The sequence below is a fragment of the Cryptomeria japonica genome, chromosome 10 (genome assembly GCF_030272615.1).
Source record: "Cryptomeria japonica chromosome 10, Sugi_1.0, whole genome shotgun sequence".
Lineage (NCBI taxonomy): Eukaryota > Viridiplantae > Streptophyta > Pinopsida > Cupressales > Cupressaceae > Cryptomeria > Cryptomeria japonica.
The window spans coordinates 696,699,959-696,772,047 of record NC_081414.1 but is presented as its reverse complement, the minus strand read 5'-3'; the positions used below and the strand labels follow the sequence as shown (position 1 = coordinate 696,772,047).

General features: G+C 35.4%; 1 protein-coding gene across 1 annotated transcript; it reads right to left on the bottom strand.

The window, feature by feature from the left end:
- Window positions 1–36,208: 36,208 nt before the first annotated feature.
- On the bottom strand, window positions 36,209–63,705 carry LOC131055801 (protein PIN-LIKES 6). Its single transcript, XM_057990145.2, has 10 exons — window positions 62,417–63,705; window positions 59,799–59,878; window positions 58,928–59,052; window positions 57,790–57,911; window positions 57,184–57,375; window positions 55,310–55,384; window positions 54,736–54,836; window positions 46,948–47,000; window positions 46,525–46,713; window positions 36,209–36,739 (listed from the first exon to the last, which is right to left on the bottom strand). Exons 1-10 carry the CDS (start codon window positions 62,570–62,572, stop codon window positions 36,615–36,617), a joined length of 1,218 nt encoding a protein of 405 aa, XP_057846128.1. The 5' UTR covers window positions 62,573–63,705; the 3' UTR covers window positions 36,209–36,614.
- Window positions 63,706–72,089: the final 8,384 nt, after the last annotated feature.

Sequence of the window (72,089 nt, the reverse complement as noted above, 5' to 3'; positions counted from 1 at the left end):
TAGGCTAGGTCCAAAAGGTGACACATTACTCTAGAACAAATAGCACATTATGCATTACCCAATGTAGACTTATTTGGTCCCAAAAATCACCCACATACTATGTTTTACCCAATATAGACTTATTTGGTCCCAACAATCATCCGCACACTATCTTCGATGAGCACACATTACAAAACTCTAGCGTGTCAAACTAGAACATCAACCTAGCTATCCAACTAGCACATTGACCGCTCTGTCACTTCTAACTATCTATCCATTGAATCTCAACACTCGAAACTGTAGAATCTAATAAATCATGAGAAACATTACTATGGTTCCAAATCACAAGTGATAAGTCTCAACCATGGTAGAATGTGGAGCATAACAAATTGGTAGTGTAAACACTGGGTGTGAAAGATAAACCTTAAAATATTATGCAAACCCTTTTCCCGATCATCTCAAATAACAATAATAAATTCAAGACGATATAAAAAATATTCTAAAACAAATGTCATCAACATAACACGTCAATATCTTTTCAGATCCTTCCAAAACCAAATGCAAATACATAGACATGCCAATAATTGTACTCTTTTGAATACTTAGACATCAATCCAAATACCTTGACATCAATGACAGAACTAACCAACAACTTTGGCATCAATGATATAACTAACCAACACCTTTGACATCAATGACAATATTTTTCAAATACTTCTCTCTCCTTCTATTTCTTTCCCTCTCTACCCTCTCCATCCTTCTCTCTCTCTCTCTCTCTCTCTCTCTCTCTCTCTCTCTATATATATATATATATATATATATATATATATATATATATATATATATATATATATATATATATATATATATATATATATATATATTCATGTCTATCTAGACTTATCACTCTACCTCTCTCCCTCCCTCATTCCATCTTTATTTATATATATCTCACATCTCCTCTCTCTCTATCTACCTCTCCTTCCCTCCATCTCTCTCTCTCTCTCATACCTTTATAAATATCTATATACTTCTCACTCCCTCCTTCCCTCTCTACTTCTTTTTATCCACATCCCCCTCTCTCCTTCTCCTCTAAACCTTTCCCTCCCTCCCTCCCTCCCTCCCTCCCTCCCTCCCTCCTACCCTCTCTACCTCTATCTATCTCCCATATCCCTCTCTATACCTATATATCTCTTTGTCCCTCCCACTCTCTGTCTCTGCCTCACTCATCTCTCTCGAACTTTTTCCCTACCATCCTCTCTCTCTATCTCTCTCTCCCTCCATCCTTCTCTTGGTCTCTCCCTAACTCTCTCTTCTTCTCTCTATCTCCCCTCTACCTCTGTCTCTATCTACATCTTCCTACAACACTCTCACCCTACATTTCTCTCTCTTTATATGTTTGGTTTAAGGTTGAGGGTTTAGGGACTAAGTTTAGTTTTTTAGGCATTATAGTTATATTGTTAATGTCATGTTTAGGGTTTAGCATATAGGGTTTAGGGTTTATGGTTTATAATGTAGGTTTGTGCATTGAGGGTTTAGAGATTGAATTTGATTTTATAGGTTTTAGTGTTAAATTATTGAAGTAAAGTTTTAGGTTTTATAATTTATCTTGAAAGGGTTAAGCATTAATGGTTTAGGGAATGAGTTTAATTTATAGGTTTTAGTGTTATATTATTAATATTAGGTTTCATTATTTAATGTATTGGGTTTAGAGTTCATGGCTTAGGGTTTAGGGTTCAAGGTCTAATATCGATGTTGGAGAGCTAAGATTCTACCCACCTCTCTCTATATATCACCTATTTCTCTCTCCCCTGTCCACCTCTCCCTCCCTCACATCTACCTTTCCTCCTTTCTTGCCCCATCTCTCTCCTTCCCCCCTCTCTCTCATTCATGATTAATCCATGGTTTAGGTTTTAGGGATTAGAGATTAAGGTTTAGGATTAGAGTTGATGGTTAATGATGGAGGGTTGAGCGTTGAGAGTTTAGGGTTTAATCATTAATGTGATATTTAAGGTTTATTATATAGTGTTTATGATTTACGATTGATGATGGATAATTGAGGGTATACCTACTTCTCTCTCTCCCCTCTACCTATCCCTCCCTCCCCCTCCCTCTCTCTCTAACTGCCTCTCTCTAGTTCTACTCTTTATCTCACCTCTATCTTTCCACTCGCTACCTCTACATTCATATTTCCTTTCCTCTACCTCCACCTCTCCTTTCCTCCATGTTAGCAAAAAATTTGAAGGATGCAAATTGGAGTTATGTACCCTAAGGATTTTTAATGTTATAGTCTTCTACCCTAGACTTAGTTCTATTGAATTATCTGTAGGTCTTGCTTCTATTGGACTTGGCATTGGTCAAGACATTATTGCAAGACAAGATGTTGAAGGTATTGCGAGACAACTATGTTGGCCATTTGGTGGAATTGATTATGTGTTGCATTGATGTTTTGACATTGATGCCAACACTAGCTGTTTGGATGCTTTACCGACACCATTTTGGTCCCAATAGGCTAAGTGGTTTTTGGTTAACTTGGATCCGACATGATCCGGTAGGCTCCGGTATAGTTTGGTGATGGAATCAGCTTGTTCATGATACTTATACTCATATTTGGTCAGTTGGTTTTTGTCTGGAGATTAGATGTTATCCTGCTTGCTTAAAGATTGGTTTCTGGTTCTAGCAAGGGATTCACCGACAGAGCTTTTGATGGAGATCTTTGATGAATTGCATACGTGGTGTTGGTGTAGCTTCTGATGGAGTTTTAGGATGTTGTTGGTGATCATGTTCGAGACATGGCAGATGGAGATCATTGCTGAAGCGTATGGACCTATACTTGGTCCCGGTTGATCTAGGTTATGGACCAGCTTTAATGTAACATGTGGATAAGACCTATTGATGTATTTACAGGATGTCTTATGTGTTGATATTATTTGTTTGGTCTAAGGCCGAAATGGTTTGTAATTATGTAGTTGGTTTATTGTCTGGTGGCCGACCTGATTGTTTATGGTCGAGGGTTTGTATATATAGATGTAATATCTCATTGTAGATCATCATGGTTAATGTTAGAGGTCATGGTCAAGGAATGTAATGTGCAAATTTAATGTAATATCATTCAAGCAAAGGAGTTGGTCGATCATTGGAGATCAAATTGGGTTTATGTAAGAGGATTTAGTCCTCTAGTATTGAGCTTAACCGAAACTGTACTGTAATAGGAGATGCTATCTTTTACAGTTCAACACTTCTCCAGATTGTAGTCTGGATTTCTATGTAGTCAGTGAGGCTTCTTTTGTGATGAGAAGTGCGCTCTAGGCTGTTGGCCTTCTTGCAAGTGCAAGCCCCTCAATTGTAATTCACATACTTACTGCAGAAGTATCATCTGACTGTGGGTAGGCTTCCCACCACGGTTTTTCCCTTTACCGGGTTTTCCACGTACAATTCTTGGTGTTATGTGGATGAATTTTATTCTATGATTATTGTTTATGCTTAATTGGTTTATCTGCTATTTCGGTATTAATATTTTGGGTTCCGGTATTAAAGTTTAAATTGCTAATGGTTCATGTAATCTGTGACAACTGATTCATCCCCCCCCCTCTCAGTTGTCTTCTGGTTATTTGAACTATCTAACAATTGGTATCAGAGCTTTGGTCCTCTCTGTAGAAAGATTAACCGCTTGAGGAAGATCCTATGGTGACTAACAATTCAAGTTCATCCAGTTCTTCTGGAGCTATCTTTCGAAGGGATATTTCGAGGCTTGGTGGAACAAATTACATAGTATGGAAGTTTCAGATGGAGACTCATCTGAGATGTCTTGGCAAGGAGATTTGGGAGCACATAGAATGGCGTCACACCCTATAATCCAGGATCTAACAATCCTCCTCCAACAAACCTGGACAAGGAGCTTGAGAATGACTGTAGAGAAAGAGAAGCCCTCTTGTGTGCACTTTCTGATCAACAAATAATGGGATTAACCGACAAATCATCTGAAAAGGCTATATGGGATAAGTTGGAGACTCTTAATGAAGATGACCTTACAGTGAAGATTACTAAACTTGATGGTTACCGAGTGAGATATGAAAACTTGAAGATGGAAGAAGATGAAATGAGTACTGCATTCATGGAAAGGGTAAATGAGATTGTTATGGGAATTCAATGTTGTGGTGGAACTCTGAGCGAATATAAAATTGTTTGTAAAGTTCTGAGAGCCCTACCACTGGCTTACAAAATGAAGGCTACTACTATTAATGAGTTGAGAACAATGACTAATACATCTTTCAACAGAGATACTTTGGTTGGGAAACTATCTTCTTTTGAGCTTGAAGAATTTGGACCTTCTAGAGCTGTGAAGACTGAACCTGCTTTTCATGCATCTACATCTACAACCGGTAAGCAAGACTGGAAAGCTTTATATGCAAAGGAGTTGGAAGATATGAAAAGAGAAGATGATGAGTTTGAGCAACTTGAAGCACTATTTGCTAGAAGAGTACCAAAAGGACCGGTAGGAAGCAAGCATGAAGGAAAAGCACATTTTAAATGTTTTGCATGTAATAAGATTGGTCATTTTGCATTTAGATGTCCTGAAAGAAATTCAAGATTTGAAGAAAGAGTTAGAAGATCATTTAAGCCTAACCCTGGATATCTGAACAAGTATAAATACAATAAAAATAGAGACAAATCATGCTACATAGCGGATGAGGAAGGCATTACTGATTCTGATGATGAACCGATAGAAGACTCTGCTAGTGGATCCAACAATGGGAAGGAGTGGATATTCCTGGCTATCAAGGAAGATGATCCGATACTAGAAGAGAAGGCACTTGCTGCTAAAATTGAAGACAAGGATGAATGGGTAATTGATAGTGTTTGTTCACATCATATGATTGGAGATAAAGGGAATTTTTTGTCTTTGCAAGAATTTGATGGTGGTCTAGTTAGATTTGGAGATGACAAAGCATGTATGATCAAAAGAAAAGGAACTATATCATTGGATGGTAAGAACAATACTGACAATTTTTATTATGTTGAAGGTTTGAAGCATAATCTCTTGAGTGTAGGACAATTGGTAGATAAGGGATTTCAATTATAGTTCAAGGATGGAAAATGCAAAATCATTAACAGATTTGGCTTGGAGATTGCCACCGGTACACAAACAAAAGGTAATATATTTCATCTGAACTCCGGTGAGAAGACATGTTTGATTACACATATTGATGAGAGTTGGCTATGGCATAAAAGGCTATGTCATGTGAATTTTGATTGCATTGTGAAGGTTATTTCAACTAAGGCATTTAGGGATATATCTAAGATTATGAAGCCCTATAATCTAGTATGTAAAGAATGTCAGATGGGTAAACAGGTCAAAATCTCTTTTAAAAGTATACAAGATAAATCAAATTATGTTCTTTATCTTATTCATACTAATTTGTGTGGCCTTGCTAGAGTTAAACGTTTTCAAGGTGATAGATATTTCATGCTAATCATTGATGATTATTCTAGAACGATGTGGGTTACTTTTTTGAGAGAAAAATATGAAGCATTTGAAAAGTTTAAAATATTTAAGGCTAAAGTGGAAACCGAGAGAGTATTGAAGATTAAATGTTTGAGATCAGATCATGGTGGAGAATTCACATCCGGTGAGTTTAATAACTTTTGTGACAAACATGGTATAAGAAGACAATTTTCTGCTTCCCGGACACCTCAATAGAATGGAGTTGTGGAAAGGAAGAATAGAACTGTCTTGGATGTTGTTAGAACAATGATGATGGAAGCTAGTCTACCTCATATCTATTGGAGAGAAGTAGTGAGCACAACAGTTTATACATTCAACAGAGTACATATCAAAGGAGAAACCGATAAGACACATTATGAATTATGGTTTGGCAATACACCTATAGTTAAGTATTTCAGAATTTTTGGTAGTAAATGTTATATCGAGAGAGATGATATTATTGGGAAATTTGATCCTAGATGTGATGAAGGCATATTTCTTGGTTATTATAATGAAAGAAAAGCATATAGATGTTATAACAAGAGATTGCAGAGAATTGTGGAGAGTGCTAATGTCAAAGTAGATGAGCTGAACATAAATCAAATCAGAGTTTATGAGAAGGAACCAATAGTGGATATGATTATATCTGAACCAATATCACCTTTATCGGAACAAAAATTTGAACTTGTTACTCCGGCAACATCAGATAATTCTACAGTAACTAAAGAACAAGGAAGAGGAACAAAAAGTTAGAAGACTCCTAGGTATGTGAGATTGAATCATTCGGAAGATCAAATCATTGGGGATAAGAGCAATGGAGTGATGACAAGAAGAAGACTGACAACTAATGAGGTATGTTTAATTTCACAAGTTGAACTGTTATCAGTAGTCGAGGCATGTAAAGATGAAAAATGGTTGAAAGCTATGGAAGAATAATTAGATCAGATTGAGAAAAACAACACATGAACCTTGGTTCCCCAGCCTAAAAATAAAAATGTTATTGAAACTCAATGGGTTTTTAGGAATAAATTGAATGAGGATGGTCAAGTTATAAGGAATAAGGCTAGATTGGTTTGTAAAGGATATTCTCTAAAGGAAGGAATTGATTATGGGGAAACTTTTTCACCTGTAGCTAGGATTGAAGTTGTAAGATTATTTTTTGCCTATCATGCTTATAAAAACTACAAGGTTTAACAGATGGACGTTAAATGTGCATTTTTGAATGGGGATTTTGATGAGGAAGTTTATATTGAGCAACCTAATGGTTTTTCACTATCAGATGATACGGATATGGTTTGCAGGCTAAGGAAAGCTTTATATGGATTGGAACAAGCACCTAGAGCTTGGTATGCAAGGTTGGATAAATATCTTTTGAAGCTTGGTTTTACTAAGGGCAGTGTTGATAGTAATTTATATTATAAAATCACTCATGATGATATACTAATTATTGAAGTATTTGTTGATGACATTATTTTTGGAGGTGAAGATAAGTTAAGCATAGAATTTTCTAAGAATATGGAGAAAGAATTTGAGATGTCTATGATTGGTGAGATAACAATTTTCTTAGGTTTGTAGATTACTCAAACTGACAAAGGTATTTTCATCTCTCAAACTAAATATGCTAAGGAATTATTGAAGAAATTTGGCATGGGAGATTCTAAACCGGTAAGTACTCCTATGGTTACAAGTGAGAAATTGACAAGAAAAGATATTTCTGCACTGGTAAATCCTACAAGATACAAATCTATGATTGGAGGTTTGCTTTATTTGACTGAGACTAGGCATGACATTATGAATGCTATTTGTATTGTTTAAAGATTTCAGAGTGATCGTAGAGAAAATCATGAGATGGTGGTGAAAAGGATTTTTAGATACTTGCAAGGTACATTTGAATATGGTTTGTGGTACCCTAAGGATGATAACTTTACTTTATGTGCATATACAGATGTTGATTGGGCTGGGTATGTTGATGATCGAGAAAGTAAATCCGATGGAGCTTTCTTTCTTGGAAAGAAGTTGGTTTCATGGATCAACAAGAAGCAGTCATGTACTTCTTTATCTACTGTTGAAGCTGAGTATGTTGTTGCTACTAACTGTACACAAGTTTTATGGATGAAGCAAATGTTGAAGGATATAAAGGTGGATTGTGATGCACCGGTAGTTATTCACTTTGATAACTCTGTTGCTATTGATATATCAAAGAATTCGGTATTTCATTCTAAAATAAAGCACATATCTATCGAGTATAAATTTTTGAAGAAGAAGGTGGAAGAAAATGAAGTTAGACTGGTTTATGTGAATAGTAAAGAGCAGATTGTAGATATTTTCACTAAACCTTTGTCCAAGGAATCATTTCAGTACTTGAGAGACAAATTGGGAGTTTTTGCCCCTCTGGTAGAGACTTGATTGATGTGGTTTGGCATTAGTCCAGCATGAATTATCATAGATACTATTCATTTCGACACTAATGTGGGATGCTACTACTCAGGGGGAGTAGTCAACTTTGTGATTCACAGGGTTATGTTTTTGCTTTGATGTTTTTGTCAAATTTCTAGCATTGATGTCAAAGGGGGAGTGATATTGATGTGAAAAAGAAAAAGACGGGGGAGAGATATTGATAAAGAAAAAATTCAGAGCTATGTGTGGGAGGTTGTTGGCTATCTTCCACAAGGGGAGACTTGTTTGACATTTCTTGGTACTTAGATATTTTTCACATCTAGTGTTGCCATCAATGCCAAAGGGGGAGATTGTTGGCCATTTGGTGGAATTGATTATGTGTTGCATTGATGTTTTTTAATTGATTCCAACACTAGCTGTTTGATTGCTTTACCAACACCCTTCTGGTCCTCGTAGGTTAAGTGGTTTCTGGTTAACTTGGATCCGACATGATCCAATAGGATCCAATATAGTCTGGTGATGGAATCAACTTGTTCATGATACTTATACTCATATTTGGTCAGTTGGTTTTTGTTTGGAGATTGGATGCTATCCTGCTTGCTTAGAAGATTGGTTTCTGGTTCTCGCAAGGGTTTCACCGGCAGAGCTTTTGATGGAGATATTTGATGAATTGCATAAGTGGTGTTGGTGCAACTTCTGATGCAGTTTCAGGACGCTGTTGGTGATCATGTTCGAGACTTGGCGGATGGAGATCATTGTTGAAGCGTATAAACCTATACTTGGTCCCGGTTGATCTAGGTTATGGACCGACTTTAATGTAATATGTGGATAAGATCTATTGATGTATTTTCGGGATGTCTTATGTGTTGATATTATTTGTTTGGTCTAAGGCCAAGATGGTTTGTAATTATGTAATTGGTTTATTGTCTAGTGGTCGACCTGATTGTTTATGGTCGAGGGTCTGTATATATAGATGTAAGATCTCATTGTAGATCATCATGGTTAATGCTAGAGGTCGAGGTCAAGGAATGTAATGTGTGAATAATGTAATATCATTCAGGCAGAGGAGTTGGTCGATCATTGGAGAACGAATTGGCCGGTTTATGTAAGAGGATTTAGTCCTCTGGTATTGAGCTTAACCGGAACTATATTCAGGCATAGGAGATGCTACCTTTTGTAGTTCAAAACTTCTCCGGATTGTAGTCTAGATTTCTATGTTGTCAGTGGGGCTCCTTTTGTGGTGAGAAGTGCGCTCTAGGCTGTTGGCCTTCCTGCAAGTGCAGGCCCCTCAATTGTAATTCACATACTTACTGCATAAGTATTATTTGACTATGGGTAGGTTTCTCACCGTGGTTTTTCCCTTTACTGGGTTTTCTACGTACAATTCTTGGTGTTATGTGGATGGCTTTTATTCTGTGATTATTTTTTATGCTTAATTGGTTTATCTTCTTTTCCAGTATTAATGTTTTGGGTTCCAATATTAAAGTTTAAATTACTAATGGTTCCTGTAATCTGTGACAATTGATTCACCCCCCTCTCAGTTGTCTTCCAGTTATTTGAAGTATCTAACAAACTAGAGGTGGAGGGTAAAATACAAGGTACCTTACTACTAAGTTTAGCTTTTATGGAAGCTTTATCTATATATGGATTATTTGTAGCTCTAACACTTTTATTTGCTAATCCATTTGTTTGATCTTGGAGACCAAAATCAGTATCCCTTAGGATTTTAAAGACCCCTCTCTATCAATTTTCTTGTTCAACCAATAGGGGAGGGGTTTATCCAAAATAATGGACTCATCTATTTAAACCTTAGATTAGTTGTAAATTAAAATAAGAATAACGTATACACACAACATATTAGAATTTAGAAATATGTTATATTCATTATGTCAATAAATATTCATTTCATTCCTTGCATCTTCTTATCTTCTCATATATTATCTCATCTATTATATCCTTCTACTGGTGAATAGATCTTACTATATACTTATATTTACAATAGGGGATGTGGCCCTTAGATGACATCCCTAGAATATATTCGACCCTCCAAATCTCGCATTTTGGAGTCTTCTTTCTAGTAAGATACATCAACTTCTTTGGATCTATATTTGCACTCTGTTTTTCAGCCAACATCATCCCTCTTCAAAACCTTGACTTGTCCTTAAGTCAACCTTCCCTAGAATCATGATGGTAATGTCTTAAATTCACTCCATTGACATACAATTTTAGGATGTTTCCATCCAAGGTCTCTAACCGGATTCCTCTAGAATCCCAAATATCATTTATTTTATAGTGTCCTAACGATCGAACTTCGAGTTTTCCATTCTTCTTAAATTTGTCATATAATAGTACCATATCTACAAGCTAAAATTGCTATGTCTTTTGCCCACAAATGTGATTCAACTAATTGTCTTTTTCATCCTTTTCCAATTCTTCTAGCCTCTGTTTGATAGATCCTTCATTAGTTAGACTCAATGTGAGGTTCATACAAAGATTATTGACTATAAAGTTAACCAATAAGATAGCCAATATTCCATAGACTAAGTTAAAGGGTTTATGTAGTGTACCTCTTTTGTATGTAGTCAAATAAGCCCAAAGTACTATTGATATCTTAATAACCAAATCAATTCTCTTGGAATTGCACATCTTAGTGAGAGTTGTGCCAAGGACTTTATTTAATACTTCACTTTCTCATTTGCTTATGGATGGTAAGGAGTACTCGAATTATGTGTAATCATTAATTTTGCTAGTAACTATTTTATAGTTTTGTTGACAAAATGTTTTCCTCAGTTGCTTGTGATACTTAAGAGACATCTAAATATTGTAATAAAATTGTTACATAAGACTTCATAGCTGTGTATATAGTAGAATCCTTTGTTGGTTCGACTTTTGCCCACTTAGTCAAGTAGTCCATACTAGTAATAATGAATCTAGATATGCATAGATTTTTTAGAGGGTCAATAGGGCCAATGAAATCAAATGCCCACTTTTCAAAGAGATTGTGTACTAGGACCGACTGCACTGGCATTTCATCATGGGTAGTAGAGTATCTAGTTCTCCAGAAAATATCATGTTTCTTGGTATATTTTTTACTATCTTTGTATATACTAGGCCATCATAATCAAGATAACAATATCTTGTGACCAGTTTAATCTATGTATTTGTGTCCTCGTGTTATTCCCTCGTGGTATTCTCTTAAGATATACTCCCTTTCATGCTCATAGATGACACTCTCAAGTACGTCATCCCTTCCTTTCTTATATAGATCCCCTTAAACTAAAATAAACGACATTAACTTTCTCAATAGTTGTTGTTGAATTGGTTGAAGGAACCAAAATACTGAGGGGGGGGCGCCGGGGGGGGGGGGGGTGTGTGGTGAATCAGTATTCCCACCGGTTAATAAAATTTTCTCTCAAATTCTTAATCTATTACTGTGATATCATATTTATCAATTAAACACATCAACATGAAATACTAAATGCAGAATAAACATGAAAACACATGCACAAAAGGAACAACAGATTTTATACGTGGAAAACCCAAATGGGCAAAAACATGGAGATGGTTAACTCTTAAGATAATATAACTAGTTATATAGGTGTTTACAACATGGGTGGCTCACTAGTGGATGGCTCATTGCCAAGATTACAAAAGCGGCTCACAACCGGAATGCTCACTGCAACAAAAAAGGATGAACTAAAGAAAGGTGCATCTCTGAATGCATAGAATTAGTTTCAATGTAAGCTCAGATCACAAAACAATAACTCACACAAGATATAGTAAATAATCTTTGTGCTAACATTGATCACTGCACTGCAACAGATCCAATAAAGGATTACTGCAACGCTACTCTACCCTCTGACTTTGCTCCAACTGCTCTGTTGTCTAGACTTCGCACCTCACACACTATACTCGCTCATATGCACCACATCCGTACACTCATACATATCTTCTACATTTGTATATGTGTATATACACACACCAATAAGCACAATCACGAAGATGATATGTCGGCCAAGCACAAGTGATTTATCGAAAGATATAATTGCTTGGATCAACACGTTACCGAAAATACCTTGATCAAAGATATGATAACCAAGTTGACCTTCACTAATCTTCTACATGCTTCACATGCCAGGACTAAAACAAGCATCTATCGTACCCATAAGAATGGATCCATAAGCACTATGAAAGGAAACTTGCAACCATCTTTATGACAATTTCCACATAATCCATTCTATATTTCAATTAAATCAATACATAGAAGCCATATGCAAAGAATAGACAACATACCCATGAAAATATGACACAAGATATATCCTGGGAAAACCCTCATGAGGGAAAAAACCAACCTCCAAAAGCATCATCCACCATGTATTATCAACAATGCATCCATTATAATACAACTATGGAAAGCCTTCGAAAACTCAACCATAACCAAACACTCCATGTGACCAAGAATGAATCCACACATCCCATGCCATGCTTCCTCCTTCACAAATGCTAAAATGGTTAACCCAAACAACTACCCTTGTGGTTGCTTTTATAAACACAAGCTCCCACAAAACCACCAAGTGGTATAACATTAAAATCATGTGACAATAAAATATAATATTTTTCCTACCTACCCTTAACCCACATTTAATATTGGGTACTTCATCATAATTACATTCCCCAATATTAAATAAATACAATATAATAATACCAATGTGTCAATACAACTCATCAAGTGGTTACAAGAATATTCCAAGGGAATCTCTACATGTTGCACGTCCATCTAGGTGCTCCTAGATGCAACAATACAATATGATATTACAATATAATTACATGTCCACTTCACACAATAATAAAATAATACGACAATGAAACATTATTATGCAAGGTGTACAACACCATTTTCCCAACATTCTCCCACTTGTTGTATACATTGGATAAGGGCCAAAAAGTAATCTATCACACGAACAAGAGAGTGATCTCTCCACACACATATACCATCATGGAACCCAAGTGCTCCATGTGCTCTATCAAGATACTTGCAACAAGAAATAAAGTGAACACCATCTCATATGTGAATGCTCCCACCCTCCATCATGTCTTTGCCACTGGACATGACAAAGCCATCCAAAGAGAAAGCCACACAATCTGTCACAACAAATGATAAGTCTTGTACCAACTGATATCCGAACACAAACACTAATCCAAAGGTATCCAATGCAAAGGTAGTTGTTTACATAGATGAAATAACACCCATAGTAAGTTCTAACACATCAACTATACATGCCTCCAAGGCATACAAACTAAGTGAATAACATCTCATCAACATATGCAACCTGTAACATGCAACCATAAGCTCCAAAAGGAATACTTGCCACGTATGTACACCAAGGAACACCCACTGCATAGCTAATGTAAATATCAGAATTGAATCCACTAACAACATATCATCGAAGCGTGACCATGTAGTATCAAGAACATTCACATCAATAAGAACATCAAGTAAACCAATAACCTACAAGTACCACTCTCACACCATGTCTCCAACATTCTCCCATGTTCTCCACACCAACAAAAGAAAGAGATAAAGGAAACTCTATGCCATCTCCTACATGACAACACATGAACACAAAACCAGTGAACACATAGCTCCAAACAACCTCCAACCAATGTAATGTGAATATGAACATCCAGGAAGATGACCGTAACAAAGAGAGAAACACTGCAAATCAAATCCTATAGTATGTCCTTTTACACACACCTCTAAATTCTAACTGTGTCAAGTATGATCTCCTCTGTAAAACCCCACATGAAAATCATAACAACACCCAAACACCATTCAGTCCCTTGGACTAAACCAACATATATAACATGTAATCAACATGGATATAAGCCTCTCATAACCAAGAAGATCAACTAAATATCCATTCTCAATGCTAGGGAATACACCCAATAAACCATCTCCCAAACTAATATCAATGATTGCCACTATCATAATAATAACTCAAATGCACAAGGAGATAACCAATGCCATACATCTCTCAAATGAACTCTCCAGAACTAAACATCTCCATAGCTCAAGATCCATATCTATGAAAGATAAGCATAAACATAATGCACCTGAAAGGAAACAATGGTAAATACCTCTCAAGTAGAAAATCATCGAGTAGACCAAGAGTGGGAATGAGAATGCTCACCAAGCTATTCAAGTCACCAATGAATCACTCTAAGAACAATCTCCTCTCAAGTCCATACCCAGTGAATGCTCCTCAGACTTCCTGTTGAAATAACCAACCATCCCAACACATATCTCTAATCGCAAGAGAATATTAGCATCACCTACATCTCAATGTATACATGAGCACCTTTACCTGATCAATATATGCCAAACTCCAAATGCAACATAGCACCATCATGAAAATGCTTTAAAATGGGTCATGTAGCTGCTAAATGTGATCTTGGTGCTACAAAGAAACGTTTTGTGTCTTGGTGGAACGGTGCTTCAAATCAACATTATGTCATTGTGAAGAAGTTTTCACAGCAAAGTTTCTCCCAGGTGGTTTCTCAGGCTAGCCTAGCTGCTATTGTGACTCCTCTGGCAGACGGGGTGGCTTCCTCTAGGGAGGGTGGCTCTGATTCTTCACAGCCTATGGTGGTTGTTGGGGCTTGTGGATTGTAGGATTGTGTTTCTTCTAATGAGGTTGTCCTTCCCGTTGTTGAAAGCGATGAAGTTGATACTGCTGGCTCTTTGGATGCTAGTCCTTTGGGCTTGGATGACTCTTTCTCAAGTCCTTTGTACCTGACTTCTTGGATGGATTCCTCTGCAAAGGTGGAAGACGGATGGATACCGGTGAAAAGGTAAAAATTTAAATATGCGACTTCTTTTGATATGACCCTTCACTCCCATAAAGGGAAGAAGTAATGTTTTGTTTGTTCTTTTTTGGTTGAGGGAGCCAGATAAAACCCTCATACCCCAGGTTCAGGGTGCCTGTATTTGGGATAGCATCTTGCTATCCTTTTTCTTGTGTTGATCAAGGTTGCTAGTGTTTTCTGTATATCTATTTGGGAAGCCTTATTTGGTGGGTTCCAGTCCTTGATTCTCTTTTGTAAGCGGTTTGGGGTCCCCTCAAAACCTTTTTTTACCTTAATAAAAAACATAGCACCATCACGAAGTATCAATAAAATGACCATATACTCAATACAAAGAGAACCAACCAATATCAATGTCAAATCTCCAACCATGGAATCAGGAACATAAACATGAGAACATGATCTAACCATCCCCTCTAAGGAGATAACATGCTCCATATGAACATATCAAATAACCATATCATGCCAAACCTCTAATATAGAATCCAGAGTGCATCATAACATAATATCAACTATCCTATCAAGCAAGGATAACATGTCAAATGAAAGCATAAAGTCACACCTCAACCAAGGACTCCCTGAGCCCCCAAGATGTAAACATCTCCTAATAGTGTACCCACAAATGCAAGAGAACCCTTCTGCAACAACAGGATCTAAGGCATCCTCCAACATCTGCACACTAAGAAGATCATCCACCATCCAATGGTGAATACACATCACTGCCAACAACTCCCACTAAACCGTGATATTGAGTCACACACGGCATCATGACAACTATCTCCTACATGAAGAACATCCAAGTCTACACACATACAACTGAAATGTCAACAATATCAAGTAAACCATGAACTCCATCTCAAGAAGATACATACAACCGCCAACAAAACCATCAATCAAGAATCAATCCTACACCGCCAATACATCATAGCCAAAATCTCCCATTGAAAGTGTAACCAATGAATAACCAAGCTATCATGACATCGTGATAAACCACATGCTACAAGTACCATCACCAACTGTCCAAGTACTATAAACATCATCCATGCTCTCATCTAAAAAAATACATATCAGTGCACAAATGACCACAGACAAGGTCAACTAACAAGTACGCACCACAATAAATCAAACATGGTGGATATGGACAATCCACATTCGAGTCATCCCACTGCAATCAATAGGTTGGTATCCTACAAATCACATAAATCGTAGATCCAATCACTAAACATGCAAACTCATCATCACATTAGTAAACTGCAAACTGACATATCAAAGAGAATAATCATGTAGATAACATGACTCAAACACCAAATCAACATCCGATCTAATTTGCCAAACATGTCCACATCCAAGCAACATAGTAAAGGAACCAAATAAACATCAAGGAGATAATCATCAACCTCCTAACATCAAACCAAATCACCATAAATATGAGTATGTCGTGTCATGTCAATGCAAAACATGTACTTGCATACCCATGACACCATAATCATCACCAATATTGCACCTGCACTTAACTATCACCCACATGAAACTCCAAGTCTCAAACCATGTCCTCAAACCAAAGACAACCTATGTACCTATCGCCATCAAAGGCCAACTCTGAAAAACATCTATAAACCTGTACCAAGGAGCACCAAATCTAATAATCAACTGTAGAATCATAAATATCTCATAAAAACATGTACTCCCTCAAGGTTTCGCCTCATGACTCGTCCAGATGCACACACTTACACCCCAAATCTCAAGCACCTACAAGTGATCAAACAAGTACACCAATCTCTATACTCGTCAAATTGATAAAATAAAAACATCACATTGTATTAAACTTAACATGCTCTCCAACACCTATTCAAAATCCAAAATCCGATTCCATATGCAAAACTTATAACCAAAACTATGAAAAGGAGAACATCTGTCTTCGAGGCTCCAAAAACATATCAAAATGGCAAAATCAGGGAAGCAAACTAGTACTAAACTGTAGTGACCAGAACCAACTTTCCAATGAGTATAAGAAATCAAAAAATGGACTCCCCGAGTGAAAGTTATGCTTCGTTGAATAAAAACAACCAATTTCCTTATATGGCAATAATTTGTGGTTTTAAAAAATTTCCTTCTAAAATGTAAAATTTCCTTCAAAACCATGTCCCAAAACCATGTGACAATAAAATATAATATTTTTCCTACCTAAACTTGACCCACATTTAATATTGGGTACTTCATCACAATTACATTCCCCAATATTAAATAAATATAATATAATAATACCAATGTGTCAATACAACTCATCAAGTGGTTACAAGAATATTCCAAGGGAATCTCTACATGTTGCACATCCATCTAGGTGCTCTTTAATGCAACACTACAATATGATATTACAATATAATTCCATGTCCACCTCACACAATAATAAAATAATACAACAATGAAACATTATTATGCAAGGTGTACAACACAATTTTCCCAACACACTATTCCCAAGCATCATAAAAAAATGACTCCATAATATGAATACCACTGATTCCAGAATATAGGACTCTTAGTACAAAATAGAAGTGACATAACCATGACCAAAAACTTAAACATAAACCAACATGATCAAAATATAAGATTTCTGGTCACCTCTAGAAATGACTCTAGAGAGTTATACAACCCTTATAGCTCTGCATCACATATATACCCGTTTTTCATCACTGCACACCATCATAAGCTATATCTACCTCAACTACTCAATATACCACATTTCAACTAATCTGGATGACCGGGTTTAACATCAATGACAACAATGACAATGTTCACACAAATCCAACAATCTCTCCCTTTGTCATTGATGACAAACAACATAACTCACAACTCCCCCTTACTCAAGCATCCCAAAAACTCTTTTCTCCCCCTTTGACAACAAGGACAAAGGGTGTATTTGAGGAAAGAAAGGAAAATAGAGAATAAACAAAAAGATTGTTAAAACACTACACAACAATTGAAAGAAACATAGAAACAAACTCAATTGCTTTTCTTCGAAAAGATTTCCTTATACTTCTCCTTCAATTCCTGAAGAAGAACATTCCATGAATGCACAACAAGCTTAAGGTTTACTGAAAGACTCCTGCATTATACCAACACATCCACAACATGAGAATATTTGTTCGAAGCAAAAGGATTCTTCTCATATTGAACTGCATCTGAAAGCAATGCTGAAGAGTGCTCCAATTTTCCTTGACCTTCTAGAACACATTGACAAAGTCTTCTCTTTTCCTCTATACAAACAATCACTCAAGCTACAAAGTATTTACCTTCTTTCTCTGCACACCATCCTTATCACTTAGAAAATCAAAAAATTTGCCCGGAGAACTCAATTCACCTCCTGATGAATCAATCCTAGCTTTAAGATTTGCCAAAGTTGTCGACCACTGCAAATAGTATCTACAGACACATAAATTTGTCCACTTAATTAAATGAATATTTACTATTTATTTGATTATTTAACCATCCATAATCAGTTAATTAAATTAACATTTAATTAATTCAACCTCAACCTCTTCTTCTATTAACTAAATGAATTATTCAATTTATTTAAATTAATTCATTAAGCCACACTCTAAATCAATTAAATGAATAAAACACATTTATTTAATTTAACCCCTTTCCTCCTTTGAATAAATAAATAAATATTTATTTAAATCCCTAAACTACCCCCCACTTGCATTCTCCTACAATTATGCAAGTTGCACCTATTTTGTTGAAATAAAGTAATTTTATTTTAATTAAAATCCTATTTTCTCTCACCCACCAAACCCATTCTAGACTCTTCTAACCCATTCTAGATTCTTCTAAACCATTCCTAATTAGCTTAATAACCCTCCCTAATTATTGTCACATTCTTAAGCAACTTGAAGTCACTTCTTAAAGCCTCCAAAGTCTTTGAAAAACATTAAATGCTTTATGTCTCCAACAAGTTAACCCCTAAAGTCTTCCAAACATGAATGTTTCTTACATGACCATTTATAGCTCTTACATAACCATTAATGGCTAACTCAACTCACTCACATGGTTAGAGACTTTCCCTCTAACTCAACCCTCATTTGACTCATGGGTCTCTTCAAGCATTTATTGCTTTGACCATGGTTATCCCCACTAACTCTTGCACAAGAGTTTGTCCATTGGATAAAGGCATTATTCATTGGATAAAGACTTTATTCATTCAACTCAAGTGTAACCTTACCTCCTAAGGTAACCTTCATGTCATCTCAAACATTTAATGTTTTTTCCCTCTCCTCTCAAGCCATCTCATGTTGACATTCGACATCATGGGATTGGGTTGAAATCCCTCACATGGATCATAAACCCATCAATCCAAACCTTTGTTGAGATTACTCAATCTCAAACACCTATTGCCTTGTTTTTCCAATAAATAGAGCTCATTCCTTCTCAATCCAGATCCAGAAATCTTGTATGTATCAAACTTATACCAAATTTGAAAGAGCATCTAGGAGCACTTTTCTTTGTTATTTTGGATAAAATTAACATAGATTAATTAGGATTTCTCATATTTAGCTTGTTGTATTTGCATAATTAATCATTTTTATAATATTGAATCTCCATAAGACATCCATAATAGTGCAAAAAGTTGAGAGCTACACTCATGTGGAACTTGGAGAGGAGAGGAACAAGGGAGGAGCAACTATGAGCATTTTGGAGAGCATTTGGGAGGGTTTAGTGTCTTTCCTCTGTTTTTGTGTGCTTTCTATAATTTGTTTGATATCTCTCTTGATATGTATGCTTAGGATTGTAGTTTCATTTCTATTTCGTTTCCGATTGATACTAACAACACTAACGTTTGAATCTTGTGTTCCTAACATTCCTTTTTGTAGTGCATCATTTGGTGAACCCGACGTGAATCAAACACGCGACCTTCTGATAATAAAAACTAACTTTTTTTGTGAAATTGCCACACACAGGTTGCACTTTAGCGCTATTGAACGTGTTTTAGCGCTTTTGACAAAATAAGATTTAGCGCTTTGGTCAGAGTTCTAGCTCGTTTGGTTCAGAATTAGCGCCTTTGTCAGAGTTATAACGCTATTATTGGTTAAATAACTCTATTGTCACTCTTTTAGCGCATTTGCGCTCTCTGTCTGACAAAGATTTCATTATGTTTAACAATTTTTATTAGCACATTTGTCCATTTGGTAGCATGTTTGTTGTTCTTTTAGCTCATTTTTCAGTCTTTCAGTGCTTTTATATTAGAGTGGTGCTTCTTTGTTTACACATAATAGCGCTTTTGTAACAGAGAGTTGAAAAAAATAAATTGTGTAACCAGAAATTAAAATTTTAGGCTTGTAGAAGCCCACCAAAAACTAACCGTTTTTCTTTTGTTGTGCAGGTTTGCTAACTCCATATTTTGCATGATCCAAGGAGTTAGAAGTTAAGAATTTTGTTTCTTTTTCTTTCTAGCTTTGTCTTAAAGTTAGATTAAAAAGAATTCACTTTCTTTTTGGACTAAAATCAACTTCATCTTTCCTTTTGGACTAAAATCAACAAAATTTTCTAGTTTGGGTTTAAAAAGAATTTCATTTTGCAAAGTTAAAAAGAACCACAAATCAAACAAACAAAATTCACTTTTTTTGCAAGTTAGGGACAAAATTTTCATTTTGGGCTTAAAACAAACCAACAACTTTCATTTCTAGCAAGGATAAAAATTCACAATCAACTTTTATTTTGCAAGTTAAAAAGAACAAACAACTTGTGCATTTTGTTTACAAAATCACTTTTACTTTGAGCAACGTGCTTTCAATTTTGTTGACCAGGATTTTTAAATTCTTAGTTAGAAAACAAATTACCTTGTGAAGTTAAAAAGAACACCATGGTTGTTGGAGAAAAATCTCCAAATAGCATATAGATCACATTGCAATAGACCAGTTAAAAAGAACAAGTGTTTCTAGTGTTTGGCACACTTGTGCAAAAATCTGTAGAGTGGTCCCATTTCTAACACACACTATCCTCTCCCTTGGCTCTCGTGGTCCTAGGTGCAAGAGAAAAGTGTTAGTAACGCTCAAAATTTTCTATTTTTAAGAGGCTTGCCAAGAGACACATCACTCTTGGGAACAACCTTGCGTGGTAAATCCTTCGAGCTACTATAGAAATCAGGTGAGAGCGAAAACTGTAGCCTTGGGTGTAGCTGTTCCTATAGTGTAACTTGCCGAAAGGACATATGGGCCCCACCACAAGTTACAAGGCTCTTAAGTGAGTCACTGCAGAATGAACTTACGTCCAAAAACATCGAACATTACTAGAAACCTTTTATTATAGAATCCCACCCATTCTATTGATTGAGGATATTTGTGAAAAGTTTAGTGCAAGAGCATAGATGGTTTTGCTCCCAAGATACTCACCATACATATTTCCTTGAGTAGAAACAAGGCTTTTTGAAAAGATACTTGTAGCTTGATGAAAGTGGTGACTCCCTCATCATAGGGATCATCTATCTGTTATGCTCGCACAAGAATTGGTATATCACATCCTTACCTACCACAGTAGGATTCATAAGGTATGTAGTACAAAAGTTGAAGAAATATCAAGATGTGGGCTGAAAATATCGCAACTGGCCATTTGACCTTAGGGATAAAGTGTGTTTGAGTTGTCTTCGTCTTGTGTTAGACCAGCAACAAATTGGGCCGACTTTAGGCTTTGGGAAACATAAAATAAATTTGTAAAGAGGGTCACAAAGTCCATGATTGGGTTGATTTAGACCCACACCTATTTTTACCTTTTGTTGAAAAGGGGCAAGGTTATTGTGCTTGTGTTCTTGCTGTGTTTTCTTGCCAAAGAAATTCAAAAACAATTTTAAACCAAGTATTCATCCAACAAATCCACATCAAACATTGACAAACAAAACATACATCAAACAGGTGAAACAAAGTATTAGTTTGTATGACCATCACTCACATTTTGAGAAAAAAGAATCTTCATCAAAAGACCACATTGAAAAAGAGACAATTGAGTTCAAAAGCTCTTATCAAAAAAAGGAAGTTTTTCTATATCAATAGATAGATTTTTCTCTCATTTAGAGCCTTCTTGCGCCATATGCACTTGTATCTTTAAGGCAAATCCAACGAGTTTGACAAAGAGCCTTTGATAAATAGAGATTTTACTCAGTATAGAGCCTTGGATTATCACAAAAAAAATGAGGGCAAGATCAATCCTTCTTTCTTTCCAAGAATCTGTATCACATACAACGAAGCTCGAGGGGAACCACCAACCCCCGAGAGAGGAAGAAGTAGAAACCCCCTTTGTGACAGAATTTTTTTATTGAGGTGCATATTCTATCCACTTTCACCTTCACACATCACAAGTCCATTCAACTGTCAAAACACAAAAAGGTCTTGGCATAAGTTCTTTTAAATATTGCTTAAATCAAACCAACAAATCACTTTTAGGGTGTCTCTAAATCTAGGATCAATCATCCTAATAGGCATTTCTACATAGGTTAAAACTAGTTTATGAGTGCATCCTCTCAAGACTAACCTTACCTCCTAAGGTAACCTTCATGTCATCTTAAGCATTTAATGCTTCTTCCCTCTCCTCTCAAGCCATCTCATGTTGACATTTGTCATCATGGGATTGGGTTGAAATCCCTCACATAGATCATAAACCCATCAATCTAGACCCTTGTTGAGATTACTCAATCTCAACCATCCATTGCCCTGTTTTTCCTATAAATAGAGCTCATTCCTTCTTAATCCAGATCTAGAAATCTTTTATGCATCAAACTTATACAAATTTGAGAGAGCATCTAGGAGTACTTTTCTTTGTTATTTTGGATAAAATTAACATAGATTACTTAGGCTTTCTCATATTTAGCTTGTTGTATTTGTATAATTAATCATTTTTATAATCTTGAATCTCCATAAGACATCCATAATAGTGCAAAAAGCCAAGAGCTACACTCATGTGAAACTTGGAGAGGAGAGGAACAAGGGAGGAGCAACTATGAGCATTTTGGAGAGCATTTGGGAGGGTTTAGTGTATTTCCTCCGTTTTTGTGTGCTTTCTATAATTTGTTTGATATCTCTCTTAATATGCATGCTTAGGATTCTAGTTTCATTTCTATTTCATTTCTGATTGATACTAATAACTCTAACGTTTGAATCTTGTGTTCCTAACATTCCTTTTTGCGGTGCATCAGTATTTGTACACCCTGCTAGCATCATTGATACAGTTCTTTAGTTCATTCATGCATACGGATAAACTCTTTTGTGCATGACTACATTTCTCCAACAGGATCTGCAAGCTTTCAGTCTCATAATATTCACTTATTTGTTCTTTAAGCAGCTCAAACAAATATTTTGGAAGAATATCATTAAGATCCTTAATTCTAATGTTATTCCAAAGTAAGTGATCAATCAATAATTTTTCAATTTTATCAGATTCAACAGATGTAAGCCAAAGAGATCCAATCTTTCTTATTCCATCATCACCTTCAAGAATTTTTGGCAAATCAAGATCATCACCATCATTAGGTTTGGCTAGTATCACTTCCGATTCAACAATAATTAACACTTCTCTGATAGGGGATTTCAGATCATCCAATTAAATTATATCCTTCTCTTTCTGATATTTCTTCTGCCTTTTAGTAACATGAGAACCAGTAGACACAATCTTCTCCATTTTTCTCTTTCCAAAGGAAGAACCCTCCTCAACAGTGGTAATACCAGGAGATACCAGGCCAACACTCCAAGCATCAAGAAATGATTTAAAGTAAGCTTCACAAATTTTATTACAATTAACCAGATTCTTCAAATAACGATAGATTTGTCTAGACACGAGAACACAAGACTCCCATAACACATCATCTTTTGCCGGTAAGGATCTTAGATAGTACATAGACAAACAAATAAGAAATGATCCAAACCTAAAGGGACAACTCAACTCTTTTGTCATTCTTATGTTCTCAAGCAATTGATCTTTCATAAGTTCACACAAATCAAACTCTTTTCCTTCCATAATCATCATATGTGTAACATAAACTGCAATTGTCGAAGTGGAACCTACCTATTTTAGAAATAGATTTTATAAGAGATACCATAGGCCACATACCTGACTGTTGGATCATTAATTTTGTCAATTATTAAAGCTCTCTAATCTCCTGTTACACCGGTCAGAGTTTCAACTTCTTTGTTTTTCACAGATTTCTTCCTCGGTATTGTTCCTTTATCACACAAGCCAATCATAGCCGAAATAAGATCTTTAGATATTGGATAGGGTTTGTCAAATACTAGGAAATTATCTTGCATACGACTAAGAATTAGTCTGATTATCTCCTCATTATCGAACCAGGGAAACTCAACCCATAGATCAAGTCCTTTACTTAAATCTTTAACTTTCTGCACATCCACCTCACTCATATTCTTCTCTTGTATTCTGATTTTCTCGATGTCAAACTCCTTAAGTTGAACCTTAGCAACAATATGAAATTCTCCGCTACACTGTTGTTCGACAATTTTCTTGGACTCCATGATAATTTGTTCTACTTTCTTGCTATGCTGCTCTTATACTATTCACAGTGCTTTCAAACTTGATAAAGAAAAATAAATTCAAACATTGATACTTATCTTGCCAAAAATTGCATTAGGGTTTTGCTGCCAAAAAGTGTCTTATCGATGATGTTAGCACAAACCATTGGTTACCAGATAGCTTCTCTACCACAATCATGCCGGACCTATTGTTATTCCAAAACAATGGATATTAAACACAACATAATACTCAACTTAGAGACACAAGTTCCTAATTGAGCAGCTATCCAAAACCCCACTATCCTAGCTCACTTATCTTATCAACTTGAAATGGAACAACAAAATCTATGCACCAAGAGTGTCAAGGAACAAATCTATCCTATTCTAAGCAGTTGGAAATACTGAATAAATATTCGTAAGGAAGGAACTTTGCTTCAGAATTATACTTAGAAAAACTATGATAACTTCTACCAACAAAATGTAAGTTCTTCTAACTTAAGCAAAAATGATTGTTTTGATCTGTCGTGGCTATAGGAACAAACACAGAGTGATAGTCTAGTAGCTGCAGGAATAGACAATGAGCAATTTAACAGGAACAAAATTTAACAACTTCAAAAGATAAAGTGCATAGAAACAACTCGATAGAATCCTCACCAAGTGGGCCCCCTTGAGTGAGTCTCCTGGATTATAGAGATTGCATAATCATATCACAACACCCTGAACTTATTCAAGAAAGTAGATGTGCTCCTTTATTCAAAATCAATTCAACAACATAACATGGTCTAATATAAAAATAGCAACTAACTAGGAAACTCGAGAAGGATTTATAACAGTCATCCTTACAAAAAAATTCCACAAGAGCCGCCCACTTCCTAATATCTAGGTGGAGGCTTTCATTTAGAATATGAAATCTAAGAGAACTAAGAAAACAAGACTCTGCTCCGTTCTTGAACATTTGTAAATCTTCCCTAAACGTGCTCCAACACCCAACATGGCTATTAACGGAATTATTAATTGATCATGACTTCTTTTGAAGATTCCTTAATGAGCTTGAACAACTAGTGCTTGAGTTGTAACAACCCTTGACCTTTTCATGCCTTGTTGTCCAGTCTTGTCCATGTTACCATGTTGCTTATCAATAAAGCCCTGTTTCATCACAAAAAGTCTTCCACACAACTGCAATACCAAGGTTAGAACAAGCACTCCTATCCACATTTCATGATCATTCATTGCAACACATTCAACAACATACAAAGACAATAATTATTTATATTTGCATTCATAAGGTTCACTGTTTTGTCAAAATAAAGGTTCGAAACTATAGACTACATGATCATCAAATAGGTTAAAAAAGTTAGTCAAAATATAATATAAAGTCCCATCAATAAGTATATAAGAGTCCCAAGCATGGTAAAATGACTGCAAATAAAGGCATTTAAAACTAAGACTCATCATCCACGACATGAACTACTCAGACAAGGGTATCAAAAGATTTTTCCTTCAAATCCCAAACCCCCCCGAGCCAAAACAATATGCTTAGTTACTGGAGGAAGAGGTGACTGCACTAGATTCTGGTACATCGGGCTTGCTTCCATTATTCACTTCCTTCTTTCTCTAGACCAGATTTTCCTTCTTCTTTGATCCATCATTCTTCTCAACAAATTTCTCCATGTTTCCATTCTTGCGTGATTAGCATAATATCTGGATTGCTTGCACTTGAAACAACTAATGTTCTTTTTTACTGTATTCACCAAAATAGTTCTAGATCTGCATTGATTAGCTTTATGACCATAATGATTGCAAGTATGACAATATCCATGAAAGTTATTATGTACCTTATTTGCTCCAATTGGATTGTGATTCTAAGAGTAATTTTCTTTATGACCAAATCTCTTACAATTATAAAATTGAATGCTTCTACAGTTTGCAGCTTTATGACCAAATTTTTTTGCATTGAAAACAATAGCCATTAAAAGATGGGTACCTTTGTGTTGGCAAAATGGTCAGCGCTCCCCTCGAGATTCATGACAAGGGACTAACCACCTCCCATGTGATCCATATCTCTACAGTTTGTATCGAGTGTTTATAGATCAGTCTTTTGACGTAACGACAAACTAGGCCAACAAATGGTATCAAAGCATTGGGTCATGGGTTTGAATCCCCTCGGGTAATGCTAAGGGGAGATTGTTGGCAAAATGGTCAGTGCTCCCCTCGAGATTTGTGGCAAGGGACTAACCGCCTCCCATGTGATCCATATCTCTACAATTTGTATCGAGTGTTGATAGATCGGTCTTTTGACGTAACGACAAACTGGGCCAACACTTTGTGCATTAGGTTGATGAACTAGTGACCTTCTTGCATTAGTATTTAGATTCTGGATTTTTTTTGCATCTTCTGATTTCTTCTCTACTTCTACCTTGACCTCTTTGCCTTTATCTTTTCCATTTTGATTTGAAAATTCATCAAGTTAAAATTGAACATTCACTGGGTTGAAATCCAAGTCCAGTCTTGTCTGAATTAGATTTTTGCATGTTGATCAATTCTTCCAAGAGATTGCTGCTATCAAGAACCTTTTTTTCTGCCCTTAGATTCTTCACTTCTTGCTCTAGCTTCTCACATTCCTCAGTCTTCAGCTTGATTGACTCTTTCAAAAGTTCCTCTATCTTATTTCTTTCCTCAATCTTCTGCATTAGGTCTTTAACAGTCTCATTCACTTGCTTTAATTGATTGTTAACCTCCTTATGCCTCGATTTGAATTTATGGATTCGCTCTCTCAACTTTTGCACACATTCATTCGCTATCTTCATATTCTCCTTTAATTCCTCATTCTCTGATTAAACACTTTCTAGATATTTAAGAGTTGTTTGCAAATCTTCATCCAACTGAAATTCTCCGACCGTCATACACATAGGTGCCATGATTCAACCAAAAAGGGTCTCCCTCAAGTGGTTAAGCTTACAAGCAAGGGACGAAAGCTTTGATACCAATTTTTGAATTGGTTGAAGGATCTGGAATACTGAGAGGGGGTTGAATCAGTATTCCCATTGGTTAATAAAATTTTCTCTCAACTTCTTAACCTATTACTGTTATATCAGATTTATCAATTAAACACATCAACATGAAATACCAAATGCAAAATAGACATGAAAACACAGCCACAAAAAGAACACTGGATTTTATACGTGGAAAACCCAAATGGGAAAAACCATGGAGAGGGTTAACTCTCAAGATAATATAACTAGTTATATAGGTGTTTACAACAGGAGTGGCTCATTGCCAAGATTACAAAAGTGACTCTGTTAGAATGCTCACTGCAAGATTACAAAAGCGGCTCATAGCCGAAATGCTCACTGCAACAGAAAGGGATGAACTGAAGAAAGGTGCATCTTTGAATGCATAGAATCAGTTCCAATGTAAGCTCATATCACAAAACAATAACTCACAAAAGATCTAGTAAAGAATCTCTTTGTTAGCACTGATCACTGCATTGTAGAATATCTGGTAAAGGATTACTGCAACACTACTCTACTCTCTGACTCTGCTCCAATTTCTCTATTGTCTACACTTCACACCTCACACATTGTACTCGCTCATACGCACCACATTTGCACACTCATCCATATCTTCTACATTTTTATATATGTATATATACACACCGGTAAGCATGATCACCAAGATGATATGTCGACCAGGCACAAGTGATTTATCCAAAGATAGAATTGCTCAGATCAACACATTACCAAAAATGCCTTGATCAAAGATGTGATAACCAAGTCGGCCTTCACTAATCTTCTACATGCTTCACAAACTGGGACCAAAACAAGCATCTGTCGGACCCATAGGAACTGATCCATAAGCACTATTCCCAAGCATCATAAAAAAATTGACTCCATAATATGAATACTATTGATTCTAGAATATAGGACTCGTAGTACAAAATACAAGTGACATAACCATGACCAAAAATTTAAACATAAACCAACATGATCAAGATATAAGATTTTTCAGTCACCTCTAGAAATGACTCTAGAGAGTTATACAACCCTTATAGCTCTGCATCACATATATACCTATTTTTCATCACTGCACATCATCATAAGCCATACTTGCCTGGACTGCTCAATATAACGCATCCAGACTAATCCGGATGACCGGGTTTGACATTAATGACAACAATGACAATGTTCACACAAATCCAATAGTTGTTTCTCATGGGCATCTATATCTAGAGGGTATGTTTTGATAGGGAGTAGCTTAGCAATGCCATGTTATTCCTCTGGTACTACTATGATCCAAAAAAGGCATGTGCTAGGTAGGTCTTTTGCATTAGCTTCTTTGGCCTCCTCCCTTATATAAATTCTATTTAAGTAGTTTGGGGCTTGCTTATTTCTCTTGGTTTTGACTATTACAGTGAAATTAAACTCTTGAAAGAGTAAGATCCATCTACATATACATCCTTGTATCATCGTCTTGTTTAGGATGAACTTGATTGGCTCATGATTGGTGTAGAATGTGAAGTGAGTGGATAATAAATAGGTTGTGCTAAAATTTATGTAAAGCATAAACCATAGCTAAGGCTTCTCATTTAGTAGCCATGTAATTTATTTCTTCTTGGAATAATTTTCTACTAGCAAATTCTACAAGGTAGTCCTAATTTCCTCTAGGTTGTACTAGTATTGCGCCTATGACTATTCTGGAAGCATCTACATGAACATGAAAGGGCACTGACCAATCCGAAAAGATGAGAATGGGTGCTTCTATTATTCTCTACTTTAGGGTATTAGAAGATTATTGGCATTGCTCTATCTAGGTAATGACTTTTCAATAACTCCTCAAGGGGTGCAATTATAGTAGCATATCCTTTAATGACCTTCCAATGATGTCCAATATAGCCAAGAATTTTTTTTTTAACTTTCAGAGCAGTTTTTAGAGGTGGTAGGTTCATGATTAAGGAAATATTCATTGGGTCTACCATTAATCTTTACTTGCAAATGATATGTCCTATTAGTGTTCCAAAGTGAATAACAAATATGCACGTATTCAAGTTTAGAGAGATTTGCATACTTCTACACTTCTCCAGCATTGTTTGGAGTGCCTAGAAATGATTCTTAATGAGCCCATATATGGTCATATCATTCAAATATACCTCTAAAATGTCATGAATGAAGTATTTGAAAGTGTTGACCATGATTCGACTAAAAATAGTAGGGGCATTTTTTAGTCCAAATTGCATTACAATATACATAAAAAAATCCCCATTCTGTAGCAAATGTAGTTGTAGGCTGGTCTTCTTCTCTTATATGTACTTGATGATATCTAGAAAACCCATCATTGAAACAATAGATCTCTTGTCGACAATTGATTATAGGATTTCTTCTATAAAAGGGGTATGTAATGGATTGACATGCTTTGTTAAGTTCCTAGAAATATACACACTTGGATTTCTCTTGTATTTTTGTTTTCTATAACTGTAGGGCTTATCCATTTTGAGTCTTCTATAGGTTTTATTATCCACATTACTCCTTTCCTCAAACTTAGCACTTGAAAATGGGATTTCCACCAAAAGGGAATAAATGTCAATTGAATCAAAGGACAAGGTTGTAAGAGGATGCAAATCTGTATGAAATATTTTAGATTCAAATTGCCTTGAGTTGATGAATATGTTGTTATTTTTGAGAAATTGGCATTGTCTATTTTTTCATGCCCCCATTAGTGAAATGCTAATAATCTATTATATTATTGTCTTATCGCGCGTGTTCTCTATTGTTGATAAATGTTGATTTATTAGCATCTTCGAGTTCCTTTTTGGTCCTTATAAAAGGGTGCTCCTTTCAAAATCCTTCTTTTCAATTAATAGCTATGGTTAAAAGTGTTACCCATGATTAAAATAATAATAATATAATTATTGTTGTCACTAAGGATTGCGCCCAAATACTAAGATCTAAAGCTCACCCATCCTATGATACATGGGGATATCCTCAGGCTATGGGTGACCTAATAAGTCTTGGCGACCACGAATGAATTTGCAAACAAAAGAAAACTCCTAAAGAATAGGGTTTCTTGATAAAACTTAAGCTCTATGATGTTAACACCCTAGTCTAACTTGTCCATACATGTAAAGTGGCTTCATGACATGGTTTAGTATGGGAAAAGATCACTTTGAACTCTTCATCATCTTATGCAGCTTGGAACAACCTCTTTTCCCCTTAAATTTAAATTTCCCTCCAATACATTGCACGACTTTTATTAGAAAACATTAAAAGCCTTTGGGATAAATTTTGAATTTTCAATCAAGGAATATGTTCATATTCATTAAAAACACCTAGACGTAAGGATTTAAAAGGTTCTTGATACAAATGTTTCACATTTTAAATTTTCTAGAATTGTATAATATTTCCTTACTAGACTTAGGACCTTATACTATGCCATTTTTTACCTTGAAGGTAAAAAATAAGTGATATTTTGGTGACTTCTCGGGAGTGTTTGCTTGCTAAACATGAAGGAATAGTATCCTTAGCATCTATTGGGCATGGAGTCTCAACCTATGACTTTGAAAATACCTAGATCAAATCTTAACACACCTATTAGAAGCATTGAACAACAACAACTAACCCAATAACTAGACTGAAAACTTGTGCACCAATACTTAGGGAAAGGAAAACTAAACTAAAGCAAGTGGTACAACATTTTGAGGAAATACAAAACCTAACCTACAATATACTAACCAATAATGAAAATTTCTCAGATGAAACCATTAATTGATTGAGTGAAGTAGTTGCCTTTCCTTGCTAGCTTGCAACACTTTTGATGGTTATGAATAATACAAAAAGATGGATCATGGATTAAAATCCAATAGTCATTTGAAACATTCCTTGACAAAGATAGATAGACTCACTTACTTCTCCTTGTTGTGCATGAACACTGCTTCTTTGAAGTGGGTAATAGAGTTGGCTTTGTTCTTCTGTTGCTGCAACCTCATGCTTAACTTCATCTTCTACTAGATTTTCATGCTTGGGTGCAAGTATGAGTAATGGTTCTTTGGTGGCTTCCATCCAAGCGATATGTCAGATAGGACATCCTTTTGAAAAGACAAACCTCAAGCTCTCCTTGTTGGTCTCATGATTATAAGTTGCTTTTTTAGCTTCACTTTGCTAGTAAATGGGTTAGCTCATGTGGTTCAAGTGCAAAAATGACTACCTTCTCCTTTTCATTATGCTATTTACAATCTTTTGTCCTCTGTGGTGCTAACTTATCATCAATTTTTGAGCAAAAAAATCTATAATATTAAAACAACATGTCTTCATCAAGCTCATCATTTGCATCTTCATGCATGACATGCCCTATCTCAACTTCATGACTGTTTGCTTGAAGATTTGAAAGGATATCAAAGACTATACCTTGAAGAATAGGTTCTTGCCTCTTATCTTGTTCAATTTTCTCAATACTCTCAACCTTATCATCCTTCAAGACAAGGTTGCCTTCCTTTGCTTCTTGATATACCAACACCTTGTCAAAGTGAATTTCATTATCCTATTGTTTAAAACTTGTCATTGATGTTAGAACAAGCTCGTTTTCTTCATTTTTATCAACAAAACTAGGAAGCTCAATAAATAAATCAATCACTATCCCATCATTCTTATCACATATTTCTTGCTCATCCTCACTTTGTTCAACAAAACTAGGAATTCATCCAAAAAAATTGTTAGCTTTTCATGTTCAATACTTTTTTCTTACTTATTGTCATGTTGTCCCAACTGTTTTCGCTCAAAATTCATATGCAACAGGTCTGGTTTTTTATTTTTCTCATCATGGACAAGTGTATCCATAGAAAAAGATTCTTCTTTTCTATCAAGCTTTACCTTCAATAGATTTTGGTCCTTAGACCAACTGTTTTGCCAAACAATTGGTCCTCCCGGGAACACAATAAAATGGTATCAGGACAAGAAGGCCCTAATGCTAGGGGAAATGGGTATGTTTGTAGGCTTTCTTAAAGAATAGTAGGTGCCAAGGATGACATCTCATGAAGAATAAAGGATTGATTTTGTGCATGAGCAGATTCTTGCAAAGGAAAAGGACCTTTGAAATTTGGAATGGAGATCTTAGGAGACTTACTTGGAGATTGAATAGGCTCAACTTGCTTAATTAAACTTGGAAATTTGTGCTTTGAAACCTCTTCTATAAGATGACTTTAAATACAAGGAGTTGACTGAGTTTTCAACTTTTGTATTTGGATAAACAAAAGCTTTATTTTCTCATCTTTTGCAACCACCTCCCTTGCAAGCTCCTCCTTATGGTGCCTCCTTGTGTCTCTAACTCTTCTTGCTCGTGAAGATAAGCCTGATAAGACCACTCATCCTACTCTAAGAAGGTAGGCTTGATAAGCCAATTCAACCTATTGTAGATTAAACTTGTGTTGTCTATTGATATTATCTAGCTACTTAGTGAAATCAAGCAATATGTTTTTGATGTTTGCAATCTCCATTTTTTCATCATTGTGGAGCTAGTTAGGAAGATTATATTGCTGATTTGGAACAAAATGGCCTACCTCAGACTGGTTGTAAGCATGGTTAGGCTATCAAGAAGACTAAGTAGGGGTGTGTGGGAGGTAAGTATGATGAGCATGTTGGTTATTGTCTGTAGTAGGGTTCTTTGGTATAAAACCAACAACATATATGATTTGATATGACTGATAAGAAGACATAGGGACAACACTTTCATGAAATGGAGAATGGTAAGACATGTTTTCATGAAATTTTGGCATGCTTATTTATTCAAAGAGTTGGAAAATCAGAATAAAATAGATTTAGTATATAACATACCAACACTTAAACTACTTGAACTAGTAGAGTTGAACTCAGAGTCGCCAAGTGTGTGAAGATCTTGCCTCCAAAGGCAGATATTGCCAATATACACATTGATATCAACAATGTATGAAAAAGCCTTGGACTGAAATAGTCCAAATGGTCCTAGTGGGCGTGCTAAAAAATTTTGTCACTAAGGATTGTGCTCAAATGCTAAGCTCTAAAGCTCGACAATCCTTTGCAATTAGGGGACATTCTCAGGTTGTGGGTGACCTAATAAGTCTCGACAACCATGAATGACTCTACAAACAAAAGAAAACTCCTAAAGAATATGGTTTCTTGATAAAACTTAAGCTCTTTGATGTTAACACCCTAGTTTGACTTGTGCATGCGTGGAAAGTGGCTTCATGGCATGGTTTTCTATGGGCCAAAGACCACTTTGAATTCTTCATCATCTTATGCAACGTGGAACATCCTCTTTCTCTCCAATACATTGCATGGCTTTTATTAGAAAACATTAAATCCTTTGGGATAAATATTGAGTTTTCACTCAAGGCATATGTTCATATTCATTAAAAAACACCTAGACATACAAATTTCAAAAGTTTTTGATACAAATGTTTCACCTTTTCAAGTTTCTAGGATTGTATAAAATTTCCTAACTAGACTTAGGACATTGTACAAGACCAGTTTTTACCTTAAAGGTAAAAAATAAGTAACAATTAAATAATAACAAATGAGGTGTTTTAAATAAAACAAATAGAAAAATGGAATATTAAGACTAATATATTGAGTGATGGTACATATATGATAAATTTTCTCCATTAATTAAGATTGGTGAAAGACAATTTGTTAATCACTTGATTCTAAGACAACAATTGTTTAGGAAATTAAAGTTTGGTTTATTACCAATGTATTAACTAAATTGATTAAGATTTTAAAGGATGTTGATCATTCTTATATTGTGACATATAATTTAAGAATTAAATTAAATTGTTTGATAAAATAATCCCTACAAAATTAAATTTCTTGACAAAACATCTATATCAGATTGAAACATCTATACATTAGATGAATGAATTGTTTGGCAAATTGCCCTTAACAATGTACAAATTTTAAGGGATAGGTAAACCATGACGTTCAATGTCCTATTACATAATTTTTAGTATTCGTACAATGGCTTTATCGATTTCAATTTTCAATGTCCTGCATCATATCAAGTTCTAGAACTACTGTTGCCATTTAATGTACGCACTTTTATTTGATTTCATGAGATAAATAAAAAAAATTTAAAAATTGAAACTTGTTCCTAGATAACGTGGAATTTACTTTGTGGTATCATATGTAACTAAAGGAAATACTAATAGATTAAGTGCAAGCATAGATGGGCTTTTCTAGATGGCATTAGTAGCACAATCAAATGGATTATTTATGTGCAATATATTTTTCTTATTGGACTCGGAGGACCACTGAGCACTATGTGATTGAGTTATCCACATATGTAAACTATACCAATTTAGTGTGTTCTTAATTTCAACCTATGTTAGTCTGGAGGTATCCACCACCCTATTGTTCTTACTGCAAGGCTATTTTAGAATTTTTTTTGTTATAGGTCTTACGCCATTATTTTGCTGCTTGTGCAAATATTGGTGATTTTTTGTTATGGGTTTTAGGCCATCTAGTTTGCTGTTTGTGCAAATATTGCTGGTTTTTGTAGTTTTCCTTGTCTCCGTGCATTTACCATATGTCATATTTTGATTCTTGCATCGTTCAATAGTGCTTTGCATCAGGGGTTGGTGATCTACAAAAACTACAATAGGCACTTCCTATATCATCAATAGATAGGATTCTAGATCTTCATTTTTGACAAATCTTGTTTTGAGTGGGGGCGCACACGAGAGAATTTGGTTCAAGAAAATGGCAAGTGAGTCTAGATTGGTGATGAAGAGATTTAATGGCTATAACTTCAAATTGTAGAACCTCAAAATGGAGGCTCTATGCATAGTTCAATATCTCTGTGCCATAATTTTTTAACCCAAACCTGCATTGATTAAAGACGGAATGAGTTCTGTTAGATTGGAAGGGAAGAAGCATTATCAAGCTTTGCTTGGTAGACTTAGTGTTGCTAAATGTTGCTAAATGTCTGAAGAATCCAACTCAAAACCCCTTCATGAGAAGTTACAAAATCTATTTTAACTAAAAAAAATTCTACAAAAGAAGCCCTACACACATAACAGGTGATGATGATTTAGTGGTAAAGCAATTGACTTTATTCAACACGATCATGAGCGAATCACAGTCTATCAGTGTGAAAATGGAAGAAGAAGATCGATACACAACCCTTGTGGGTTCTTTGCCAGACTTGTGGGACAACTTGGTAATGGCTATCAAGACCATTGTTTCAAAGCTTGTGCTTGATGAGGTAGTGGCTACTTCAGTCTTAGAAGAGATGAGGTAAAGTCCAGGGATAAATGTTGAAATTGCAGCAAGAAAGGTCATTTCAAAAGGCCTACAAGGAAGAGAAAATAAAGAAGGAAAAAGATGGATCTTGTATGAGAAAGAATGCAAGAGATGCCCTTGTCACAGCATTGTCAATACATGCATGTGAGAATGCATGGATGACTTGACTCTAGAGTTTCTTTCCACATGAACCCACCAGGAGTGGTTTCTAGACTACAAGTATGATGGTGAGAAGATCTATTTCAATGACAACTATTACCTTAGTATTGTTGGTCTTGGAAGAAGAGATCTAATTCTCTAATGGGAGGATCAAAGGTATTTCTGCATTTCTGCACATACCAAGTTTGGCATAGAACTTGTTCTGTCAACAAAATGAAGGATGTTATCTCAAAAAATATAAGATGCTCTAACATTTCTAGGGTTTGGATAAGTTTTTCAACTAATTGGCAAATGATTATAAGATATTTATAGAGCCAAATTTGACCATGTTTCTCAACTACTTACAAGTTGTGAAGCACAATTTCATGTTTTTTATATAAGATTTTTTTGGAGCTGGATTTGGGTTTAGCGAATGTGCCACTGAGACTTTTAACTTCTTGTTTATGAGTGCTTCATGTTCCGATTTGATGTTTTTGAACTGTTGCAAAATGTAACTCAAGATTAACTTCAACTTGCACTTTTGGATACAATTATGAACATCAACTGATCTTTCAACCTTTACCAAAATTAAGAAGTCCAGATCTATATTACTTTTACTGGTAGTTTCTTTGCTCTCAGAAAAAAGAGTCATGCAAGAAATCACATCTATACATGAGCCATCTTTCCAAGGAAAACCACCTTCACGTAATTTGTTTTTCAATTTACATATGCTACATAATTGATTTTCATCATTATCATTACAAGGATGGCCTCAGCCATACTTAAATACATATAACAAATCATTCCCTTAAATTTCCAAGGACTTCACTTAATGGGTGAAGAATGTTTGTCCCCCCGCCTGCCTGTCAAATAGCAGATGCTTCTCTTTGTTGAATGTTAGTGTAAAATAAGTGCGCAATATGATGCTGGCAATTTGGCCTACCAAAAACAAAATTCATTGGTTCTGTGGTCCTTGTGTTGCTATCAAAACAATATGTTCAGATACAGTGTGATCCACATGGTCATAGAAAACATCGCAAAGATGTGAACCCAGAATAAAATTGCCGAAGCTTCTTTCTCTGCAAAGCCTCTTAAGTTAGCGACAGCCCCTGTTTCCCAACATAGCAATCAATTAGCATTCTTGCTTTGTATATGCAATATATAAATCAGAAGCTTCAATCCATTGCAATAGAATTTACAAAGCACACAAAAAGGTAAAGAACTGGAATACCCAGCATAGTTAACATTTGATTATGAAATTCATGAAATGTAGGAGCAGTAAAACACACTGTAAAATAAAAACTATTACAGAGAAATATTGTTTGACTAAATTGAATACGTTGATTTTAGTTTTTTAAAAATATTCAAGGAAGAAAAAAAATAAGAAAGAAATTGAAGCAGAAGAGTGAGGAGGATGTTTGGTGCTAAGTGAGGAAGACAAAAATAATCCTCCATGTGAGCAATGAAGTCCTCTTGGTGATCTTCGTCTTCTTGGTCACATCATTTTCTTGCTTGGTGTGTTCCTTGCAATTTGTAGCCTCTATTTTACACTGCTTTTTTTACTTGGTTCCTGCCCATTTTATAATCTGTGCTCCTTTTTGGACTGGGGCTCTTGACATAATTTTCATTTGTCATTAATTAATCTGAAGAGACTCCTTGTCTGTGTGGGGTGTCCAATGTATTGATGGACCACACACATGAAGTGGACAGAAAAGTTGGAGATGGCTATCCTGGTGAAAAGTACAGAATTAAATCTGGTACAATTGAGCAGGACTGAGCAGGATGTTGATAAGCATTGGTGGTGAGAAATTTTGTAACGGTGGAAGTTGTCAATAAATCTTTCAACCAAATCCTATATGCAGACAATCAGGAAACTACAAAAGTGCCTGTATCAATGTGCTTCTCTACACCACATAACTACAGAGGAAATCTCAACAGTGTGTTCGAAGGAAGAAAAGAAATTGGAGGCACAGACAGAGTTCTCTTCCTTGCCCAGAAAAAACCTTATTGTTTACCTTGATTCTATATTTTATTTATCTACTTGAACAAAGAAAAGCTCTAACTTCTAGGAAATTTTGGCTGGACTGCTTCTACCTAGGGAAAAAAGTTGGGTATTTATGTTTCATTTTGTAGATGGTCCAAAAAGGTTTATTTATGGTTATTTTTAAAAACTCCAAGATGCAGAGAAAGTTGATCATCCTAAAATAAAAGTCAGACTGTTTAGGACCTTCATTAGGTCACCAGATCTTAAACCCCTAGATTTAACCATTCGTACCACTCCATGTTGGATTAAAATTCATTGTCTCTCCACAATTGTGGTTTCCACTGCTGCATAATCTTAACTGCTTGGGGAAGTCTTAAAAGTCAAAGACACTAAATTTAAACTTCCTCATTTGAATACTATGGTTCTATTTTCAGTCAAATCAGATAAAAGTGCTCCTGAAATTATCTGTTTACACTCTGAAGCTTTTCCATGTGAGATTAAAGGCCTATAGGTGGGCTTAGCTCTTGCTTTTTGTGTAAGCATGGTGGCCATCTGAGATAAGAGTGTCCTTTGCTTAGGACTAATACAGAGGTTCCCACTGATCCATATTGTTAAATAATAATAACAAAATTTAAATATTAAAATTTAAATTAAAATATAAAAGAATATAATTAAATATAATTAATTAAAATTTAGTTAAGTTAATGAATGGTTGAAAGACATGGAAGGAAAGTTGTGACTCCCTCAACAAGAGATATAAAAGGGAGAAGAGAACCTCATTTGAGAGGGGGGACAACTGGGAATCAGAAGGGCAGATCTGATTTAAATAAGAATTGCAGATCTGATTGTGAAAGGTTGTGTCCCTTTCAAAGGGCAGAAATAATGAAGAGTTGCACTCTTTCAAAGGGTGCTAATGGTGAAAGGGTGTGTCTCTTGCCAAAGGGCATACATGATGAAGAGGTGTGACCTCTCCCTCACATTGAGAGATATAAAGGAAAGGAATCAAAAACATCCATGAACATCACCATCGATCAGATCAGATCAGAACTGTTATTAAGTTACAGGCAGTGACATCCTTGTTCTTGGTGGTATGCATGGGGATGTGTTTAATATGTATGCTTAATATATGAAGCCTGATAATGTTCTTATGCAGAATTTAATAGTAATATTAATATAGACTGCAATATGTATGGCAGTCATACTTAATATCTATATCTATATATATGTTTGATCAGACAAATAACAATATAGAATGTAAATCAGAAAGAACTCTTAAGTTAATAACAGTAAGAAAAATATGTTTATATATAATGCTTATTACTACTGTCAGCATTGGAGAAGTTGGGGATTGAGTTGTTTCCAAAGAAAATCCAATCGATAGGATGATTCCCAAGATAGGATAAGGATCAGCGTCCCGTAAACTTTGAGGGCATGGTCCCAACTCCAAGATAGGGCAAAGGCTTGGATGTGTAAACTTTGAGGGAGCCTATTGTATTTTGGTCTCTAAGCGCTTTGGTAACATAGACATCCTCTTCTTCCTTAGAGTTAAAGCAGTAACAAAGGTTGACACTTGCATTAAGAATTATGGATGATAAAATTAATTATTAGTATGAATTAATTATCTAGTATGGTAGATGAACAATCTACTTATTAATAAATAATAATTGATAAATTAATTGAACTATGGAATATCACAACAGATTTGATTCATGTTAAGATAAATTTGTCTCCTAATCAATTTAGTTTAAGTCATAAGTATATGGAAATAGATTAATTATGGTTAAAACAGGCCTAAACCTACTAGGGGACATTACACACATATAGAGAGGGCATCTCTCACAAGTTGTCAACTACGGATATAATTACAGGAAACCTTACAAAAACCTTCAGAAACACTATTTTACCACTAACAAATGGTTAATCATACAATTTTTTTCTTGTTCATTAAATTTAAAACATAGAAAACGATAGCATAACAATGTAACAAGATGCCATAAAACTCATACATACTAAAACACAAAACCTTATAACTAGAGAAACCCTACAGCAGAAAAAAATTCACTATATCTTAATAGCCTTTTACAAGTGGTACAGTTCTTCAAGGCCATACATAGGACTTAACAATGATCTAGATTCTAAACTAGCTCCAAGGACCTGCACTGAGTCTTAGCAACTCTGAAAAATACAACAAACATGGAAAATGAACAAAAGAAGACTTAAAATGAAGTTTCCAAGCTCCCAATGCTTCCAACAAGGAACAAGAACATTTACACAAAGCCCATGACTTTCTATTAACCTACCACAGTTGAAGAATGGAAGTCCAAACACCAAAAGAGGATTTGAAACACTTAAACTCTTCATATTACACATATTGCTAGCATTTTGGTGAAATTGCTAGGCCATTTGCATTTTGGTTGCCTCTGCAAACTGGTGAATGTGCTAACAAAAGTTTTCTAGGTCATTTTGAGATTTGCAACTTTGTTTTGGAAACTCTAAGAGATGTGTCATACCATCCCAGATGCCCTCTTGACTTGATCACAAACCCTACTGTAACAAAACACACTATAAGTAATGAATTCTGAAACACTAATGATGGGAAACAAGACCCTGATCGTCCTATAACTTGACCTGAGTTTTAGAATCACACCTCCACCATTAGGATGCTAGAGAGATTCATTGCACCATTGGGCGAACATCATCCAGACTTGATGGCACATTTCTCTCTCTGTCTGACCTAATGCACCTGTACTCCTTGCTGCTTTTTATGAGAATGAATCCTCTTAACATCCCCAATACTTCTTCAAAGAACCCTTCCATTTCCACTAGTCAACCTCTTGTATTTAGGTCTGCTTGCCAATATGACCTTGGACTTTCCAAAGTAAGGATGCAAAATAAGCATCTTCCTATTCAACCTAAGCCTGTATTGGTTATTCTTCATGTAATAGACGACATCTATTTAATAGAGATACGGGCTTCTAAAGATAATGTTACAATTCAAACATCCACTGGAATTGCATCTACCTACACAACATCCTAAAAACTCAAGAGTAGGTCCACAGGACAACTTACATTGCTTGATAATGGTCATCTCTACTTGTTGCAACCATCCTGAAGCGTATGGATGTGGATGGTCTGCCATCTCCAAACCAAGTTCACTAAACAGTCTATTAGAGATGAGGTTTGCTTGCAAACATGTATCAAGCATGGCTATCAACCTTTTTACCTTTCATTTCGATTTTGATGTGGAATATTCGAGTGAGCTCCTCTCTATCATGTGAGCTAGCACCAACCTTCTAAACAACCTATCCACTTTGGAGCTGCATTCCATCTCTTTGGTTTTATTTTTATATTGAGAAAAGTGCTTCGTATAAAAATCCAAGGAACAGAAAGTTACATCATTATATAATTACATCATCTGAGCATTATGTTTAAGAGGAGGATTCTCTCCCTATACGGGCAAGGAAAGAAAGCACTTTAGCCTATGCCCCAATGGGAAAAGAGTTCACATCTCTTCGATCCACTCAAGCTTATCTTGTTCAATCAAAGCCAACTCTTTATCTAAAAAGTCTCAACTTCCCCATATTGAGAGGGGAGGTACCATCTTGAAAGATGGCATCACATCTTGACCTCAAAAGAAAACCGATTGCTGCCAACTGAGTTGTATGCCATTAACCTTGCAGCTGTCCTATACAATCCAAGAATCCCCTTAAGATGGTCCTTTCCTAGAGAGAGGAGTAATAAAAAGGAAATTGAATTCATTTTACAGCCATCCCCAAAAGCCTCTAGCTGTTGGACATTTGTAGAAGATATGATCAACTATTTCTTCTTTCCCACATACAGTGTGAAATGCATCTACAAATCCAATCTTGTTCAACCTTGCTTTGACAGCTAAACCCTGGTGTATTACTAGCCATCCCATCACTTTATGTTTGAAGGATGTTCTTGTTATTGAAATAACTTGACAGCATTGTTGCCATCTCACTTCAGGGTCTTGGACCTGCCATTGTTTGTTCAATAGGAGGGCAATGGAATTGTAGTGGCAAACTTGATTATATATATTATAAACCATTTGATTTAGAGTTTAGGAAGGTTTTTCCAGTGTTCCACTTCCACTTCCTCCAATATGGATCTACACTCTATAAATACATTTTTTAAAGATAGTGCTCAAGAATCACATTACATGGTTCTTGAAAAGCGGAATGCGCATAACTCTCATACCAAGTAAGAGCATGCCCAAACAACTTCAACCTTGCAAGCAATATTTGTTAAAGAGGATACATCTTGTGAAGGCTGAAGTAAACCTTATTTGAGAGACCCACCGATTACGCTTGTCCATGCTAATCTTGCCATCAAAGGGATGAAAGTCGATCTTGACCTCACCCTTTAAGAATCTCTCGGAGGTACTATCTCCTTGCTCACAATCAGCTTTCTCAATTCCTTTCCTTTATGATACTCATGTGAAACCCCAAGCTTCTCCAGTAGAACTTGCATTATAGTTTCCAGTCTATCCACTTTCTCTTCTATACGAAATCTTTGCAACTTCCAACCTTCTAAAACATGCTTCTTTGTCATCAATCACTTCTATTGCATTCTTATTATCCCCCCCACTCATTCTAGTAAAGGGCATAAACCAAAGTAATCAGCATCAACTTAAAAATGCCACAAAAATAAGCTATAAGAACCTGCTTTGATACCACTTGATTCATAAACAAGAAGGGTATGATCACTTGATTCATAAACAAAAACAAGCTATAAGAACCTACTTTGATACCACTTGATTCATAAACAAGAAGGGTATCACTTAATGCTACTGTCAACTGTGGATATCATTAGAGTAAACCTTACAACAACCTCCACAAACACTAACCTACCACTAACAAATGGTTAATTGTACAATGATTTTTTATTCATTAGAATTGCAACATATGAGAGCATAACAAGTAAACAAGATGGCATGAAATTCATACACACTTATACATAACCTTGTTATTAGAAAAACCCTAAAACAGGGAGAAAAATCCAATAAGAGACTAAAACTTCTCATGTCCAACACCATCCCAAACAACCCCTTAACTTCATTACAGTCCCTACTTTGACAAAACACACTAAAAAGCAACAAATTTCATTAAGTTAATACATAAGACTACTCCAAAGACTGATGACAGAAAACAAGCCTAACAATCTTACAACTTGACCAGCATTTTCTGATCACTTATCTCTAAGGTGGTTGTCCCTTCTAAAGACAATGTGACTGAGGGATTCCAGAATGGGAAAAATTGTAACTCTGGTGAGGATATTGTTATTTGCCCTATAAGATAAGTGGATTCTGAAACATATGTTGAATAGTAAGTGATCATGACTACCCTACACCCATTCCTTTGGATTGGGAAGGAGATGTAGAAGTTGAATCTAACCTTGTCTCTTTGAATCACAGTAGAGGACTTTCTGGTGTATTATAAGGAAGTGTCCTCCCAGGTTCTCTGACACTGAAGCTATTCAAAACCTTCCAAGAATTGAAGGACCTATTGGTTTTTGTACAGGAGTTTACTTAACTTCAAAGGGTAGCTCCAAGAGACTAAGTTTGGTCCTAGTAATTATAGCCAAGGGCTACAACAGATTTTAGTGTTACTCGGTACTCCTATGCTTTGCAAATATGTTGCATCAAGTGATATTTCTATTGTTGCACTGTTAAATCTTATTGGCGATGTTGAGACAAGGAAACTTGGAGACCCTTTTAATTTGGGATCAAGATCTCTTAAAAAGGGGAGGAGAAAAAACATGCTTTTAGATCTCCTATTACGATTAAAAATAGGCTTCAATCTGATCCCAGAAATATTATCCTTCATTGGCTTGTTTGTGAGCTAAGCTGTTGTGGTGTAGGGGGGTCAAATTAGATCCAAGTTGATGTGGCTTACAAATGGGGCTAAAGATACTAAACAATTCTTGATGATGCTTAAAGCCAAGCTTACTAGGGAAAGAGTAGGAAGTTGTTGCTATTGTAGGGGTGCTTTGTTCTAACCCTAAGGATATTTGTAGATCCTTCTTCTTTGACAACAATCTCTTTAGTTCTAATCGTATTAATGATGTTATTATTGATAATACGAATCTTTATAGTAGGATTATTCCCAGTAAACTTTTTGAGGAAGTTAAGGGTATTGAAACATCAATCACTATACATGAAATTGAGTCTCTGATTTATTCTTTTAAGGATGAAAAATCCCCAGATGCTGATGTTTTCCCTGATGAGTTTTATAAAGTGAACAAAGATTGAGTTTCTGGAAATCTTCTAGTTGAGTATAAGGAGATTCTGTAAGTTGGTTCCTTCCACAAGAACATTAGTAGAGATATCATCAAGCTCTTTTCTAAGGGGGCAGAACACAACTCAAAAATTAGAAGTCGATCACCCTGCTTGATGTTCCCTATAAAAATCTTGCTAAGATTTTAGCTATTATACTGCATGGTTTTTAGCAAAAAAAAAAAAATCTTGTACAAGAGTGAATTTGTCCAAATTAGATTTATCTTGGATTACTGATCGCTAGCCGGGAAAAGACAGCTTGGGCCAGAGATTCATAACTCAACATTTGTATGATTGCTATATTTTAAAAAACCCTGTGACAAAATTGAATGACCTTTCACCCTTTTGACGTTGAGGACTCTTGGCTTTACAGAAAGATTTTGCAAGATAGTGAATCTCCTATTTAAGGATGCCTCAGCTCAAGTTGATATTTATAGTAATAGCTCCCTGACTGAGCCTTTTGGTCAGCAGAGGTCTATTAGATAAGAGTGCCCTTTGGTCTCCTCCTTTGTTTCTGATGCCTTGCATTATCTACTAAGAGATGCCCCTCTGTTGGTCTCCCTGTTATAGGTATTAGGCTCCCTGATGAATCTAAGTTGTTGGGACTCAATTTGATAATTACACTTCTTTGTTCCCTATAGGCTATTATTGATCAAGAGTACTTTTCCTATCTTACTTTCCGGCTTGGCCAGCACTGCTGTAATTCAAGGTCCATAATCTCTTGGCACAGCTCCCTTATTTTGGGTTGGCATGAGATTCCCCTTGAGTGATTTGGTGATCTTGGTTGGATTGGGATTGGCCTACTAGATTGGTCTTATATTTGAGTACCCCCTTTGGTCTTAAATAGTGATGTGGAGGAACAGGTCTTTGGTAGGATTGATAACATGACTGCAAACTGGTAATGCATAGACTAGCAAATTCTCACCTCTTAATGCATTTATGCTTCTACTTGGTTGTTTTCATAAGTTATTGTGAGATTTTTAAAGATTAGATAGGAAGGCTAACCAACCAAAAAGGCATGTTGTGTCCTAGGACTGGTGTGCTCTTCCTCATTCTTGTGGGAATTAGATTTATAAATATAAAGTTTCAGGGCATCGTGCTAGCTGATAAGTGAATTCTGAGTCACGAGGGGTGGAGAACCTTGAACAGTGTTGGTAGAAATAATATAGTAAAAGAGTCCCTAAAACAAGGTTTGGAAGGAGCTCATCCCTTTGACTTGCTCTTTGGGACTTTTCCAATTAAGCCAGCAGGTTCTCCAGTATTTGGGAGTTTTTGGAAAGCTTAGAGTTGTTAAGGCATCTTTTGGTCAATCGTGAATCCTTCTCTAGGAGCATTACAACTGTCAAAGGTTTAGATCTTTTTGGTGGAATCTATGTTGTAATAAATCACCTTTATCTCTAAACAAAGGTTGTTCTGCTAGAAGGTGGTTCTAAGGGTATAAAATCTTTAACAGATGTGTTTTCCTGGAAGACTATGAAAAGGAACCTTATGCTTCCTAAGTCATCTTGGAAAATATATACTTTGTTGGTTAAATTCCTCCAATGATCTTCCCATGTTTCATTCTCTCCCTTGCTAGAAATCTCTTACAGAACTCTGTATGATAAGATGTCTCTCTCCCAGGAGATGTTTTATCCTTTGAACAGTAAGTCAGGACTTGATTATCCTAAGCTTTGGCAGGATAGCTTTGATTATTTTTGATCTTGTATTTAACCAAAAATATTGTGTTTTATGTTGCTATTGCATCAGAAACTTCTTGTGGGCACCACTTCGTCTTCTTTTGGGTTTAGTATAGGCCCTTTTCTCTGTGTACGATATGGACAACTGTTGTTTCCATCTTGTTTTTATTTTGAATATGCTAAAAATGTCTGGAATTTTTCTGGAACGGAGGAGATCATTTACAAACTTATGGTCACAAGATCACTATTTCCTCTTTAAGTTTCTTACTTAGAATCCCATCACTGTTCACAAGGACTACGCCAGACAGTGTGCTTTGTATGCAGATCATGCTGCTAGAGGCCAGCTGCCTTCTTGTTTCTGTGAATGCCGACTTGGATGGTGCCTTGGATCAGTTCATTGTTTTTCATGTTGCTCTTAGAGCTTAGTAAGGTAGGCTGATTAATTTATTTATGGATCACGAGGCTGAGACTAGCCTGGTTGAGAGTGAGACCTTCATGGACTATCTTGGTTTGAGAAGTTACTTAACAGTCATGCCGATGATATTCTGAATATTGTTTTACAAAAGAATGCTAAAGAGTAATTGGGTCTGATTAGGGTAAGTCTTGTTAATTATCTTCTGAGGTTCTGTGAGTTGTTACAAACTGTTGATTTTTCTATATAGTGGCTGCCACTTTGAGCCCCAGACTCCTAATATTATCCCAAAATTCAGTTCTCACCTACGCTTGTCATTCTCTGATGTAATGTCAATGTTATCTATTATGTTTCACTGCCTTTGGGCTTATATTTTCTGTAATTTTTTTTACTTTCGGCAATATAGAAAAGAGGATATTCAAAAAGCTTTAGCACTTAATCATTGAGTGAACACTAATATCACACATTTAGAATATTAATACCAAGAGACTCTTAAAATATGATAGATAAAAGAGCAATTGAATTACCTGCAAGAATGGAAGTTGGCATTGTGTGCTGAAGTAGCAGAACAAATCGAAACATTTTGTCATTTGCAGGTAAAAACCCTAATTTATCAGCCAAAGTAACAATTCCAAGACCAACAGGAGGCACCAAGATTAATCTAGCAAATATAATGGCTACAGTTGTCCGTATCCCAAGCTTAGAATTTGCTGGACCTGTAATAAGATCTGTCAGTTTGCATACGTGCAAATGATCTAACCAGTATTATATTGCAAGATTGCATCAAAAGGTAGAATTACATTATATACCAAGTAGTTTACCAACAAGTTGATGGTAATTGCACAAGCTTGTGAATGAACTGAATGACAATTTTAAGATTTAACAGCCAAAGTATTATTTAACTGAACTGAATGATTATTTAATTTAGCAGAAAGATCTGCCAAGCTTACCTCCAATAAGGTTACCACCAAGAGCCAGCATAATGCAAGGAATCATAGCACCCCTGTATATAGCAAACATAAATGGATTAATTGTTATCTCCATTTAACCATGTACGCCCTAATATTTTGAATCTTTAATAGTAGATTTATATTTTGATCCAGCATAGTAAGTTCTCCACATAAAAACTAGCTTATTAATACATTGGGGCATGTAACTAAAGAATGTGGATGGTAAAGAGCTCAGCAATATAATTGAAATGGCAACATATTGTCTACTACCATAGAGCAAGAAAATAGTTGGGATTAGGAGGAAGGCAGGCAGTGACAAGTAGCAATTTTGATATTGCAAATGATAATGGTGCTTCAGAGGCTGAGGAGGAAGGAGAAGGTGATACCTCAAACCCAAATGCAGGACAGCAGAACCCTGGTGTGGCATTGCACTCAGGGAAGAAGCTATCTTCCTGCACAGTGGCATTGGTTAGGAAGATAACAATGGCGTTGTAGCTTCCAAAGGATCTGCAGATTTGGATTTAAGGGATGGATTTCTAGTTGGCAAGGGTGTAAAGAAGGCTGGCTCGGTGCAGTACAAGGAGCCCCATGATGGTGGCACAGAGGCTCCACTTGATATGAATCAAGTGATGTTGGCAGAATCAGTTACTAAGGAGCAAGCTGTACAGGACCATAGGTTTTATGCTTCTTGTAGGAATGCATATAACAGTTTTCAGTTTTCATTCTTGCAATGATGTTTGTAATTCCCTTCCCATTCTTCATAATACATTAGAGGTAGAATGCTCTGGCCCAAAGAGAGCAGAAAATCCTAACCACCATAGAAGTGATTCTAACACGTTCTTAATGTACTCACTGTTCTCTGTTTTAAAACATCCAACTGACATCAAGCTGGCAAATGATTGGGTTATGGAAATTTCATCTCAGCAAGTAGTTACTTCTAGCTGTAGGTAAGGCATGGCATTTCGTTCATAACTACTCATTAAATATGGTTGTTTGTAATGCTGGAACTTTCGGCTATGTTTCTCTTAGTCTTTCTTCTCTATCTCAGTTTCTTTGTATTTCAAATTTTTAGTATGGGTGAGAACCAAATAGACTCCTCAATAATTTATTCCAAAAAAAAAGCTCGGCAATAAACGGTTCTCTCACTTCTCTGCAAAATAAATGTTGAATTACTTCATTATAATTGCTAATATTATTCCCATATAATATAAATCTTGCATGCATGGAGGCAGACAACTTTCCTAAAATGTTTTGTAAAAACGATATGAAAACAAAGAGAAAGAGTTTCAGGTTTCTATCTTGCTATATTACTCATTAATGACAAAATCATATTGTGCCAAGAATCAGAAAGAGGTACATGAAAACTCTGTAAACAAAAATATTGGGGACACAGGCTAGGGTAAAACAGCAAAAGTCTTCAACATGTTATGCTATATTAGTTCAGATTTGCAATATTTTAAGAAGAGGAAAATGAAAAAGATAGCCAAAAGAAGATGCATAGGAACACATGTGCACACACATATATACGTATACTGTTTGTGCATGTTAACTAAAAATTGGAAAACTGTTCCATTCAAATCATTCCAAGAAAAATATTCAATCACGTAGAAAACATCAAAACACCATTTATGGATTGCAAATAGCTTTTTGACACATAACCAAATTACTAAATGAAAGTTCAGTAATAGGATTATGCATGCTACCTATGTGCAATTCTACCAAACAAAGGTCACTAGACGTTAAGGAAAACTGTGCATAATGCATTGGCTTTGTGCTATGCAACACTAAATGTGCTAAGACCCTAGGGTCATTAATGCTACACAATTGAATCACATATCTGGGCTACATCCTATCAATGTATAAACAATTTGTAGATGCAAAAAAAAAAATTAATACTAAAACATTTGCACTAACTAGTAACACTTCTACACAGTCAAGACCTATGTTCCACAGCATTTCCAGGATGGCAAGGGGCGTGTTTCAGGGATGGCAGTTCAAGGGCTATTTTTTGGGGACAGCAGGGGGAGCGATTTATAAATTCCCACAATCATGTTGATTGTCACAGACAAAAATCTCCAATTGCTTAAACCATGTCCAATCCCACACAACCCAAGGATATTGATAAAAGGCACAAGTGTCATGACAATTGATACTTTAAAGGAACATGAGGGTCTCTTCCATGCAAAGTGTTAGGTCAACAAACAACTAAGGCATGCCATCGTCAATAGTTGCAGCCAAAAGAACATCATTGTGCAAGATGCAATCAAGCACCTAACTTTCTACCAAAGCACACACAAGACCATAATCTCTAGAATGATTACAACAAGGTAAGGACAATCACTTGAAACATTCAAATATGCAACCAAACCCATGTAGAATATGGTCACTTGTGATATCACACCACAAGAAGTTTGAAACATTCTACTTGTGAGGCCATATGTGCATGACAAGGATGGTGTGTATCAGGGGAAACCACAAAAAAGAACAATTTCTATTGGTGATTGATACTTCTATTTTTATAAGTCTTCATTGAAGACCAAAGTAGCCTTAGTATTTGCTAAGAAAAGCCACAACATCATCTCTCTCACACACACACAAAAGTTTGTGCTTCTCATGGTTCATCTTAAGACACTACACGAGACACCAAACACACATTGGCATGATGCAAGGTTGCACAAACTCTATCACAACAATAGTAGCTCAACAAAGTACTGCAATAATACATGAATGTCTATGAAGAGCACAATGAACTTCCTACACTACATAGTGCAACACATGATTAATTTGACTCTTAGATGCCCTCTTACTAATAGCCCTCTATATCACAAATCTATTTGGGAGAATGATGAAGTTTGTCACCAAATTCAAGAACTGATTGAACACAATAAGAACAGGCCTAGCTCTTGCCCATGTAACAGTCTAATAGTCCTTGCACCAAAGAGAGATGGCACATGGCACCTCTATAGTAACTATCACACAATCAACAAGATCTCAATGAACAACCAATATCCTCCTTTGTGCATCAAATCTTGTTGGACCAACTTTACAATACACAATTTTCTACAAAGATCGATCTCAAGTCAAGATATCCCCAAGTGAAAGTTCATCCCGAAGATGTTTGGAAGATAGAATTCAAAACCGAGGAACTATATGAATGGATAGTTATGCCTTTCAACCTTACCAATGTGCCAAATTCCAATGATATTCATGTGTTTGATGAATGGCATCCTACAACCCTTCATGAGTTCATTTGTCATTATATACTTGAATGACATCATCATCTTCAACAAGTCTTGGTAAGAACATGTGGGGCACGTCTCACACATCCTAAACTCTGCACCAACACAAGTTGCAAACGAACTCCTGTGGCATAGTGCAAATGCAATATCTAGGTTACATCATTGATCACACACATATCCATGTAGATTTAAAGAACATCAAGGTGGTTCAACATTGGTTGACTCCATGCAACATCACTAAATTGAGTAGATTTCTCGTTCTTTGCTCAATCAAATCATGTGTGCCAAGGCAACATTCATTTGGACGTCTAAACAACAACATGCTTTAGAGAAATTCAAGCAGCAAATCTACATAGTACCTAATCTAGCAATGCTTGAAAATGCACACACATTGAGATTCAAAATGATGTATATAACTATGCACTCAATGCAATACTCACTCAACATTCGTACCCAATAACCTGCCAGTCTGATACATTTAATGACATAATGCAGCACTACACCACCTATGTGAAAGAATTGTATGTCATTGTTCAAGTTGTTAAGCAATGGTGACACTACATTCTAGATGAAGAGACAATCATTCATTCTAATCATAAGACACTTCAATTTCTACACACACTAAACAAGTTGGAGAATGCATGCCACATGAAGTACCTACAAAAATTCCATCTAGTGATCAATCAAAAGAGGGGAAAAGACAATAAAGTGAAAAACTGCCTCAACAAACCACCAATTCACATGCTAATAACAAGTGGACTCACATGGTGACAACTTCACTAACAAGGAGAATCTCTACTCCACAAATTGAAATTTCACACAAACCTACATCACAATCATGCAAGGTAAATAGGTTGGTAAATTTCCTTTGAATAACAAGCTTCTTCTCAAGCTTGAAAATATTTGTGTTCCAAAGGGCACACCTCTCCAACGACTCATTTAGGAGATGCACTACACCAAGGCAATTGGAAATTCAATGTTACCAAGATCTTGATGGTGCTACATCAACATTTTAATTAGCTTCACATGTGTGCAAACATTAAGCAAGAAGTTCAAGGTCTACAAGTCCTAAAATCCTCGTTACATCATCAAAGTTCAAACCCATGAACAAGAAGCTCAAAATTTAAACACCTCTTGCAATTTGACAAAGGCTGTAGAAATCTATCAGCATGGATTTCATGAGCAAACACCCTATGGCAAAGTACCAAAATGATATGGTATGGATAGGTTTGCAAAGATGGCCATAATAATTACTTGCAGAATAGCATCACCATGCAAGTGACTACACTCCTTTTATTTGACCAAATCCATTGTCTAATAGCCACCTAAGATTCATCCATGCACTTTGGCAATCTTTGTGGGAGAGATAAGATATACAATTTGATCAGCCCACAACCTTTCATTTGCAAGTGGTAATGTGATTCACTACTTGAATTGCACACTTCTAGACTTATTGCTCATCGACAACCTATTTTACATCTAGCATGCCGACAATACAGCATTGCACATTTCAATGAGGTATAACTTCCCAAACATGTCTTGGAATTCAGCTTGCAACACCGTTGGCATATCCTATTGTGCACCACCACACTTGAAGATAAGCGCACAAGAATGGGAAGCAAATGAAGTGTATGAATTTCTGAGGCAAATTCAAAGTTTTCACCAATAGGTTCAATAGATTCTTTCGCACCAACATCAAAAATATAAAGAATGCCATGAAATGCATTGCATACCTCATTCAACATCAATAACAAAGTTTGGTTGCATCTTCAGTGAATGTTTCTAGGGCCCACACTAGAAGATGAAGCCTCTACACCATGATTCATACACCATTCTGCATATAGCTGACCAAGGTTCACATCATCTGTTTAGAGATGACTAAAGCAATGCAGTATGCAGATTTATATTTAAAAAACTTAGCAACTACTTGCCAATCTCGTGAATATTTGCAAGTCAATCTATAGCTTCACGTAACTCACTGCCCAAAAATTGCAAGGAAAACTCGCAATTTCATCAAAAACTTGCCTGCACTCAAAAAGATCATTATGTATTGCTTTCACGTTTTAAGGTCATTTCTTTTATGCAAGGCTTCGAGTGGATATAGAGTGCTCAAAAGTCACTTTTTAAGTTTGTTTTAATGCATATATGAATGTGCATGAGTTTGAAATTATACTAAAAAGTCTACTTTCACTGTTGATAGACATGAGCTCTGAAAAATTAGGAAATGACTGCCAAACATATGTCAAAACTAAATAGTCATTTATCCAAAGGGCTTTTAGAAACAACACAAAATTAAAATTTTATTTTTTATTTTGTTCTAGGCAGGCTAGGTTTTTTTCTGTAATTTACCTTTGGCTAGAGTTCATTTCCATTTTCTTGAAAAAAATGGCATCCGCGAGTAGGAGAATTGGCTACAAACCTAAGAACCCTACTTAGAAACATGAGGTAGCAAGTAGTAGTACAAATGTAGAAATTGTTCTCTACAACTATGCAATCAAGATATCAAAATAACCATAAATCGCCTCATTTATCACCTTTCTCAAAGCCCTTGCTGAAATGTGCCATGTACACAAACAACTCTCAAGGGGTCGAGGAGGTGAAGGCTCACTTGACAACATATGAGCAGATGAAAGCAAAGAAAAAACGAACATCAGAGGCAATATGAGTTCTTTAGAGTCAAAGGGAGATTAGTCATTAGCCAAATATATGTTTTTTTCCATTATGCCATAGATACAAGGATTAAGCAATGTGGGTGGCCATAGTGTGCAACTTTTGTTGGAAAGTACTATGCAGAATAAGAAATTGTTGCATGAGTCAAAGTTGACATGTGCCAATTTTTGGTACAAAATTCTATTTAATGTTGCTATGAGTCCTTACTGAGAGCAATTGGTGTCACTGCATTTTTTGAGGCCATTCACACAAAGAAGTGCAACAAGTTGACCCAAAAGCCTTTGAATGGCCTTTTCTTGAGGTAGGACTCTCAATTGCACGCAAAAAAGGTAGAGGGGGAAAAGGCACATCATGCCCTTGACCTCAATGGCATCAATCCATATTCTAATTGGGTTGCTAAAGATGTAAATCCAATATTTAGTGTTAAAAAGAGAGTTGATTTGATGAGAGAGGCAACTGAATGGTAACTGAATGTGGCATCATATAAGGGGGCAAAAGATGAGACTGGAGAGCCATCAAGGGCAAATTTGTTGCATTTACAACATGATCCTATGCTTGAGGCTCTTGTCAAGGATGATACCACTAAACCACTTTGTTCAAGGACACCTACAGAATGGTAATAAAGTTTTATGAGCTTTAGTAATAGTAGAAGAAATTTATGATTTGTAATTTTTATTATTTATATTGAATATTAGAGTTCATATGCATTGAACTCAATTTTTGGTCTATGATGTATATTGAACTATAATTTTGATCTATATATGAAGGAAACCAATTTAATATTCCATAAATTCAATAATATGCATAAATTTTATTAATATTTTTACAAATTTAAGCATTTTTTAATTGATAAAAATGTCGAGCTTTTCCTTCAGTTTCTGTTGGGTACTAAGGTGCAATCTTCAGCAACTCTACATTCAATTTCCATTGCTCACAAATACACAATGGGGATCATTGCTTCTCAAGAAAAGGCAAATGATCAAAGCACAACCATGCAGGCCTTTGGGAAGATTGTGTGCACCATGACTTCCATGCTCTCCTCCACAACACTCGAACCTAGCACACAGCTCTTGATGTCATCTCATGCCAATGCCCATGACTCCACACATTGTTCATCACACACAATTGTGCATAATTTTGTGAAAACACCTAGCAACTTCAACAAATCTATACATGAACAACTTCAACCATGTAATAGAATGCCAACCATTAGGAAGCAAAATTAATAAGCAGCTGGAAGATCCACAGTTCAAGATGTTTTGCTACAACTTTTGATGCATGTTTTGTAACTGAAATGTATTCAAAATATTTGTGTGTTTCCTTCACATTGAGGACAATGGCAAATATCATATAGTCATAGGCAAACCCAATCTGAAGTGTTAGCCCATCCTGGTCACAAGAATCTTCATTCCTAGCCACGGTTTTTGTAAACATTCATTGTAACTTATCCATTTGTTTTTGTGAATAGAAGTAGCACACATTTGCTACAGTCTTTTACTTCAATTATGTATTTGATTTACTATGTCTTTTATTTTCCATTTACAGAATCTACTAACCACCTGGGATCCAGATCAATTCGAAAGTAAAATTAATAAATTATTTAGTTTTTATTTCTTTGTGTCTTCTATGTTAATCTCGCTATCAGCAACCTAAAAAACACTGCTGCATTTTCCTTAAATTGTCATTCTTGACTTAGCATTTTATGTGTATCTTTTTCTACAGCTCCAAAACTGCAATGTCATTCAAAATTGATTTTGAATCCAAAGAAGATACAATCACCACAAATCTAACTGTTAGAATTTAAAACAGCTTTTATCTTACTTGATATGTAAATAAGCAATTCAAATATGAACTTAATGGAAGAAAAAGTGTAACATACCCAAGAATGACACAGGAATCAGTAATAAAGAAAAGCGGTGCATCATCTGTCAAAATCAAATGCTTTAGAAAAGGAGTGATGCCAATGACCAAAGCAAGTATCTGCAAAATGAGAAACTAAGTCAATATTATTATCTAGCTTCCCACTCCCATCTTGGAGAAAAAAGAAACAAAATGAAAATCCCCACACATACAATCACTCTATTCGTCTCTAGAAAGATGATAAATTTTAAGAAAGCACAACTAAAAAAGTGTTCCACTCATACTTTATATATCTCCCTATTTAAAAAAAGGAATTATAACTTAAGTTAGTGATAGTAAATTAAAAAGATTATTGTCTAACCCAATTTCTTATAGTGTAAGGATAAGACTTATTCACACTTGACAATAAGTAAAAATGCTAGTTCTTTCCCAATTAGCAAAAAAAATGATCCTGAGAATTGCAATCATTAAAAAATAAAGAACCAGTGGTACAGAGAACATAGTGGTGAGGAAGCAACGTTTTGTTGACAAATTAAAAGTTTTGCCACTTCCGTTTTCATAGTCATGGTTCATCTGAAAGAAAAAAAACTCACCGAGGCTATTATGGGTGGTTGAAGTATTTGCTTTATTTTTGAACGCTCTAGAAATGAAGACACTTCAGCCATCACCTGCATAGTCACATTCATCCATGTTAAAATATATATAGAAAAATTAGAAAAAATGGTACATGAGAAACATCACATTCAGTAGCCTCAAACAAATAAGCAGTCCAATAGTTGGGCTTCTCACATTACAGATTGATAAGAATAATTTAACAGGGAAAATAAACTATTTACAAGCTATAAATCCAATTCTCACATGTTTCATTAAAGATCCATCTTGCTCATTATTGAAATTTGAGTTTAGCGACTCTGAATTCTAACAATTCATCCTCATCCTGATAGTGGATCAGAGTGTGAACCGAAATATTGATGCAAAAAAGGCAAAAATAAACTTACACAGATGATTCTAGAAGCACTCTAATGTTATCCTCATGGTCTACGGAAAATCATATTTACTAAAATTTGTTAGCCCTTCACTATGATGCATACACTAAAAATCAATTTCTAAAGTTCTTAAATAATTTCTGTAGCTCCCTTTGCTTCAGAGCATCCATGTTTGTAATTTTTGCTTCTAAAAAACAAACTGGTATGGAAAAAAGAAAATAATGGCTGCCATGAGAAACCTTAATCTCGACGCAAGTCACTATTTCAAATGAAACTTTTCAGGTCTATCTCTAATAAAATCTGAGGACACATAATGATATTATAGAAATCACATAATTTTAATAGATAACTCCCAGTAAGTTGTGAAAAAAATTATTTCAATTTTGTGGGATTCTTCCACTACATGGATTATTTTAATACACTGCACATGACTAATCATTTCTTCTATGACCTTCCACTCTCTTAATCTGGTAATAATTACAAGGTAAGTGCACCCATAAATCACTAAAGCACCTCTGCGTGATGTTAGAACTAGAGTCTAGAAGTTCCAATTACTTATAAGCAATGTGTTGGGTATGGAATTAAAATGCTAAAAAGACAAAATATGAAATGCCACAGAAAATGTTGTGTGATGTGACAGTGCATGCATAGGCTAAAGTGTGCTAAGAATAAATATTTCAATTCAATAATTAAGTACCACGATTTCCAGCCTCCAAAAGGTCTCTGATTATGGATGCTATGCATTTTTCTAGACATAAGTAACACTCAAATATGATGCCAACATGTTTCATGTTCTAAGACAGACAGCATTTGTAGAACGTTAACAGTCACAGAAATCTTTTTGGCCACATTTTGCAAAAATGAGCAAAATTATATCATCCTTTCCACCCCATTGCTGTCAGGTTTACCTGGTGCTGACATGTCTGCTACTAATGTGCCTTGACTTGTGCATCACTAGCATAGAGTAGGAACATTTTTGGGTTTCCAACTAGAGTATAATCTTTCTTTGCTGTTAGCTGTCTTAAGTCCTTAAAAGAGAAGGGAAACCCAAAATAAAACAGCAGCCTATATATGGAAAAATGATTGTTTCAGATATAATTTGAACCAAACGACAGTTTATAAGTAGCAAAATGCTATCTCCAAATGGCACAGATAAGGATACATGCAACTCAGTAATGCCACATAGTACTATATATGAAGAGTGATCTACTGACAAAACTCCTAATGCATGATTGCATGATTGTAAATACGAGAGATAAGAATCTTTCGATTGTCACAACAGACAAATATAAAATATGACAAACTCTAGTTCTGACAACACAGAATTTCATTAAATAATCAAGTAAACAACAACAAAGATTTCAAAATTTCCTATGATGCTAACATTTTTGCAGTGGATAACGTTGCAAGAAATTTTTCACTTTCATGACTATTGCTGTAAACAGATCTCAAATACATAAAAATCCTAACGTGTAACTTACCCCCTTTACCCTTGAGCGCCAATCCAATGGTTTTGAAACATGATCAACAATCCCTTCTTCAGCTGCAAGCAACGGGATCCTTGTTGAATCGGCAATTTCTGTGTTTGGTTTAACCCCATCAGCCACAGAATCTTCTGTTGCTGGGGGTGAAAGCATATAGAATACATAGGTGTACAGAATCACTGCACCAACCTGAAAGATTTGCATTTGTAGCCTCGGTCAAATATCCAAAGAGATACATTTAAAACTTAATTTTTTTAATTCATTGAAATCATCAACACTGCATAAGCCTATATAAAGTCCTTAGGATGATTTTTGATAAAAACATACTAGATTTCTCCTTATATATTCTAAACTTCTAAAGTGACAAATTTCAACTTTCAAGCTATCCAGAAAGAAAGCTTAAAGCCCATAGGTAACATATAAGTGCAATCTTATACACGTGACACTTTCATCTGCAGGGAATTTTTGAAAGCTCCTTTCTTTTTCTTTATCAGCAGAAATAACAGATTGCTTTGGATTTCAATATTAAAGTCTGTATTTAAAACAAAAGCAACAATGTGCCAAAAATATCATCCAATGTTGGAAAATTCACAAAAAACATACCCATTGACCAAATGATATGTAAGCACTCCCAGTTTCATTGCACATTTTAGAATCGCCAAATGGATTATTTTTATCTCTGCACATTGCGCCAATCAACACAAGGGGCACATTCCCAATATTCCCTGAATAAATAAATAAATCAGATTCTTGAATCTCAAAAGTGAAGTCAAATAAGCATTTTGAATTTAAATATTCATAAAGTACAACATCCACAGGTGCACATGACAATTTTATAACTTGAGAAATTAACATTCCAATATTGATCTCTTCATGATAAAAATATCCATTTTTAGGAAAAGCTCTAGTAATGATATATAAAAACTTAAAAAGTAATGAATTGCAAATATATATCTAGTAATGATATATAAAAAGTTCTAATGATAACCACATACAATGTATTGCATGTGTAATGTAAAAACAACAAATTGTGTTCATATCCTTCAAATAAATGTTTCATGTGTAGAATAATATGGAATCTTGCAACATTAAAAATACAAAAAAGATATTAAAAATAAATATTAAAAACCAAGTGCTGAGATTTTTTAAAAACTTGAAACTCAGCTGTGAGTCATTATTTTTTGGGCCCTACCCATACACTTAGCTTAAGATAAATAAACAACTATCCTCCCTAGAATCCAAAAAGAAAGAAATTTATCAAACTGATCCATATTTGGATCCAGGCACCAAGACAATGGAGACTTCATTTATAATGGACTTTCCTTGGTTAGATCAAAAAGATATGGAGGCAGAGGCAGCAACCGTGAAAGGGCAAGAGGCACAAAAATAGACAAAGAGAGCTGAGGTAAGTGGCAATGGGACTACTAGCCAACCTTGATAAAAACCAAATTCAAGACAAGTTGGAGTCTTGTAATTCTGACAGAAACAATTCAAACCTACTATAAAGGTCCAAAATGCATATGCATGTCAACAATAATCTAGATATAAGTGATAGTAAGGTTCTTCATTGAAGAATCTCAAATCATAAACAAATTGTTATTCACGATCCCTTCTTTTAACAGATAAAATAAATCTCATTATGGATCTTTGAACCAATATTTGATTTCCAAAGTTCTCATGCTCTCGGTGATACAAATCAAAAAAAGATGAAATGAAATTAAACATGGAGAATAATCTGTACCAATTCCAATTTGCACAATTGTAAATTTGAAGTATTCCTTTGGTGGTCGAACAAATAATGCCACACCTAATCCTATAAGCGATCCAGAAATTGTGCCACACACAATATTCATAGGAATGAACCACCTGAATGCCAAAAGGAACAGTTAGAAAGGTACAGCCAAAACCAATATTAAGATTCAAGAAACAAATCACATATAACAAACATTAACTGGATTAATCATGTTGTATAAGGCCCTTAAAAATAAGTTCTACAAAAAAAACCTACGGTATCCCCCTTCATATCATAAATATGAGATGAGATTAATAGAAAATGGCACAGAACCTAAAATTAAGACAAACTGAGAGGTTAAAAAGCACGACCAGTCATTAATATGTTATACAATTGTTGAATGGCTTTATAATTTCTGTGAATATTCAGTATTGCTAGAGGATTAATAACAAAATTCCTGAAATAGTTCATTTGAAGTTTTAAGAGAACTTCTTTGGTAAATTGAGGTTTCAAGTTTCAACTATTTCTATATCAGATTTAAAAATATTGATCAGCTAACCATCCTACAAGTATATAAAAAATTCAAGTCCGTAAAACATTTGTTCATTAAGAAAATATGGCAATCACTCATGACATGTTTCAAAAAACGGATTAAAGACTCTGAAGCAAAAGTGACCCAAGCTCCAAGTCAAAAAATCAGACCCAGATTTATATGTTAGTTCCTTTTAGCCTTTAGGCTGTAATCTGAAATTGAAGCATATGATAACAGCATTCTACTTTAGTGTTGGTAACAAGGCACGAAATTTACTGAAATGCCTCATTCAGAAAACAACCTACATTACAAGAGTAAAAACATAAAGGGTTACTAAAATTAGATTACCATTCCAGCATTTTTTGTATTGTCACAGCCCTCCCCAACTGTGTGAAGATTAGGCATGGCAAAAAGAGTGTGAACACTAGCTGCAAAGAACAAAGGACATTACAAATAAATCAGAACAAAAAAGAGGTATCAAATTACATATCGAACTAGTTCCAATATTGAACTAAGAATTAAATGCATTTTCCGCATAAAAATTGAAAGATTAAAAATCTGGGAGGAGTGATGAATGCAGTGAATGGTAACAAAACTTGTGGGTACGTGTGTTGTAGAGCATGCAAATAATGTCAAAACTAAAATATTAATATTGGCCAGTTACACATTTAACTTCACATTCATGGTAACCCCTAAACTAGAGCACACTAGAAAGCAACAGATCTGAGGTAAAGACTTCTATGGCTGCTTCATTTGCAGCAAACTTGATAGAAAGGTGCATTTCTAATAAGTAGGATTTGCAATCAACAAACTGCATTCCACATCAATGATCGGTTATTCGGGGTTACAGGTTTTTTGAGTGAAACTAGAACTTGTTTGTTACAATAAGGATCATTCAAATTGGATAAAAATGGGTTCATTGAAGCACTCTATGCGTTCCAGGGCCTTGGCTCCATTAGGGGCTGTGACTGCTAATGGCACTGTGAGTGAAGACATGCTCTCTCCAACAAATTGAGATTGTTTAAGAGTCTAAGACGTTAGATTTCAATGTAGACAGCTATGTTCAGTTCAAATGCCAGTCCATGATTGAAAAGGTAATGGTTTTCATATTCTTTTGCTATGGTGTTTTGTTTTCATTCAGTAAATTTTAGAACGGATCAATTTTTTTTAACGCTGACCAATTATTGAGCTGAGCTGAACTGAAGACGGAAACTATGTTAACCTCTTCAGAAGTCTTTTCTTTTCTGTTAATTTTAAACTCCTCCAATGTATAAAGCCCTAGGAGAAAACTTTCCCATCGCTATAAAACTATTTTTTCTTTGCCATACTAAGAATTAAGAAACTACTCAACTCAATAATTTTCATATGAATTTTCAAATTGAGCATTTAAGGGTAATACGATATATGTAACCTTTGAATTATGACAAATTGATAATCAGAATAAACTTTAAAGATTTCCAAATGCTTTAGTTTCTGTTCTTTTGTGTAATTATGTTGAGCCCAAATCAAAATTTTAGAGTGCCGATTCACAGACTTTTTTCCAGCTATGCCGGATACTATTAGTATTGAGTTTTGATTGGGATCCATTTTGTTGATGAGAAACGGAGGGACTGCAATTCGTATTTTCAATTAAAAATTACGGAAAGTGGAAAGTTACAATCTTGCCATACAAACTTTTTTAAAGGCTATTTTCCCAGAATACTTCGGGAAGAAGCTGGAGATGACGCATATAAAGGTAGAAGTTTCCTGCACCCACTAAAGATATTTTTGGAAAAAATATTGTCGAAAGGCAGGTTTTTATCTGATGTATTTATGCGCAGCTTAACAAGTGTCAGTTACGTTTACAGTTTCTGAAAAATTCCAGTAGATAAAGAGATCTTAGTTCTTATCTCCTCTCAGACCATTCTTACTGCAAATTAATTCCACAAATCTTCAGCGGCAACATGGCCTAGAGAGTAAAGGTCGCTTATAGAGGGCCAAAAAAAAATATCCCACAGCGGACAGAATAAATTTGCTACATAACAAATTATAAAAATTGGGCCCCAATTCCTAATCTTGGAGTACTGTTCACAGATATCAACAATCATATAAGAACATAAAGTAGAAAATAGCCTGAAACCATTCAAACTCCCCATAAAGGCCACAGAATTCCGGATTAATCGATCGAGGGTAATAAAACAAAGGCGGGACCACATAATATCACAGCCATAAAAGTTGCTTTTGATTCACTCAAGGCTTCGTACAAATGAATGTGTTCATGCCAGATAGACGCGCGAATACTATGGTTAGGATGGACCCCTCAGCTGCAAGGGTGTACTATCAGAATAGTAGAGATAATTCCAAGGAAAAACCCTATGCGCAATGAATTTTTGTATGAGAGCCGAACAAACAGTTTACAGAGGTCCAGTAAACAGTTTTATTTTTAATAGATGATTCTAAACTGAGCCAGTTCTGTTAAATCCATAGGTTTATGAGGATTAAATAATTTTAACAGAATGGAAAGAAGTGAGAAATCATATCATAGTGGAGCCGCGAGTATCTTTTATAATGTGCAACAAAAGATTTTTATGCCCAATTTGATAGAGAATAACTTTTTTCCCAGTTTCTTCATTAAAAAAGGCACGAAAATCAAAAAGTTTTCAACAGCTGTTAAACTAAAGGAGCCTCTGGTAATTGTTGAAAAAGTTGGGAGCTTAAAAGTCAAAGCGAAGCTACCTTTACCCTAACAAAGTGAAATTCTAAATTAGGAATGAAAACAATAATTAGGTGTTGAGAGCATTTTTAAGCTAACATGAACAAAAGCTTAAAGGACAATGTATCGCGTAATAAGTGGAGAAAAACAACAGGACGTCACTTATTCGACATAACCAGTGGAAAGCTCAGCACCATCATGTTTTGATGAAGGAAATCAACAGAAAAATAAAATCACAGGAAGTCCGGTGAAGGAAAGATAGACAGATAAATACCCCGTTGAGAAGCTTTCTTCCGCTCGGCGTAAGAATGTTGACATACTTGGAAGCCAAAATAAATCCAAGCAGGCACATAACAAAAACCTTTGCAATCGGTAGAGTAGAAAATTTCAACATCTGAAATACCGATTCATTTTGATCCTCCATCGCCATTAGACTCAGTTCTGCAACTGCTTCTCAACTTCCTTTGAATGCAAGCAAACGGTACAAATATTAATATTGACGCGAAAACTACGCGGATCCTCTCGCCGGCCGGCCTTAAACAAATGTTCTTCAGAATTCAACCAAGAAAAAGTCCTCCGACTTTTAAACACAACACAGTTTTCAAGAGGCACCGTTTTTTAACTCATGCGCTAACAGCAAAATAGAAAATTATGTTCCGCTTTTTGGCCAAAATCCTTCAGTTAAAGTAACTGCTCAGAAGGCAACGAAAACAAAGAAAGAGACGTAGTGATACTTGCGCTAAATATAGCGCAAAACCGATCCAGAAAAAGCAATGACGCACATGCGGACTAGAACAAAACTTCCTTTTTTTTAAAAAATTCCTAAACCGACGCCCAACTGATCCTCCTAAAAATTTCACTGGCCGTATTTGCTGTAAATCCGCAACCTTCTGATTTCACAAACATGCAACAATTGTTCTCTGATACTTCAAGACCGAAAGAATATCAAATATACCCCTATTTCTCTGCGTAAACAAACTCGGCCACAGAGAATAACACCGAAAACTACACAATGCAAATGCCGGTGCAGATCAAATATTAGAAAATTTGGGCTATATGAAAGACAAGGAAAGAGTTTCATCGTCTATGAATTTCTTCCGCTGCAGATGCATCAGAGCAACTCTGAGGATAAGAATTCTAAAGCCGGCAGAAGAGAAAATGATGGGAACAACAATTGCGACAAGATTATAAGGCGAGCAATAAGCATGCGTACGAAACTCAGAAACGGGATGTACGGACGACGAAACACACAGACAAACCCACCTCTCAATTAAGGATTTTAATCTCTCACGGCTTTTATAATCAAATCCAGAAAACCTCGGAAGCCAAAATACACTTCTAAAAATTTCTACAATTTGAAGAAACCCAGCAAACCCGTGTTGTGCTGGAATTCCTGCGCGTTAAATTGTGTGTTAAACGTTGAGAATCTTGGTACCAAACGTTTCATCAACAAACTTGAAGCATTCAATTTTCCAATTAGACCGTCAGATGAAAAGTCATTATACCAGTAAATTCCAGATCAACGCAATTCTTCAAAGAAAAGAAAACGCTGTTTAACGCTGTAAAACGAAAAATACGCATAACGTGGGCGTAGGTATTCTTTTAACGTACGTTCAGTCTTTCAGACGTGCCGTAGGTTTCAGTCGACGAATCCGTAGAATAATATTTGAGCCGTCGATACCAGACACGTGGAACAGACACGCGGGATTCTCGCCATGTCATCCCTGTTGGCGTGTGGTCGGAAGTAATTTTCACATTCTGAAAGTCTGACGTGGGCCATGTCCTGTGACCTGCCAATAGTACATAAACGCCGTGACAAATAAACGTCGTTTAGCGTCGGCGAAAGACAAGGAATACCTAAAAAAACTTACATAACTCTGTAAGTGTACGGCATGATGGTCGACCCCACGTATAAAAATAATAATTGCATTCTGATTTTCATCAATCTATTTAATAAATATAAAATAATTGTCTGACAAGTGGGTTAAGATGTCTCGCCTATCCAGTTTCTAAGATGCACCCAAAAATCAATGCTCTTCATACATTATAAATAAATTGTAATGGTTGCTTGGTACATCCTAAGGGCTGGATAGTCATTTCGCTAGATGCATGTATAGTTTTTTCCCCTGTTGTTTGAGTGCATCTATCTCTTGGCAGGACAAGGAGAGGAGCCCTACATGAGGGAGGGATAGTTAGGAGCGACCTTTAACTTCATGCCGTGGAAGAAGGAAGAGCATAAAATTAGAGCCTCACTTAAGAAGGTAAGAGGACTTAGAAGATAGAGGATGGAATGAATGAATGAATGAAAGATTTTAATAATGGTCACGAGGATAAAGTAGTTTATAGTATTCAAAAACAATACATGACTCTTCAATGCAAAGGATTTATGAAGTTTGTAATTTTTCCTTGAGACCAAATCTATTAAAATGAATTTTGACGATAAGATTTGCAATTGCTTCCAGTCTTACCTCCGCAAACAAGGTACTTGAATTATCAACTTGCAGAGTGTCTCCATAGCCGCCATGAATGCCTATGTATACTAAGCACTTTATGATGAAGTGTCATTCTATCTCCAATGTTCCCTTGTTGCAAAATCGACATATTCTTCTTTCCCACTCTATAGGTAGCACCTATCTATCAATTTTCATATCTAAGATGATGAGAGCTAGTTCTTAATTGGGCTATCAACATTTTGCTTTCCACTTGATATTTGCTCCTACGTAGGCTTTTTCCTCGCAATGTCTTGTGAGCCTAAATTCTTTGATATAATCTCTTTTTTGCCCTATTTGTGGCATTCCTAAATTTTTATCTTGCATATTTTTTTAATTTCCTCATTTTTATTTGGATATTCGTGCATATTAACATCTCACTTCTCCATGCATTTGTCAATGATGTTTCTGTTACAAGTGTGGTTGTCGTTGCACCAAAAGATCGACCTTGTCATTGTACCAAAAGATCAACCTGTTAATGCCTGATACAACCACTAGACTTATAGAATCCACATGAGGTGGTTAAGCCATGTCACAAGCCCGAGCGCTACGCTGCACAACACAAGGAGAGCAAGGGCGCACACCTTGCAACGATTTCTCCATTCTTTGGACCTTTTGTAGCTAACTTAATAGCCCAACCATTGTCGATGCTTCCAAGGGGGAAAGTACCTATCTGAACCAATAAAATGTCATATGTAACAATAGTCATAATTTTAAGCTTGCTAAATGATAAGATGCTTTTGGATTCATTCAACTTGTTTCCACTTCTAATATGACGTATTATTGCCCCAAATTTCACACCCATAGAAAATCATTGGAGTAACAAGTAAGCCAAAAGGTGTTATCTTGGTTTTCCAATCCTATAACTAAACATTTCTACATCTATTATTCCTGAGAAGTATTAGATTTCGTAATAAACAAAATTAATTTAAGAAAAATATCTATTAAATTTTAATTGAGGAGTGAGGTAATATGATAAGTGAATTAATGGCACAAGCTCAAGAGGTTATGAGTTAACTCTTAATCAAGAGACAAGTTGTTAGAATCCATAAGTAGATATAGAACTCAAAATCTTAGTGCAATAAATAGAATTATTAAAATTGTAAATGAAAATGATATTGAAATTAAAATACTAAGATAGAGAGTCTCAAAAAGGATTACAAGAGTTTACACTGGCTTTGTTTTGCTTACTAACAAAAAAATAAAAGAGACCTACAAGTATATGCTCTTACAATTTCCAAATTTGATGAGAATTGGGGTAAGGTATATAAAACCAAAAAATAAAGGATTGCTTATCCAAGTTTTCAAATCTATGAAGACAAGGAAAAATTATGATCTCATGAATGTACAACTCATTATCCTATCCTATTTAAGTAATTAAAATAAGTCACCTAACTAAACTTAGATACATATGTGCAATGTCACTCTTAGAATAAACATATCTAAAGTAATAAAAATTACATTGACAAAGCTAACCGAGTCAAGTAAGATAGTGACCCTTGATTAGATAAAGGTGACACTTGCTTACTATCAATTAAAATAGATTAGATATAGATGGTGTTTGATGACCTCAAATTAAAGGTGATATGTCATTATTCACCACCTAGGTAAAAAAATATTATTACTCCAAGTAAGCTTAGTAAATAGGTGTAACATTGTAATTGGGACATAGGTTGTTATGATAAATTTTAATATTACACCAATACACCCTCTTAAGTGTAATCAAGGGGGAGAAAAAGTGGGTTTCAACAATGAGGCCATGATAGATACTCATGTACAAAGATGCCCCATTTCCCTTAAGGACAAAAGAGAGAGTCTAGATAACTTGCCTCCTACTCTCCCCACAAAAAAATGGGTTGCCTCTAGCACCAAAAATAGATGGACAACTTCAAATGTTGATAACGATCCACTTTTGCCAAACATTTACTCTCTTTAGAAGAAATAGGCTCATAGTTCTATGTAGAAGGTCTTCCCAATCCACAAACGAATATGAGAGAAAACAAGTCATGATTATAAACTCAAAAATATGTGTATCAATATCTATGTTGGTAATAAGTAATGTCAATATCTAATCAAAATTCCTAGATGCAATTGTAGAAAGTGGCAACTTAAAGGCACATGGATGATGAAACAATATCTAGGTGTCAAAAAAGAAGATGTGGTTATTATAGCATTTCCATCAAAGAGGAAAACTAGATATTCAATAGCATTATTTATATCTAGAAAAGGCGAGATTCTACAAATAAACATGAAATATTTATAAAGTAATCATCCCTATGTAATGTATATGATAAACATGAATGATGTTGCTAAGAAAAATGATTAGATGCCTTCAAAGAGGTAACTCTAAATTCTATAGAAATGGTAGGAGATAATGGAATCCTAGTACATGTTTATATAACTTAATAGTTTAGATTACTATGCTACTCATCCCAAGTTTCAATCACAAGTTGTGTGGGTGTGAATATCTATAGACGGTGCAACAAAAGGAGAAGGAAGTTTAATAGATTTCTTGATACCATATACATGTATAGGATTCTTCAAGAAAACATTAGTGTTAAATGGAGGTTCATGTTCTTCATGCAATTGTTTGATTATGATCCAGGGAATGAAAGGACACTCTATTGCTATGTGGGATATAAAATACCCTAAAAAACATAAAGATACTCTAAGACTATCTCATCAGAGTTTGACCATTGCATTTTTATGTTTAGGTTCACTTAGCTCAAGAACAAATACACATAAATAGGGTAAGAGATCTTGTTCAAGGTAGTGATTCTTGATCCCTTCTTTCCAATATGGATGATTCTTTTGATCCAATGTTACAATTTAGAACATTGAAGTACAAGAGTGACACTTTATAATTAGTTTACTTTATAGTTCCTTTTTTGAAAAATTTAAATTTTTATAATAATGAAAATTGTGTTAAAATATTGAAAGTGTAGTCATAGGACAAAATGAGATTAGATAGACAACAATATTTTGAAGTTCATGGAAAATCTTGCTTTAGAAAAGGCATACAAAATTGAGTTTGTATATTGAATAACAAAAGATGATAAATTGCAATTTCTAACAATTTGGGGCAATCAATATAAAAAAGAAGGTTAACAATGCATAGTTGACAAAATCATAGCTAGTATCCAAAAAATAAATTCAACAAATTTTGTAAGGCCGAGCCATGGTCTCTCAAAGTTGGTATTCAAAAATAAAATTGTAATTATTGAGAGAGGAAGGCTTCCACCAAAGCATATTGATTGACTAATATGGTTCATTGCCTAAATAACATGACAAGCTACAATTTGTGCATATTTTTGGCATGTTGTGTTTGTATAGAGGCAAGCTAGTAGGTGCCACATCAAACTTTGAAATCATGGAGCCTCTTCTTTCCTTTTAATCATTGTCCTCTTGGAGCTTGTTTTTTCATTCTCCCCTTTTATCTTCCTAGCTAGTGTCTATTCCAACCTTCTCCATTGGAGGACACAAAACTTGTATTTCCCCTCCCTAAGTATAAATACCACTTTCAATTAGTTTCCACATCTCATCCAGGTGTTTAGAACCTTTCTCATTGTCTTTGTGAGCTCTATTTCCATTTTCTTGTGTGCCTATTTGCAATTGTTGCACATACTTTTTTCTTTATACCTCCCAATTTTTTGTGCATCTTATCTCCATTGTTACACCTTTCCATTATCTAGAGCTAAACTCATGATTTTTCCATGTGGATTTTTATTAGAAAACTCATAAGGGGGTTAATCAAGGTAGGAAATTTTTGTAGGGTTTCTACATTAATTTTATTTTCAAATTATTTACAAAATTTTAAGTGTGTATTCAACAACTTACCTTTATTTCTATCCACAAACAAATTTGTGCCATGTCAACACCCTAAACTAATTTAGTGTCTAGTTTGATTTCTTATTAATAGAAATATTTTATTACAACATAATATTCCCATAATACTATTAATATGTTGGGTGAAAATTTTATTTAGAGGATGATTACAAAATGTGCCTTTTAGCCACAGTGTGATGAGTTTGAATCTCTCCTTGCAAAGGGGAGGCTACCTTCTTATTGCAATTGGACAATTAGTATCTATCTAATCTCTATCTCCTAATCTATTTTCCAAGGTGTTACAACCACTATATTCTCTTGTTTCATAATAAGTCTTTATCCAATTCTCTTACTTCAAAGTGGACTTTCTTCTTTACAACAATCATCAATTACAAGATACTAATTTAAGCAATAATAACTGATATAACTTCCAGTTGAACAAAAGAATAACTTGAAGATGCACCAGCAAATCTATACTAACTATGAAACCACTATAAGCCCAAAGTCTTATATGTCTCTTTCTCTTACTGATTCTTGAAACTTAAACTATAATATATAGGTAGCTCAAAGTCTTACACATATATCACAATCTTTTGTACTTAAATGGATAACTTGGCACAACACAAAGTTTCCACCTTATTATCATATACCAACAAAAGAATCACAATAAAATACTCTAGCACAAAGTCCACTTTACTTTACCTTTAAACCTTTAAATCTAGCAACTTCTCACAATGCACAATTCAATCTTTAAAGATAGTATACTAAGAATGACATAGGAACTCTCTCACATACAATAAAGTCCTTCCAAGATAAAGATTGGGGAACAAATCTACTTCTTTATTGATAGAATTTTCAGATTTTCACTACAAGCACAAAGTATTTGATAGCTCTACAATCCAACAGTGTTGATGCATTAGCCAAAGATAAATATTTACAATGGGGTCTCTCCTTTATATAGAGAAGAGCCTTGAAAAAATATAGGAATTCTACAACTAATTTTGACTCATTCAAAGAATAGATCAATTTGATTTAGGACTTGTACTTTCTTTACATGAAAACTACATATGTACAAGAAGACACGTAAAATTTCAAAAACAAAATGCAAATTACAATAACAAAACTTCAACAAAAACTACTAAGTGTATCCAGGGGTATCCAGGACTGACTTAGTTGAAGTAGATGAATGAATGGAAATGACAAGAGTAATACTGGGAATAGTGGAAACCATAAGAGTTAACACCATAGTAGTAAAAATATGCAAAGAGGAGACAATGGGAGTAGAAGTACAACATTTCACACCTGTAGTAGCAAGAGGAGTTGAAGCCTCTTGAGCTTCTTCAGAAGTAGACACTTGTTTGGTCATTGTGGGAGGCTCTGAAAGATGTTCTTCATGTGAACCTTCTTCATATTCATGTTCCTGATCAAGTTGAACAACATCATTTTGCTCTTGTGTTTTAAGCAATGTTTCATCCTTATCCTTTGCCTTCTCTTTGCCTACTATGAACTTGAGATTAGGACCCTTCTTTGGAGTAGAGGGATCCTCTCTATTCTTAGTCTTAAGTTCCAACCTCTTCCCAAGAGGTCTTGCAGTATCTTCCTCAGATCCTGTCTTAAAAGGCTTCAGTCTAATTCCTCTATTTTGCAACCAAACATTGGTATTGACAAGAATATATTGGAATATTTCCCTGATGGAGGTGGATTATGAAGTAGTCACCGGTTAGGAGGAACCTCAAAGAGATCAGTCCAGACCGGTCATCAAGAGTAAACACAACAGAAACACAAAGACATGATGGAGGCAATGCAGAATAGATTGAATTATCACATGAAAATTGATTACAACCAATCGGGTTACAGAAACTGGCTCACGAGCCTACTAAAACATACTCAAAGTACATAATAGGTCACAATCGGAACCTTCAATCTTAAGATCTATCTTCTACGCTCAGTGTAACTTCTTCACCGTTACATTCTAATGCTATATTACAATGATTTATATGATCTAAAAGGATCTCGTCGGTCCAAAAAGGGATCAAAACCTAAAGAACAAGAATGTGTAAAACCAACAAGGTCGGCCTCCGCCAAGAGATTCCTCTGGAACATCCAAAGGATGAAGTGTAGATCATGGGAAAAGGTCAGCCACATGCCAAGAAACATCGAAATCAACACTCAGGGCTTTGCAAGCTATGGAAGGGATCTAGTAGATCACAAATGCAAATAGGTCCAGGGAAACGATAACAGGAAACTATCAATCGGCAATAAAAAATTGTCATGGAAACTGGTAGCGATAACTTGTCGAAAAATGATCCAAATGCTCCACGGTTTGAGAATAAGGAAGATGATCAAGTCTTCAAGCAAAATCCAACTCCATAGGATTTGATGAGACAAATCCGAAACAAACAGAAAGAAATGTTGAAACTACAAAAAGAAAGCAAAACGGAAAGGAAAGTATTTTTTTTGGTTGATGCAAGATTGCTATGAACCGGGGATGCTCCTGCATCAGATTCCTTTTGGGACCATTGGATCCTAGGGAGTGGAGTATCAACAACTTTACCTTGTACATATTTTGGATCCACTGCATCATTAGTATCCTCCATGGTGTCCACGATATCTGTCAGGTTGAAATTATCAATCTACTTAAGTGTAAGCCAATTGTAATCTAACCTTCTTACATCTTCATCGGTCCTACATTCTACACAAATATCTTCAATCTTGTGTACAAGATTATAATTATTTTTCAGTTTGTCTTTCATGCCACGGTAATTGAAGTCTTCTCTCCTCTTGAATCTCTTCATGGTTACCCATTTCATAATTTCATTCTCCATTTGTTTATCTTTGTAAGATGCAATAATTGAGTAATGAGCAATTGGAAGAGGGAATTTGAAGCCATCTTTGTGTGCTTCTGATTGTTGATCATGAATAATTATGATTTGTTGGCTCATCTCCATCAACGTAATCTTATCATTTGGGTACCTAGGCAACATGAAGGGTTCTCCTTCATAACAACCAATCCCAATGTAATAAAATGTAGGAAACTGAAGGAAAAGACAACCATACTTCTTTATTGTGTTCTAGGCCTCTTCTGAAACTCTCTTTTTTCCAAGCTCTAATCAATTGAGCACGACAGTTCTCCAAAGAAAGAATCATTGACCCTTTGAATATTATTCAATATCCATTTGTAGGTCAATTGAGGGTAATATTTGTAAATAAGGACACCATTTTATGTCTCCCTCTATGGTAAGACCTAGGAAATTTATCATAGATGCAACAACATATACCAAGTATGAAGTCATATAGAATTTTAGGGTAGTATTCACCTAAGATAACTACTCACATATTGAGCCATTGATTAACTCTCCCTAATAGATCACATATATACCCTTCTTAATTATTTGGATGAATTGAAATCCATTCTTGAAATATATTTGATGCAGGAAAACCTCTAATCCTACTTAAGTGAGTTATTTCCTTGAAATCATATTTGTTTAGAAACTTATGCCATCTGGTAGTTGTAGCTCTACATGCCTCCAATAGATTGGTGTTTATGCTCTTCTTACATTTTTTAGTATTTTTATCATAGTATTCTTGAGCCATGTCAAAAGAAACATCTGCATACTCCTCTACACTTGGACA

Excerpts from the sequence above, each read along its gene's own strand:
- LOC131055801 (XM_057990145.2), bottom strand. The coding sequence starts at position 62,572 with ATGGCGATGGAGGATCAAAATGAATCGGTATTTCAGATGTTGAAATTT. Across the intron at positions 46,714-46,947 it reads TGGTGGTAACCTTATTGGAG|GTCCAGCAAATTCTAAGCTT; the intron begins GTAAGCTTGGCA and ends ATCTTATTACAG. Across the intron at positions 36,740-46,524 it reads GCCAACTTCCATTCTTGCAG|GGGCTGTCGCTAACTTAAGA; the intron begins GTAATTCAATTG and ends GTTGGGAAACAG.